This window comes from Psittacula echo (assembly GCF_963264785.1).
Source record: "Psittacula echo genome assembly, chromosome: 11".
NCBI classification, from domain to species: domain Eukaryota; kingdom Metazoa; phylum Chordata; class Aves; order Psittaciformes; family Psittacidae; genus Psittacula; species Psittacula echo.
In genome coordinates, this window is record NC_137746.1 from 14,203,660 (window position 1) to 14,259,476 (window position 55,817).

Here is a 55,817-nt window from a genome sequence, read left to right on the forward strand (position 1 = left end):
GGTGGTTAAAAATCCTCCCACAGCCACGCAACTGGGTTTGCCTGGATGGGGGAGTTGGGGACAATAATATTTTTTTGTTATTGTTATCTTTATTTCTGGGACATGCTGCTGTGGTGGGGCAGTGTCTGGATATTGTGGCAGTGATCTTCCAAGTGGCAAGGAGTAAGGCTTGGGGCATCTGTTATGGGAGGGTGACACTGACTGGGGAAGAGTCTTTCCTGAAGAAATGGAGATGCTGTGTAGAAAACGAACTGTGTTATTGGGGAAGAACTGGAGACTCACATTGGCAATGAGTTGGTAACAGTGGATGAGATGCAGCTGACAGAATTTTGGCAACTACTGGGTTTCAGGCTGATGCCCGTCAGTGTGGGGATGGCTGGGGATGGCTTTTCCAGTGTCCTGAGGCTGATGTTGAGAGAATGTCCTTAGCTTTCTGGTGTACTTCCTGCTTTCCCTGCGATAGAAGTACATAAGGGAGCCCTGTGCAGGGCCCAGTGATTTCGAGGCTTCTGCAGATGTGGGTCATGTTTTTCTATCTATCTTCCCAGAAACCTCTGATAACGTTAAGGAAAAATGTCCCTGAAAACCAATTCCCCTCCCCTGAAAATGTTTGTTTGCTGAAGAAGTAACCAGTGATGCTACAGGTAAGTCGCTTCTATCTGAAAAAGATGAGTCTGAGAGACAGATGTACTTTTTTTTCCTGTTTCTTTGTGATACCTTCATAATGGATTGACTGAACATAGCCTGGATTTGGTATTGGACTCAGTGATCCTTATGGGCCCCTTGCAGTTGGAGATATTCCATGATACTATGATTGGCCCAAAGCACCACTGACTGCTCTCGTTCCTTTCTTGCTGGTTCAGGCACAGTGTGAGCAAGTGACAGCCAGCACAAATGGAGGAGGAAACCCTAATGTGTTTCTCAGAGTGGATATGTTGGGCATCGAGGGGATGTTCTCAGTGAAAATGCCACAGTGTTCCCTTGGTAGCTTTTGACAGGTAGCTCATGCTAATGAAGGAGACGTATTCTGTGGGAACTAATGCCTCTGGGTATGGACATAAAAAGAAGCAAGAACCTGACATAGAATGTGAAGGTAGAAAACGAGGCCGGAAGAATGGTTCTTCATCGAGGAGGAGTGCTTAGGTGTGTGATGGCCCCGTGCATTTTTAGCCTTCTTGAAGGATTGGTGTGCTGGGCTATGATGGCTTTGAGTTCCTAAATGAAAGATTCCCTCTGGATTGTTTGGGATCATTGGAGCCTGTTTGCACAGATGTCGAAGAATCTGGTGCTTACTCTTCTGTTTCAGAGGGTGGTGGATTTTGTTTACTGAGAGGTCTAGAGTGTTATCTTCTTTCAGAAGTGGAGGTGGAGGGGGAGTCTGTCTCTCCTGCATAGATCGGGGGATAGCAGGAAGGGTGGTCCTCATGGAAGGAAAGAGCTCTTGCCAAAGTGCGTGTCCGTGCTACACAGAGAGGGTGATATAATGGCACATAAAACGTGTTGATTTAGAGAGAAAGCAGAGAAAAAGAAACGGACGGGGGGGGGGTGGTGGTGGTAGGGGCGGAGGGAAGGGAGGAAGGAAGGACAGGGAAAAGAAGACAAGGAGAAAGGAAGGAAAAGGAAGGAAGGAAGAATGCAGGGAAAGTAAACTGGAAAAGAATGAATCAAGCAAAAGAAAGAAGAGGAAGAAAGGAAGAAACGATAAATGAGTTTTAAGTGTGGACCGACACTATCAGTGTACACAGAAATGTGGTGAGGAAGAGAAATGAAAAATTGAAGGATGCAGAAGAAACGAAGGAGGCAAGGAAAAAATGAAGGAAAGAAGTAAGATTATAAAGAAGAAGAAATAAAGGAAAAAACATACAGGATATGACAAGGGTTCATGTTGTGAAAGAATCCAAGAAGTGAAGTTAAAAAGCAAGGCAGTAAGAAAGCCTAGAAGGGAAGGAGCGAAGAAGCAAGAGAGGAGATGATGAACCCGCACTGAAGTCGCATCTGGTCGCGGAGCGGAGCTGGTCCGTAGCAGCCCCTCCTGTGGACAGAACACCGAGCTCCGGCGCTGTTATCCCGTCATTAGACGGGATGGGTTCGTCTTTGACGGTGTCCGCTGCGGCGGTGGAGGAAACCGGGGAGCTGTCATGCGGGAAAAGGAGAAAGAAGGGTGGGAAAAGAAGGAAAAAGGGCGAGAAGGGCAGGGCAAGGAAGGAAAAGAGAATGGACAGAACAAACAGAAGACAAAACAGAGGAGCAAGAAAGGGTTAGGAAAAGAAGCAAGAATAAAAGTAGAGGGGGGAAGGAAGGAAGAAAGAAACGACGAAAACCTGAGAATTTAAGCAATAAAAAATATTAAAAAAGAAGGAAATTAATAAAGGAAGAGGAAAATAATCTCTGCAAGAAAAGAAAAAGTATAATGAAAAGAAAGACTGGAAGGCAAGAGGAGGGAAAGGAGAGCGAGAGGGGAGCAGCCCAAGTCCCGTGAATTGGGCGGTGTCAGAAAGCTTGTGAGGTGTTGGAGCAGCACACGGTGTCGCTGCAGGCTCAGAAACGGCGTACCGGCGGCTCCGCCCCGGTGCGAACGGCTGAGAGCCCGCCTGTGAGCGCGGGGGGCCGGAGGGGGCCGAAGAGGAGAGCCGGTGCATCTGGGCGGTGGCGAGGAGCCGTGCGGAGCCCGGGCTGCTGACAGAGTCGGCGATGGGCGGTGTGTGTTGGGGTGCCTTGGTGCTGGTGCTGCAGTTGGCCTGGGCACGGGTCGGCAGTCAGGTGCGGTACTCGGTGCCGGAGGAAGCCAAGGCCGGCACGGTGGTGGGCCGGCTGGCGCAGGACCTGGGCCTGGAGGCGGGCGAGCCGGAGGCGCGGCGGCTGCGGCTGGTGTCGCAGGGCCGGCGGGCGAGCGTGGTGGTGAGCGGGGCGAGCGGGGCGCTGGTGGTGAGCTCGCGGCTGGACCGGGAGGAGCTGTGCGGGAAGAGCGCGCCGTGCTCCCTGCGGCTGGAGGTGCTGGTGGAGCGGCCGCTGCGCGTCTTCCATGTGGAGCTGGAGGTCACCGACATCAACGACAACGCCCCGATCTTCCCCGCCGCACGGAAAAACCTCAGTGTATCAGAAAGCACCCCTGTCGGGTCTCGGTTCTCGCTGGAGGGCGCATCGGATGCAGATGTCGGAGCCAACGCGCAGCTCTCGTATAGCCTCATCCCCAGCGAGCATTTCAGAATAGAGGAAGAAAACAGTAACTCACGCAGTAAATCCCTGTTTCTGGTGCTAGCAAAAACTCTGGACCGCGAGACGGTGCCGATTCACCATCTGGTGCTGACGGCGACTGACGGGGGCCGTCCGCCGCTTACTGGCACTGTGGAGCTGGTGATCTTGGTCCTGGATTCAAACGACAATGTGCCGCAGTTCAACCAGTCGGTGTACATCGTAGTTTTGCCCGAAGACGCCTTGGAGGGGGCGGTAGTGGTGCGGCTGAACGCCACGGACCCAGACGAGGGAAGTAATCGAGAAGTGATTTATGAAATGGATGCTGTTGTTCCTCCCTCGGCGTCAGCTGCATTCAGCATCGATGCGAAGAGAGGGGAGATCATGCTGAAGGGCGCTCTGGACTTCGAGGCAGTTGCTTTGTATGAGCTGCACATTAAAGCCAGAGACCAAGGGACTCCCCCGCTGTCGGGACACTGTAAAGTGGTGGTGGAGGTGCTGGACGTGAATGACAACGCACCGGAGGTGTGGGTGACGTCGCTGTCGGTGCCGGTGCCGGAGGACGCGGCGGTGGGGACGGTGGTGGCTCTGCTGAGCGTGTCGGACCGAGACTCGGGGGCGAACGGTCGGGTGCGCTGCACGGTGTGGCCGTTGGCGCCGTTCGGTCTGGTGTCGACGTTCGCGGGCTCGTACTCGCTGGTGCTGCGGGAGGCGCTGGACCGGGAGCGAGTGTCGGAGTACGAGGTGGAGGTGCGGGCGGAGGACGGCGGGGCGCCGCCGCTGCATGCCAGCCGGGGTCTGCGTGTGCCGGTGTCGGACGTGAACGACAACGCGCCGGCGTTCGCGCAGGCCGTGTACACGGTGCTGGCGCGGGAGAACAACGCGGCGGGCGCGGAGCTGGCGCGGCTGTGGGCGCGGGACCCGGACGCGGCGGATAACGGGCGCGTGAGCTACTCGGTGTCGGAGAGCGGCGGCGGAGGCGCGGTGTCAGGCGGCGGGTGGCGTCCGGCGTCGAGCTACGTGTCGGTGGACGCGGAGAGCGGGCGTCTGTGGGCGCTGCAGCCTCTGGACTACGAGGAGCTGCAGGTGCTGCAGTTCGAGGTGCGGGCGGTGGACGCGGGGGAGCCGGCGCTGTGCGGCAACGCCACGGTGCAGCTCTTCGTGCTGGACGAGAACGACAACGCGCCGGTGCTGCTGCCGCCTGCCGGGGGCGGTCCGGGCGCCGGGACGGCGGGCTCGGCGGCGTCGGGTGCAGAATCTGTGGCGCTGTGGGCGTGGGCGTCGTGGGGTGCGCCGGCGGGGCAGGTGGTGGCAAAGATCCGCGCGGTGGACGCGGACTCGGGCTACAACGCGTGGCTGCGCTACGAGCTGTGGGAGCCGCGGGGCAAGGGCCCGTTCCGCGTGGGGCTGTACAGCGGCGAGGTGAGCACGGCGCGGGCGCTGGAGGAGGCGGACGGCCCGCGGCAGCGCTTGGTCATCGTGGTGCGGGACCACGGCGAGCCGGCCCGCTCGGCCACGGCCACGCTCAGCGTGTCGCTGGTGGAGGGCTCTGTGGCGGCGCTGGCGGCCGCTAGCTCGGGCTCTTTGGGGGTGGGGCTGCGGCCGTCGGTGGCCGCGAAGGGCGGTGCATCGTCGGCATCGGCGACGACGACGAACGTGTGGCTGGTGGTGGCCATCTGCGTGGTGTCGAGCCTGTTTCTGCTGGCAGTGGTGCTGTATGGGGCAGCGCGGTGGGCGCCGCGGGCAGCCATTCTCTCGGGTCCCGGTCCAGCCACGCTCGTGTGTGCCAGCGAAGTAGGGAGCTGGTCGTACTCGCAGCGCCAGAGCCGAAGCCTGTGTGTGGCGGACGGTGCGGGCAAGAGCGACCTGATGGTTTTCAGCCCCAACTTCCCTCCGCCGCCCAGTTCCGCGGCAAAGGCGACGCATCCGGATGCGCCTGCTCTGCTGGAGATGGTCAGTGGCGCTCCCTCCCTTCCTTTCTCGTTTGTTGCCCCTTCCCCCGACTTGCTTTTCCCCCTGTTGCCCTTCTCGGTCGCTCGCCCGCTGGGCATTTTCTTGTGTCAGCCGATCTCAGCTCCCTTGTCCTGAGGGCGGTGGGTGCTGTGCCGGTGCTTGAGGATCCTCCGGGCACCTTGGCATCTGCCTCTGAGTCCTGTCTGGAGCACCCCGGCTATTGGTGGTGGGGTCCGTAAAGAAAGGGTTGGCCTAATCGCAGAATCTAATCACAAAGTCTTTAAGAACTCGATTTCTATCTGAAAGTGCTGAAAATGCGCACAGCATGCAGGCAGGTGGGAAGCGTCTAAGAGTGGCTTTGCAGCATTTCATATGTTCTTTGTGCCAGTCATAAAGGAAGGTGAGGATGTGCAAAGGTCTGGATGATTCTCAGTGTGAGCTTTATTGTGGGGAAACACTGAGTGGAAGAACAGTATCTGGCTACTGTGTCAGTGATCCTCGAGTGGCACTGACTGTTGCCTACGCCTGCTTCTCAGGGAGTGTATCCTTGAGATGGGAATAGTTTTCTGAGGGAAATAGAGGTGCTGTATAGAACATGGCCTCTGCCACTGGGAAGAACTGGACCATGTCTGCTTAGATGATCATATTTCCCATGGCAGGAAATAGATGATGCCAGCAGAAAACCTCAGGAAGTGTCCCCATGCACAGTGCCATTTGTCCAGGATCCTCTTGGGACCTCCAGGAGTTCTGTATAACCTTGCACCCCTGTCTCTTTGTTGTTGGTCCAAGACATTGGCAAACCTGGCCTTTCAATAGAGTGGCATAGGATCCTTTGATTTCCTTTTCTCTTTTTAGCAAAATCTCTGTTCTTTTGGTTTTATTTCTCACAGTGGCAACATGTTGGCTATGAGGGAATGAGATACAGATGGTGGAATTTTGACAGCTCTGAGGTTGCAGGGGGCTTGGGTGGTTGGCCATCAGTGTGGGGGATGTTTTTTCTCACTATACCAAGGTGAGGTTGACATTGTGAGAGTATTATTAGCACTCAGGAGTCCCACCTGAGCCCCTGTGACACAAGTGTGTGAGCACAGGGCACTGAGCAATAATTTCACAGCTTTTGGAGAATGCCGCTCATAATTTTTCTGTTCAGATTCCCTAGAAAGTGCTGATAACATCAAGAAATTATGTCCCTTAGAAGCAACTATCCTTTCTTTTGTTAAGAACCAACTATTAATGCTATAGGTAAGTTGCTTCTACTAGAAAAGACTGTGTTTGTGAGACAGGTCTACTTTTGTTCCTGTTTTAGCTGAAGTGTCTTCATGTTGAATCAAAAGAATGTTGACTGTATTTGATCAGCAAAGCACCACTGCCTGGTCTTATACATTTCCTGCTGTTGCCAGGCACAGCTAGGTCAGGTGGAAGCAAGCATGAGTAGAGAAAGGACTCTAATGGTGTTCTTGTAGTTAGGCTTCCAGGGAATGATAGAATTGGAATAGTTTGTGTTGGAAGGTCATCTAATCCAAGCCCTCTGCAATGAGCAGGGATATCTTTAACTATATTCACATTGCTCAGAGCCCAGACCTACTTTCTTGATGGGAAGGATTAACAAAAGCTGGAGTGAACCCTGAGGTAGGAAAGGAAACAGTGGCATGTCTGGGAGGTGAATGTGGCAGTGAGTAGGATCTGGTCATTTCCTGATGAGAAAGTTGACTGTGAGCAATGAGAAGACTTGTGTGTGGTAGGGCAATCCAAAGACTGAGTATTTGGGCAGTGATCCTCAAAGTGGCATTGACATGACCTGGCCTATGTCATGGGAAGGAGTAGCTTGAGTGGGGAAGTGTCTTCCTTGTGGGAAAAGGAGATGCTGTGTAGAACACAGTATTACTGGGGAAGGACTGGACAATGTCTGCTTAGCTGTGGAGATGGCAGTTCCTGTGGCACAGATGGAGGATGTGAATAGAAAACTGTGAGAAGAGGGCCAGCACACAGGGCTGCTCTCCTGGGATCCTCTCTGGGCTTCCAGAAGTTCTGCATATTGTGCGGTCTGATATTCTCTGTGGTATCACTGCTTTTGAAGGTACCTGCTGTATGTGCCTTTAGTAATTTGAAGTGGAGTATTTTTAGTCCAGCAGAACCTTTTTGAAATTGGGAGTCATTTTGACAGCCTTCTCAGAACACTCCTCATTTCTCTCTGGTCTTAGCCCTGTGAGTGAGGGGAAGATGTGCTATCCATATTCAAGATGTTGCAAACCTGGCATCACTGGTTTTCTTCTCTCACATTGTCCATGTTTTGGGAAGAGGGGATGAGATGCAGACTGAATGTTGGCAGCTGTCAGGTGGCAGGTTTCTGTGAGTGTGCGTGAGGGTTTTTCCACTCTCCTGACCTGAGGTTGGTGTTGAGTTAATATCACTATCATTCAGGTTTCTCTCTCTATTCCTCTTTGATACAGGTGCATGAGTGAGCACCACAGTGTCCAGTGTTTTGAAAGCTTTTGGGGAACATGAATAATCTTTTTTCTGTTTAGCCTGCCATGAAATTGCAGATAATTTTAAGGGACAGTGTCCCTCAAAACCAGTTCTCCTTTTTCTGAAGATGACACCAGTGACACTATATGTAAGTTACTCGTACATCAAGAAAATGCATTTTGAAAGAATAGGTTTCTGTTCAGTTGTGGTGTCTTCATGTTGAATCGAGTGAATGTCACCTTCACTGAAGTGCCTGTAGGTTTGGAGCAGCAAAGTGCCACTGCCTGCTCTCATTCCTTTCCTGCTGTTTCCAGGCACAGCATGATCAGGCAGCAGGAAGTGTGGATGGAAAAAGGACCCCAATAAATTTAATGGAATGACAACCAACCTTGTCAATCCCCTTGGTTGACAAGGGGATGTTCTCAGTGAGAATATTGTGGTGTTACCTTGGTGGCTTCTGTTTGGCATGGTATGACAAGTGATCATTTAAATGAGTGAGAACTATTGCATGAAGACTAATGGCCCTGTGTATGGAGGTTCTGTCTGTGTTCTGGCAGAGCATGTGTGCCACAGAGGGACAAGCAAGAACCTGACTTTCAGTGTGGAGGTGGAAAATGAGACCGGAAGAATGGTTCTTCATCGTGCTACATGAAGAATGCTTGGGTGCTGTGGTGGCCCTGTGCTTTATCAGCCTTCCTGAGTAATTGTCATCCTGTGCTGTGACAGGTTTGAGTTCCTGAATGAGAGACTCCTCTGGGTTGTTCTGACTACTTGGAGCCTGTTTGCAGAGCTATTGTAGTACCTGGTGCTTGTGCTTGTGTTTCTGAGGGTAATGGATTCTGTTCTGCTGTAGCAGAGCTGTTCTTTGCCACATGATTGCCTTGCTCTGTTATTTGCTGGGTCCTTGAGAGTACTGGAGGCTGAAGTGCGTGGCTTTCATCCTGAGGGAAGGGGAAGTTGGAGGTGCATGTAAAGCAGGAAAAGAGGAAGGTTCTTTTGTGTCTAGGGGAATGGAAGGTGGCAGGGAAGAGGAATGGGAGCTCTTGCCAAAGGACATGTCAGTGCTTCATGACAAGTGTGGTGTGGCTAATTTAAAAACACTTTGGTAAAGGACAAAATGAGCAGATGATACAGGATGGAATTAAAAGACAAGCAGAGGAAAAGATATGGCAGAGAGGGTCAAGAAATGAAAAGGAAGAGAGAAAGAAAGAAAGAAGAACAGAAAGAGAAAGGAGTGGGGAAAAAGAAAGGTGGGGGAAGGAATCTTTGTAAGAAATAAGTAGGCAAGGAAGAAAGAAAAAATGTAGAAAGAATGATGGAGGAGATGATTGAGACCACCAGCAGGCTCTGATACTACCTCAAGACTCTCAATGGAAATGAGGAACTCGGTATATTCAGTACTCAGGGACGCCCTGCAAGGCGCGGGGAGGAAGAGGAATGAGAGCTCTTGCCAGAGGCCATGTCTGTCCATCCTTGCGAGCATGGTGGAGACATTGGGAAAATATTTTTGTAAAGGAAAAAAAGGAATAGAAGAGACAAGGATGGAAAGAGAAGAGGAGGGGAGGAAATAAGGCCAGTGAAGAGTGAAATACAATTAAGAAAAATAGAGTACAAAAAGTCGAACAGAATGAAAATAAGAAAGAAATAGAGAAAGCAAAGAAAGAGAGGGAGGAGGAAAGGGAGGAAAAGAAGGAATAGAAGGAAGAAGAAAAAGGAAATATGAAGCAAGAAGAGGAAGCAAAGATGGAAGAGATGAGAGAGAAGAAAGTAGGAATCACAAAGAAAGACTGGGTGAGAGAGGTAGAAAGGAAGATGAACGGTAGAGGACGAAAGGAAAGAACAGAAAAGGAGTGAGGAGAGAAAAGCGTCTATGCATACAAACACAGAGCAAGCAAGGACATAAAATGAATGCAAAAAAAAAGGGAATGAAGATAATGAAAGAGAATGGGGAGAAAAAGGTAAGCGAGAGCGGAGCAGCCCGGGTTCGGAGGCTTGGGCAGTGTCGGGAAGCATGTGAGGCGTTGGAGCAGCACACGGTGTCGCTGCAGGGTCAGAAACGGCATGGCGGCGGCTCCGCCCCGGTACGAGCGGCGGAGAGCCCGGCTGTGAGCGCGGGGGGGCGGCCTCGGCCGGCAGGGGAGCTGGTGCATCCGGGTGGCGGCGGGGAGCCGTGCGGGACCCGGGCCGGTGCCAGAGGCAGTGATTGCAGTGGAGATGGGCGTGTGTCGTGGTGCCTTGTTGCGGGTGCTGGTGCTGCAGTTGGTCTGGGCGCTGGTCGGCGGGCAGGTGCGGTACTCGGTGCCGGAGGAAGCCAAGGCCGGCACGGTGGTGGGCCGGCTGGCGCAGGACCTGGGCCTGGAGGCGGGCGAGCCGGAGGCGCGGCAGCTGCGGCTGGTGTCGCAGGGCCGGCGGGCGAGCGTGGAGGTGAGCGGGGCGAGCGGGGCGCTGGTGGTGAGCTCGCGGCTGGACCGGGAGGAGCTGTGCGGGAAGAGCGCGCCGTGCTCCCTGCGGCTGGAGGTGCTGGTGGAGCGGCCGCTGCGCGTCTTCCATGTAGAGCTGGAGATCACGGACATCAACGACAACGCCCCAGTCTTCCCCGCTGCAAGGAAAAACCTCAGCATCGCGGAATTGTCTCTGCCGGGGTCTCGGTTCCCGCTGGAGGGCGCGTCGGATGCAGACGTCGGAGCCAACGCGCAGCTCTCGTATAGCCTCAGCCCCAGCGAGTACTTTATGGTCGATATTAAATCCTCTGATGAACACAGAAAATCTCTCTTCCTGGTACTCACGAAAGCTCTGGACCGCGAGACGATGCCGATTCACCATCTAGTGCTGACGGCGACTGACGGGGGCCGACCTCCGCGGACGGGCACAGTGGAGCTGGTGATCTCGGTGCTGGACGCGAACGACAACGCTCCCCAGTTCAACCAGTCTGTGTATAAAGTGCAGCTCCTGGAAAGCGCTGCAGAGGGAACGCTGGTGGCTCGGGTAAACGCCACGGATCCGGACGAAGGTCTGAATAAGGAGTTTACTTACAGTCTAGTCAGTTCTGTTCCTGTTGCTAAGAAAGATCTGTTCTCCATTGATCCAAAGACCGGCGAGATCAGACTGACGGGCGCCCTGGACTTTGAAGACGTCCGCTTACACGAGTTGCAAATCGAAGCACGAGACAAAGGCTTCCCGCCGCTGTCCGGACACTGCGGCGTGGAGCTGGAGGTGCTGGACGTGAACGACAACGCACCGGAGGTGTGGGTGACGTCGCTGTCGGTGCCGGTGCCGGAGGACGCGGCGGTGGGGACGGTGGTGGCACTGCTGAGCGTGTCGGACCGGGACTCGGGGGCGAACGGTCGGGTGCGCTGCACGGTGTGGCCATCGGCGCCGTTCGGTCTGGTGTCGGCGTTCGCGGGCTCGTACTCGCTGGTGCTGCGGGAGGCGCTGGACCGGGAGCGGGTGTCTGAGTACGAGGTGGAGGTGCGGGCGGAGGACGGCGGGACGCCGCCTCAGCACGCCAGCCGGGGTCTGCGTGTGCCGGTGTCGGACGTGAACGACAACGCGCCGGCGTTCGCGCAGGCCGTGTACACGGTGCTGGCGCGGGAGAACAACGCGGCGGGCGCGGAGCTGGCGCGGCTGTGGGCGAGGGACCCGGACGAGGCGGACAACGGGCGCGTGAGCTACTCGGTGTCGGAGAGCGGTGTCGGGGCGGCGGTGTCAGGCGGCGGGTGGCGTCCGGCGTCGAGCTACGTGTCGGTGGACGCGGAGAGCGGGCGGCTGCGGGCGCTGCAGCCGCTGGACTACGAGGAGCTGCAGGTGCTGCAGTTCGAGGTGCGGGCGGTGGACGCGGGGGAGCCGGCGCTGTGCGGCAACGCCACGGTGCAGCTCTTCGTGCTGGACGAGAACGACAACGCGCCGGTGCTGCTGCCGCCTGCCGGGGGCGGTCCGGGCGCCGGGGCCGCGGGCTCGGCGGCGTCGGGTGCGGGCTCGGCAGACCTGTGGGCGTGGGCGTCGTGGGGTGCGCCGGCGGGGCAGGTGGTGGCAAAGATCCGCGCGGTGGACGCGGACTCGGGCTACAACGCGTGGCTGCGCTACGAGCTGTGGGAGCCGCGAGGCAAGGGCCCGTTCCGCGTGGGGCTTTACAGCGGCGAGGTGAGCACGGCGCGGGCGCTGGAGGAGGCGGACGGCCCGCGGCAGCGCTTGGTCATCGTGGTGCGGGACCACGGCGAGCCGGCCCGCTCGGCCACGGCCACGCTCAGCGTGTCGCTGGTGGAGGGCCCTGAGGCGGCGCTGGCTGCCGCGAGCTCGGGCTCTTTGGGGGCGGGGCTGCGGCCGGCGGAAGGCGGTGCATCGGCAGCATCAGCGACGACGACGAACGTGTGGCTGGTGGTGGCCATCTGCGCGGTGTCGAGCCTGTTTCTGCTGGCGGTGGTGCTGTATGGGGCGGCGCGGTGGGTGCCGCGGGCGGCCGTGCTGTCGGGTCCCGGTCCGGCCACGCTCGTGTGCGCCAGCGAAGTAGGGAGCTGGTCGTACTCGCAGCGCCAGAGTCGGAGCCTGTGTGTGGGGGACGGTGCGGGCAAGAGCGACCTGATGGTTTTCAGCCCCAACTTCCCTCCGCCGGCCGGAGCTGCGGCGAAGGAGATGCATTCGGATGGGCCCTCTCTGCTGGAGACGGTCAGTGGCGCTCCCTCCTTTCCTTTTTCGCCTTTTGCCCTTTCCCCCGTCGCCCTTTGCCTCCTGTTGCCCTTCTCGCCCGCCCCCTGGGTAGTTGCTGGTGTGAGCCGATCTCAGCCCCCTGGTCCTCATGGTAATGGGTGCTGGGCGGCCGCCTTGGGATCTGCCTCCGTGTGCTGGCCGAAGTACTGCGGCTCTTGTTGGTGTTATTTGTGGTATTTCATCATCTTCTTTGGTTGTCCTCTGCAGGAGAGGTGATGTCAGGTAACATTTAGGACTTCAGGAGTTTCTGTATCTGTGGTGAATTTTCTCCAATTAAATTCCGTCACCAGAATTATAATAAAATTAGGGTAGGAGTTGTATATTTTTCCATTTTCTTTTGCAAGGCTGTTGTAACTCCTCTCAGTAGCATAAAGTGTTCAGGCAGAAGACCATCAACCACTGTAGGTGTCAGAAACTGCAAGCTTCCTATTGTATTTCTGTTGTAAATCCAATCATGCTGTAGATTTCCATTCCTGGCCTGTTTGGATGGCCGTTAAATATTTGTGTCATCAGCATTGTCAGCCTCAGGGAAAAGCTGAAAGCTTTCTCTTATAATGACGACAAATTCTCTTCTACATTAGGTAGCATCATAATGTTGTGTACTCATGATAATTCGGGTTGTTCTATCACGGAGGGAACTTAATGCCCATTGCCATCAGTGCTATCCTGCCTCCATCTTAACAAATACATGTGTAACATTTCAGAGGTGTAACAGAGCTCACAGGTGTGGATGAGTTCCATCTGAGATAACAAAATTTGAAGGGTCAGTTATAGAGTGTCTGCTCAACCCAGTGTGTATGATAAAACAAATGTGATGTCAACAGTTGTGAATTTGTGCTCCTGACCAGTGAAGTGGTGTTACATGCACTGGACCGCTTTAATGGTCTTTCAGTATTTGCACCTTCTTGCAAAGGAAAAAAACAAACAGAACCCTCCCAATAACACCCCCGTAAATCCAGATTGTCCTACAGAACCAATATAATATGTTACACTAGGTGCTTGTCCACATTTGGGTTGTTCTGTCACAGCATTAAATCAATGCCATTGCAATGTAGAGCTGATCTAACATCACCTTTTGAATGTTTAAAGTGTGCTGCACACAGTCTGTACAATAAGAATCATTTGGAATTTCTTCATGTGCTCTCATTGTTTGGAAGGGTCCACAAATGCTCGAGTGAGGCCTGAGTTGGGGAAAAGAACAGAGGGATGTCAAGCAGGTGAATGTTGCAGTGTCCCTGAGTAGGATGTTAGCACCTCATGATATGAAGGTTGATCTTGAGCTATGGGAAGACTTGCCTGAATTGGAAATCTTTGGGAGGATCATGGGCTGTGTAGTAAGGCAGTAGTGGGAGATTACATACTTTTCCTGAGAACACATCTCCCAGACTGGGGAGTGGGGAATGACCAGAGTATAGCATGAAGCAGGAAGGGCACAGACTGTTCCTGCCCAGGATCCTTTCCCAGGATCCAGGCTGTTTGGAATTCGGGGCCTTCTGGATCTTGAGATAGTGTGTGGTACTGAAATGCCAACAATGTCTTCTGAGCTTGAGAATATCTCCCAGCAGACACAGTGCCTTGTGCTGCTGCTGCCTGATGTAGGGAATGTGCTGGGTAAGAGTTGGTGGGATGCTGCCTGCTGAATACCGTCTGCTGAACCTTTTCACTCCTGTTTTGGAAAAGTTTTGGGTAGGTAGTATTTCAACCTGCTATCCTTGTGTAGTGGCAGGTATCTACAGTGTTTCCACAGGCACTGATGTTGCCGTGATGGTTCATTGGTTCTGTTCAGGCAGGATTTCTCAGGATACATGAAGAGGTGGGTGTAACCTCCATGCACTCAATTTCCCCTACTTGTGTATCTGCACTGCTAGCCTTTGTAGGGATGGTGTGTCCTGCTGTCACACATGGTTCATTCTGATGTCTGGTCATACACATCCAGCTCTGCTTTTCTGGCATTCGGTGTGGTTCTCTTGAAGAATAAGATCCGTGTGGCCTTGGATCAGAGGTGTCAGAGCCCTAATTGAAGCATTTTTAAGAGCTCAATTTCAATTTGAAACTTAGTGTGCAGAAAGGGTATCACTCCATATGTTCTGGTGGCAATCATGAGGGAAGGTGAGTATGTGCAAAGACCTGGGTCATGGTCTGAGAGGGGTTTGAGCAGGAGCATCTCCATGTGATGAAGCAATATCAAGGTGTGGCAGTGATGGTACTGAGTAGGGCCTGTGACTTTGTCAGTGGGAGCATGACCTTGGGCAGGGAAGAGCATACCCTGAGGGAAAAGATGATGCTCTGGAGAATGCAATCTGTGTCACTGGGGATAACTGGAGAATGTCTGCTTAGCTGTGGAGATCACATTTCCCATGGCACGGGTTTGAGTGTGCCAATAGATAAGCTTGAGAAGAGGCCTGGTGCACAGGACTGCTCTCCTGGGATCCTCTCAGAGGTTCCAGAATTCTGTATGTTGTCAGGGCCTGGTGTTCTCTGTGGTATCACTGCTTTTGAAGGTAACTGCTGTACGTTCCTTTAATCATCTGTTCTTGATGTGGAATGTTGTTGGTTAACAGAATATTTTGAACATTTGTGTCATCTTTCTGGTGTTAGTCTTGCAAGGGAGGGGAAAAAGTGCTTTTTGTAATCAAAATGTCAGCAAACCTACTGGTGCAGTAGAGTGGCATGGGTGTCTCCTGCCTTCTACTCTTTTCTATAGCAAAAATGCCCACCCTTTGTTTATTTCTTCTCTTATGCTGTCAGTGTGTTGTAAACAGGGGATGAGATGGAGATGAATTTTGGCAGCTGTCAGGTAGCAGGATTCATGAGTGTGTGGGAAGGCTTTTCCATCCTCCTGAGATGATCATGTTCTTAAGAGAATGTCACCAGCTTTCAGGTTTCCTTCTGCTTCACCTTTGATAGAGGTGCATGAGGGAGCACCATACCATGTCCAGCGTTTCCAAAGCTTTTGGAGAACATGAGTAATTTTCTCTGTCCAGTATCTCCCTAAATTGCAGATATTATTAAGGCATAATATCCCTCAAAAGCAATTCTGCTGTCCTGAAAGTGTTGTTGGGGTTTTTTTGTTTGTTTGTTTTTTGTTTTGGGGTTTTTTGATTTTTATTCTGAAGATGACACTATTGATGCTACAGGTAAGTCACTTATTACCGAGAATGTGTTTGAGAGGCTGATGTACTTATGTTGTTCTTCAGTTGGGGTTTCTTTATGTTGGATTAACAGAATCTTGCCTGGATGAAAATGCCTGTAGATTTAGACCAACAAGCACCAATACCTGGGCTCATTCCTTTCCTTCTGCTGCCTGGCAGAATTTGAGCACTTGGAATCAGGGACAGATAGAGGGACCTTGATCCGTTCCTTGTAGTGGAGGCATTGGGCATTGAGGCATTGGGCATGTTCTCAGTGAAAATGCCGTGGTGTTACCTTGGTGGCTTTTGTTTGGCTGTGTGATGAGTAGATCATGCTAAGGAGTGAGAGTAAGGGGACTAAATATTCCATGAGATGAAGGCCCTGGGAACAGATTCTTGCTATACTGTTCTGGCAGAGCATGTGTGCCTGAAAAAAGAAGCAAGAGCCTCACATTAATTCTGCAGGTGAAAGAGGAGGCCGGAAGAATGGCTGTTCATCCAGGTACATGAGGAGTACTTGGGAGATGTGGTTCTCCCGTGCTATTTCAGCCATTGAGGAGGGTTGTCTTGTTGGGCTGTGATGGGTTTGAATTGCCAAACTACTTCCTTGTGTAGTTTGGAGTCTTTGGAACCTGTTTCATTAGAGATTCCAGTACCTGGTCTTGTGTTTCTGAGAGTGATGGATTCTGTTCTCCTGTAGCAGAGCTGTTGTTTGCCATATAATTTCTCTGTTATTTGCTGGGCCTTTGAAAGGACTGGAGGCTGCAGAGCATAGCCCTCATCATGAAGAGGGGGGAAGTTGGAGATGCATGGACAGGACGAAAGCAGGAATGCTCTTCCATGTCCGCAGGAATGCTCTTCCATGTCCACAGGAATGGGAGATGGCAGAGAAAAGGTATGAGAGCTCTTTTTGAAGTGTAAGTCTGTGCTTCATGATGAGTGTGGTGTACCTAGTTTAAGAACATTTTGGTAAAAGACAAAATGAAGAGAAGAGACAAGGACAGAAGCAGAAGAGGAGTGGAGGCAAAGGTAGAACAGAGCAGGGCAAGAAAGAAAAAGGAAGAGAGGAAGTGAGAAAACAGTGAAAGAAAGAGAAAAGAGGAGGGAAAAAAAAAAAAAAAAGAAAGAAAGAAAGAAAGGAAAGAAATCACTGCAAGGAAAAAAGAAAGAAGGAAAGAACTGATGACTGAGGAGATTACCAGCATGAACCGATGCTATCTTGAGTTGCTGAATGAAGTAGGGTAGCTCCACAACCTCGGAACACATGGACACTGTAAAGCTTGATGAAGAGTGGTGAGGAAGAGGAATAAGAGCTCCTACCAGAGGCCATGTCCGTCTTTACTGTGAGCATGCGATGGGCTTTGTGAAAATACTTAGGTAAAGGAAGAAAAGAACAGAGGAGTCAAAGACTGAAACGGAGGAGGAGGATAGGGAAAGATAAGCACATGAAGAAAAGGGAAGAGAAAACATAAGTAGTGAGAAGATAGAGAAAAAGGGAGTTAAAAAGAATAGCAGAAGGAAGTGAAGAAGGAAAAGAAGCAAGCAAGGAAGGAAGCAAAAAGCAGGAAGAAAGCAGAAAAGCATGGAGGAAGGGAAGAGTTAGAGAAGAAGGAGTGATGGAAGGAAGAAAAGAATGAGAGAGAAATAAAATAAAAATGAAATTACATAAAAGAAAGAAAAGACAAAGAAAAGGAGAATAAACGATGGAGAAGATGACCATCCAGCACCTGTGTCACATTTAGTCACGGAGCGGTGCTGGTCCGTAGCAGTTCCTCCCGTTGGGAGAGCACCGTGCTCCGGCGCTGCTGCCCCGTCATTAGCGGGAATGAGTCAGTCTTTGACCGTGTCCGCCGTGGGGCCGGAGGCGACTGAGAGCTGTCACGAGAGAGAAGAGTGGGAAGAGAAGGGAAAATGACGTGAAGAACAAGGTAGGGAAATAACGGAAACGGAGAATTGTTAGAAGGAGGAGACGGAAAAAAAGAGAGAGGATAAAAAAAAAAAAAAAAAAACAAAACCCAAAACCCACAGAAATATATGCAAGAAGAAAAGTACAGAGTGGGACAGGGAGAAAAAGAGCAACGATGAAAATCTGAAAAGGAAGAAAATAAGATAAAAGAGAATGAAGGCAAAAAGAGAGAAAGAAAGAAGAAAGAGGAAGGAAAGAAAGGAATGTGTGCAAGCAAAGAACACGGAATAATAAAAAAAGAACGAAACAAAAGAAGGAGAGAGAAGAGGCGAGCGGGAGAAGCAGCCCGGTTCCAGGGGATTGAGCGATGTTGGGAAGCGTGTGAGGCGGTGAGGCAGCACACGGTGTCGCTGCCGGCTCAGAAATGGCGTATCGGCGGCTCCGCCCCGATGCGAGCGGCGAAGAGCCCGCCTGTGAGCGTAGGGGGGGGGCGGCGCTGGCCAAACAGGAGAGCCGGTGCATCCGGACGGCGGCGGGGAGCACTGCGGGACCCGGGCCGGTGCCAGAGGCTGCGATGGCAATGAAGATGGGCGTGTGTCGGGGTGCCTTGTTGCAGGTGCTGGTGCTGCAGTTGGTCTGGGCGCTGGTCGGCAGTCAGGTGCGGTACTCGGTGCCGGAGGAAGCCAAGGCCGGCACGGTGGTGGGCCGGCTGGCGCAGGACCTGGGCCTGGAGGCGGGCGAGCCGGAGGCGCGGCGGCTACGGCTGGTGTCGCAGGGCCGGCGGGCGAGCGTGGAGGTGAGCGGGGCGAGCGGGGCGCTGGTGGTGAGCTCGCGGCTGGACCGGGAGGAGCTGTGCGGGAAGAGCGCGCCGTGCTCCCTGCGGCTGGAGGTGCTGGTGGAGCGGCCGCTGCGCGTTTTCCACGTGGAGCTGGAGGTCACCGACATCAACGACAACGCCCCGATCTTCCCCGCTGCAAGGAAAAACCTGAGCATCGCGGAATTGTCTCTGCCGGGGTCTCGGTTCCCGCTGGAGGGCGCGTCGGATGCAGATGTCGGAGCCAACGCTCACCTCTCCTACAGCCTCAGCCCCAGCGAGCATTTCAGAGTAGAGGAAGAAGACAGTAACTCACGCAGTAAATCCCTGTTTCTGGTGCTCGCGAAAGCTCTGGACCGCGAGACGGTGCCGATTCACCGTCTGGTGTTAACGGCGACTGACGGGGGCCGTCCGCCGCTTACTGGCACAGTGGAGCTGGTGATCTCGGTGCTGGACGCCAACGACAATGCTCCTCAGTTCAACCAGTCGGTGTACATCGTAGTTTTGCCCGAAGACGCCTTGGAGGGGGCGGTAGTGGTGCGGCTGAACGCCACGGACCCAGACGAGGGAAGTAATCGAGAAGTGATTTATGAAATGGATGCTGTTGTTCCTCCCTCGGCGTCAGCTGCATTCAGCATCGATGCGAAGAGAGGGGAGATCAAACTGACGGGCGCTCTGGACTTTGAAAGAGTTGCTTTGTACAACCTACACGTTAAAGCCAGAGATCAAGGGACTCCGCCGCTGTCGGGTCACTGCAAGGTAGTGGTGGAGGTGCTGGACGTGAATGATAACGCACCGGAGGTGTGGGTGACGTCGCTGTCGGTGCCGGTGCCGGAGGACGCGGCGGTGGGGACGGTGGTGGCTCTGCTGAGCGTGTCGGACCGAGACTCGGGGGCGAACGGTCGGGTGCGCTGCACGGTGTGGCCATCGGCGCCGTTCGGTCTGGTGTCGGCGTTCGCGGGCTCGTACTCGCTGGTGCTGCGGGAGGCGCTGGACCGGGAGCGGGTGTCTGAGTACGAGGTGGAGGTGCGGGCGGAGGACGGCGGGACGCCGCCTCAGCACGCCAGCCGGGGTCTGCGTGTGCCGGTGTCGGACGTGAACGACAACGCGCCGGCGTTCGCGCAGGCCGTGTACACGGTGCTGGCGCGGGAGAACAACGCGGCGGGCGCGGAGCTGGCGCGGCTGTGGGCGAGGGACCCGGACGAGGCGGACAACGGGCGCGTGAGCTACTCGGTGTCGGAGAGCGGCGGCGGAGGCGCGGTGTCAGGCGGCGGGTGGCGTCCGGCGTCGAGCTACGTGTCGGTGGACGCGGAGAGCGGGCGTCTGTGGGCGCTGCAGCCGCTGGACTACGAGGAGCTGCAGGTGCTGCAGTTCGAGGTGCGGGCGGTGGACGCGGGGGAGCCGGCGCTGTGCGGCAACGCCACGGTGCAGCTCTTCGTGCTGGACGAGAACGACAACGCGCCGGTGCTGCTGCCGCCTGCCGGGGGCGGTCCGGGCGCCGGGGCCGCGGGCTCGGCGGCGTCGGGTGCAGAATCTGGGGCGCTGTGGGCGTGGGCGACGTGGGGTGCGCCGGCGGGGCAGGTGGTGGCGAAGATCCGCGCGGTGGACGCGGACTCGGGCTACAACGCGTGGCTGCGCTACGAGCTGTGGGAGCCGCGGGGCAAGGGCCCGTTCCGCGTGGGGCTTTACAGCGGCGAGGTGAGCACGGCGCGGGCGCTGGAGGAGGCGGACGGCCCGCGGCAGCGCTTGGTCATCGTGGTGCGGGACCATGGCGAGCCGGCGCGCTCGGCCACGGTCACGCTCAGCGTGTCGCTGGTGGAGGGCTCTGAGGCGGCGCTGGCGGCCGCTAGCTCGGGCTCTTTGGGGGCGGGGCTGCGACCGGCGGAAGGCGGTGCATCGGCAGCATCAGCGTCGGATACGACGATGAACGTGTGGCTGGTGGTGGCCATCTGCGCGGTGTCGAGCCTGTTTCTGTTGGCGGTGGTGCTGTACGGGGCGGCGCGGTGGGTGCCGCGGGCGGCCGTGCTGTCGGGTCCCGGTCCGGCCACGCTCGTGTGTGCCAGCGAAGTGGGGAGCTGGTCGTACTCGCAGCGCCAGAGCCGAAGCCTGTGTGTGGCGGACGGTGCGGGCAAGAGCGACCTGATGGTTTTCAGCCCCAACTTCCCTCCGCCGGCCGGTTCTGCGGCAAAGGCGACGCATCCGGATGCGCCTGCTCTGCTGGAGACGGTCAGTGGCTCTTGTTCCCTCCCTTCATTTCTTCCTCATCTCTTTCTCCTTTCTCGACCCTTCTTGCCCCATGTCGCTCTTCTCCCTCTCCCGCCCCCTGGGCATTCAGCGGGCTCAGTCCTCATGGCAGAGGACTGTAAGTGCTGGACGGGTGCTTGAGATTCCCCTGAGCACCTTGGGATCTGCCTCCGCGTGCTGGAATGTGCACCGCAGCTCTTGTTTGTTTGGTGAAGGGAAAGGTCTGGCCACGCACCACAGAAGTTGCGGTTCTCAGCTGAGCTTTGCTGCTACAGAGTTGAGTTGTTCTCCTCTTGCAGTAAATTCCCAGTGATACGTGGTTTTGTTTTTTTTTTATCAGAAACGCTTTTCTTGTCTTCTCTGATTCTCCAATGCTAGAGAGATGTTACCTGATAAAATTTGAACTTCAAGGGTTCTTTGCCTGTGGTGGATATTCTCCATTTCTGTTCGTCCACCATACTCATAATGGAATTAGGGAATGCGTTGTAGACTTTTTCCTATGCTCTTTTGCAAGGATGTTGTAACTCTCTCAATTAGCATAAAGTGTTCAGGCAGAGGACTTTGATTCAGCATAGTTGTCAGAAGTGGCAAATTTCTTGTTGTATTTCTGCGGCCCTGTATCTCGCTGTAGATTTGTATCATAAGAATTGGCAGCCTCAGGGAAGAACAGGAAACGTGGTATTTAAAGAAACTACAAACTTCTTTACATCAGGTGTCATCCATTGCAGTGCTCTGCTTGTCAGCATTCGACTTGTTCTCTCACAAAAGGAAATCAATGACCATTACCATTAGTGTTATTGTGACACCATCTCTACAAATACATGTGTAACATTTCAGAGGTGTAACTGAACTCCCAGGTGTGGATCAGTTTCATCTGGGATAATGGAACATGAAGGGTTAAATACAGAGAGCCTGTTGAATACAGTGATACTGGCTGTGTGTGTATTCTGGGGCTCTTGTTGATGGCTACGGTTGTGGATTTGTGCTTCTGACCAGTGAAATGGCGAGACCTACACTGGATGGCTTTGATGTTTTTTCAAAATTTGCTTCAGCAGCCACACCCTCTCAAAACTAGAAAGAAACCTGAGCCTCCCCCAATAACATATCCGTAAAATCCAGATTGTCCTACAGAATCCATATAGTCTGTTACCCATGTAATCTTGTCAACATTTGGGTTCTTCTGCCACAGAATGAAATTAATGCTATTACAAATTTAGAGCTGCTCTGACATCAGCTTTTGAACATGTAACGTGCACCACACACAGTCTGTGTGATACAACTGGTATGTTTTTTTAAAGTGCTCTCATTTTTTGGAAGGGTCCAGAAATGCTGGAGTGAGCTTTGATTTGGGGAAGAGAACAGTGGCATGTCAGGGATGTGAATGTGGCAGTGGCCCTCAGTGGGACCTGGGAACCTCATAAAATCAAAGCCATTGCAATTTAGAGCTCTTCTGTAATCATCTTTTGAATGTGTAAAGTCTGTATGATACAATTGATATGGGTGATTTTTAGAGTGTTCATGGTTTGGAAGGATCCACAAATCCTGGCATGAGCCTTAGTTTGGGGAATAGAACAGTGGTATGTCAGGGAGGTGAGCATGGCAGTGGCCCTGTGAACTAGGGCCTTAGCACCTCATAACTATATAACTATATAACTATAATCATAAAGGTGATCTTGAGCAGTGGGAAGACTTGCCTGAATCAAAAACCCTTGAGAAGACCATGGGCCATGTAGTAAGGCAATAATGGGAGGCAGCATGCTTGTCTGGAGAACACATTTCAGACTGGGGAGTGTGGGACGACCAGGATAAAGCATGAAGCAGGAAGGGCACAGACTGCTGCTGCCCAGGATCCTTTTACAGGCTTCCAGTGTGTCTGGAGTTAGAGACCTTTTGGATCTTGAGCCAGTGTGTGGTACTGAAATACCAACAATGTCTTCTGAATTTGTGAATATCTCCCAGAAGGCACAGTGTCCTGTGGTGCTGCTGCCTGATGAGGGAAGGTGAGTACATGCAAAGATCTGGGTCATAGTCTGAGACGGGTTTAGAGCTGGGGCATATTTTTGTGGTGGAGCAATGTCTGGGCAGTGGCATGGGGCACAGCGTATGTTTCCAGCCATCCAGTGGTTGCTTCCACCATGGTAAGCACATGGCGCTTGCCTTGGCGGGTTGGTGGGAGTGTGATATAACCAATCTGCCAGGCCTCCCCATATTTATACTTCAGCCATCATCCTCCATACCAAAGAGGCTTTAACTGTTCAGCTTGTTTAATTGCAGCACATGTTTCACACTCACAAATAACCTGGGCAATAGTGTCCATTGTTAAGTCCACCCCTTGATCACAGGCCCGTCTATATGTTGCATCTCTGCCCTGATGGCCTGAAGTGTCATGGGCTCACTGGGCCAAAAATAATTCACCTTTATGTTGCCAATCTAAGTCCGTCTGAGTCACTTCAATCTTAGCAGCTTTATCCACTTGTTGGTTGTTCTGGTGTTCTTCAGTGGCCTGACTCTTGGGTACATGGGCGTCTACATGACGTACCTTCACCACCAGATTCTGCACCTGGGCAGCGATATCTTGCCACAGTGCAGCAGCCCAGATGGGTTTACCTCTGCGTTGCCAGTTGCTCTGCTTCCACTGCTGCAACCACCCCCACAGGGCATTTGCCACCATCCATGAGTCAGTATAAAGTACTGGCCACTTTTCTCATTCAGCAATGTCCAAGGCCAGCTGGATGGCTTTCACCTTGGCAAACTGACTCGATTCACCCTCTCCTTCAGCAGTTTCTGCAACTTGTCATTGAGAACTCCATACAGCTGCCTTCCATCTCCGATGCTTTCCCACAATACGGCAGGACCCATCAGTAAACAAGGCATACTGCTTTTCACTTTCTGACAATTTATTATATGGTGAGGCCTCTTCAGCACACATCACCTCCTCCTCTGGTGACATTCCAAAATCTTTGCCCTCTGGCCAGTCCGTGATGACTTCTGGACGACTGGGATTTCCTATTTGAGCTTGTTGTGTAATTAGTGCAGCCCACTTACTCCATATAGCATCGGTTGCATGATGTGTAGAGGAGACCCTGCCTTTGAACATCCAGCCCAGCACGGGCAACCGGGGTGCCAGGAGGAGCTGTACTTCAGTGCCAATCACTACCAAAGCAGCTCGAACCCCTTCACAGGCTGCCAGTATCTCTTTCTCAGTTGGGATATAGCTGGCCTCAGATCCTTTGTATCCCCGACTCCAAAAGCCAAGGGGTCGGCCTCGAGTCTCCCCTGGAGCTTTCTGCCAGAGGCTTCAGGTAGGACCATTCTCCCCAGCTGCGGTGTACAGTACATTTTTTACATCTGGCCCATTCCGGACTGGTCCAAGGGCTACTGCATGAACTATCTCTCTTTTAATTTGCTCAAAGGCTTGTTGTTGCTCAGGGCCCCATTTAAAATCATTCTTCTTCCAGGTCACATGATAGAGAGGGCTTACAATCAAACTGTGATTTGGGATGTGCATTCTCCAGAACCCCACAGCACCCAAGAAAGCTTGTGTTTCTTTCTTATTAGTTGGTGGAGACATTGCTGTTATTTTGTTGATCACATCTGTGGGGATCTGGCAATGTTCATCTTGCATTTTATTCCCAAAAATTGAATCTCCTGTGCAGGTCCCTTGACCTTACTCCGTTTTCTGGCAAAAGCGGCTTTCAGCAGGATTTGGATTATTTTCCTCCCTTTCTCGAAGACTTTTTCTGCTGTATCACCCCACACAATAATGTCATCAATGTATTGCAGGTGTTCTGGAGCTTGCCCCTATTCCAGTGCAGTCTGGATCAGTCCATGACAGATGGTAGGGCTGTGTTTCCACCCCTGGGGCAGTCGGTTCCAAGTGTAGTGGACGCCCCTCCAAGTAAAAGCGAACTGTGGCCTGCACTCTGCTGCCAAAGGAATTGAGAAAAATGCATTGGCAATATCAATCGTGGCATACCACTTGGCTACCTCTTTGGCTAGTTTGGGTCATGTGTCCTGTCTCTGCTTCCTCCCGGCTTCCCCTCCTCCTCGGCAGAGCGTGAGACTCACAAAGTCCTTGGTCAGACTAAACATTTGAGCAGTAACTAAAAACATCGGTGTTATCAGCACTGTTCCCAGGCTGAAAGTCAAAACCACAGCACTGCACCAGCTACTAAGAAGAAGAAAAAATGACTGCTACTGCTGAACCCAGAACAGAGGTGCATGAAGGAGCACTATCCAGTGTCCAGTGTTTTTACAGCTTTTGGAGAACATGAGTATTTTTTTTCTGTCCAGCATCCCTCAAAATGGCAGCTCATGTTAAGGGACAAAGTCTCTGAAAACCAATTCTGATGTCCTGAAAGTATTTCCTTTTCTGAAGTCCACATCAGTGAAGCTACAAGTAAGTCACTTATTATAGAGAATGTGTTTGAGAGGTTGATGTACTTTTGTTGTCATTCAGTTTTAGTTTCTTTCTGTTGGATTAAGTGAATGATGCCTGGATTGAAATGCTTGTAGTTTTAGAGAAGAAAGCATCACTACCTGTCCTCATTCCCTTCCTGCTGCTGTGTGGCGGAAGTTGAGTAGGCGGAATTAAGGACAGCTGGAGGAGGGACATTGATGTGTTCCTTGGAGTGGATCCATTGGGCATTGAGGGGTTGTTCTCAGTGAAAACACTGTGGTAGTACCTTGGTGGCTTCCTTTTTGTTTGGCTGTGTGATGAGTGGATCACGCTGATGAGTGAGAGGTATTCCATGAGAAGTAAGGTGCTGGGAAGAGAGGTTGTTGCTGTGTTGTTCTGGCAGAGCATGTGTGCCTGAAAAAAGAAGCAAGATCTTCACATTCATTTGTGAGGTGGAAGATGAGGTTGGAAGAATGGCTGTTCATCCAGGTACACAGGGAGTAGTTGTGCGCTGTGGTTCCCATGAGCTTTTTGAGCCTTTGGTGAGTGTTGTCTTGCTGGGCTGTGACGGGTTTGAGTTCCCGAATAAGAGATGCTCCTGTGTGGTTTGAAGTCTTTGGAACCTGTTTCAGTAGACGTCCCAGTACCTGGTGCTTGGGCTTGTGCTAGCAAGGGTGGTGGATTCCTTTGTGCTGTAGCAGAGCTGTTCTTTGCCATATGTTTGCCTTGCTCTGTTGTTTGCTGGTTCTTTAAGAAGACTTGTGGCTGAAGAGCATGGCCTTCATCCTGAAGAGAGGGTAAGTTGGAGATGCATGGACAGAAGAAAAGCAGGAAGGCTCTTCCATGAGGAGAGAAATGGGAGATGGTATTGAAGACAAATGAGAGCTTTTGCTCAAGGGCATGATAGTCCTTCCTAGTGAGCATGGAGGAGCTTTTTTAAAAACATTTTAGTTATGGACAAAATGAAGAAACAAGGATGGAAGCAGGAGTGAAATGGAGGCAAAGATACAGCAGAGCATGGCAAGAAAGAAAAAGAGCGGATGAAGGAGAAGAAGGGTGTAAAGAAAATAAAGAGAAAGGAGGAGCAATACCAGAGAAGGAAAAGAAGGAATTGCTGGGGGAAAGAAAAACCCCACAAAACAACAACAAACGAACACACACACACACACACACACAAAACCAAACCACCAAAACAGCAGGAAGAAGGAGAAAATGGTGGAAGCTATTATCAGCGTGCTCTGATTTTATCTTGAGATGATGAGTAGCGAGGAGAAAGTCACCATCCTTGGTACACAGGGGCACTCCACAAAGCTTGATGAAGAGTGGTGAGGTTAGAGAAATAAGAGCTCCTGCAGAGGCCATGTTCCTCTTTATTTTGAGCGTGGTGTGGACTTAAGGAAAATGTTTTGGTAAAGGAAGATAACAACTAAAGAGACAAGGATGGAAGTGGAAGAGGAGGAGAAGGAAGCATAAGCAAAGGAAGAGGAGGAAAGAGAAGACAAAAGAAGGAAAGAGAAGACAGAGAAATAGAGACTAGTATAAGGAAATGAAGAAGGAAAGGAAAAAGGAAGGTGAGAAAGGAAGTGCCAAGAGGTGATGATGTGCCCTCACCAAAGTCACTTCCGGTCGTGGAGAGCCAAAGATTGACACAATCAAAGAAACAGAAGAGGAGGAGAAGGAAAGAAAAGAGTCAAAGAAACAGAAGAGGAGGAGAAGGAAAGGTACACACGTGAGGAGAAGGGAAGACATAAGTAGTGAGAAGATAAAGAGAGAAAAAGGGAATTAAAAAGAATACCAGAAGGAAAAGAAGCAAGTGAGGAAGGAAGCACAAAGCAAGAAGGCAGAAAAGCAATGAGAAAGGGAAGAGGGGAAGGAGGGAAGGAGGGATGGAAAGAGGAAAAAATAAAAGAAGAAAGGAAGAAAACGAGAAGAGACGTTAGAGGAGAAGACGAGGCTGCAGCGACATCACCTCTAGTCACGGAGCGGAGGTGGTTCATAGAAGCCACTCCCGAGGGCAGAGCACCGCGATCCAGCGCTGCCGCCTTCTCATTAGCGAGTATAGGTCTGGGTTTGACCGTGTACGCGGCGGAGCTGAAGGCAACTAGTGAACTGTGTCGGGAGTAAAGGAGAGAGAAGAGTGGGAAGAGAAGGGAAAGGGGCATAAAGCACAGAGTAGGACAAGAAAGGAAACGGAGAATTGACAGAAGAAGGAAACAAAAAAGAAGATAGAGAATAAAAAAAAGAAAAAAGAAGGCAAGAAGAAAAGTGGGGGGGGGGGGAAAGGAATAAAGAAAAAGTGAAAACCTCAGAATTTAAGTAAGAACAGAAAGATAAAAGAAGGAGGTGATGAAAGAGGAGGAAGGAAAGAAAGGAATGCATGCAAGCAAGCAAAGAACACGAAATAAGGAAGAAAAAAGAAGATGAACTAAGAAGATGAAGAGGCGAGCGAGAACGGAGCAGCCCGGAAACGGAGTCTTGGGCGCTGTCGGGAAGCGCGAGGCGTTGGAGCAGCACACGGTGTCGCTGCAGGCTCAGAAACGGCGTATCGGCGGCTCCGCCCCGGTGCGAGCGGCAGAGAGCCCGGCTGTGAGCGCGGGGAGGGGCGGCGCGGGCCGGGCAGGAGAGCCGGTGTATTCGGACGGCGGCGGGGAGCCGTTCGAGCGCGGACCGTTGCAAGAGGCGATGGGCGGTGTGTGTCGGGGTGCCTTGTTGCGGGTGCTGGTGCTGCAGTTGGCCTGGGCGCTGGTCGGCGGGCAGGTGCGGTACTCGGTGCCGGAGGAAGCCAAGGCCGGCACGGTGGTGGGCCGGCTGGCGCAGGACCTGGGCCTGGAGGCGGGCGAGCCGGAGGCGCGGCGGCTGCGGCTGGTGTCGCAGGGCCGGCGGGCGAGCGTGGAGGTGAGCGGGGCGAGCGGGGCGCTGGTGGTGAGCTCGCGGCTGGACCGGGAGGAGCTGTGCGGGAAGAGCGCGCCGTGCTCCCTGCGGCTGGAGGTGCTGGTGGAGCGGCCGCTGCGAATCTTCCACGTGGAGCTGGAGATCACGGACATCAACGACAACGCCCCGGTCTTCCCCGCTGCAAGGAAAAACCTGAGCATCGCGGAATCGTCGCTGCCGGGGTCTCGGTTCCCGCTGGAGGGCGCGTCGGATGCAGACGTCGGAGCCAACGCGCAGCTCACCTATAGCCTCAGTCCCAGTGAGTATTTCGCTTTGGATTTACAAAAATCGAATGAACAAAATATTGTACCTGATCTTGTTTTAACGAAAGCTCTGGACCGTGAGGCGATGCCGATTCACCGTTTGGTGCTGATTGCAAGTGATGGGGGCCGCCCTCCGCTGACAGGCGCTATGGAGCTTGCGATCACGGTGCTGGACGCCAACGACAACGCGCCTCGTTTCAACCAGTCTGTGTATGAAGTGCAGCTGCCGGAGAGCGCTGCAGAAGGGACGCTGGTGGTGCAAGTAAACGCCACGGATCCGGATGAGGGAATTAACAGTGAGATGACCTACACGATGACAAACTTCCTTCCCCTGAGTGGAAAAGATGTGATTACTGTCAATCCGAGGACCGGAGAGATACTTCTGACGAGCGCCCTGGACTTCGAAGAAGTCAATGTGTTTCATTTCCGTATTGAAGCACAAGACAAAGGCTCCCCTCCGCTGTCGGGTCACTGCAGAGTAGTGGTGCAGGTGCTGGACGTGAACGACAACGCACCGGAGGTGTGGGTGACGTCGCTGTCGGTGCCGGTGCCGGAGGATGCGGCGGTGGGGACGGTGGTGGCTCTGCTGAGCGTGTCGGACCGGGACTCGGGGGCGAACGGTCGGGTGCGCTGCACGGTGTGGCCGCCGGCGCCGTTCGGTCTGGTGTCGACGTTCGCGGGCTCGTACTCGCTGGTGCTGCGGGAGGCGCTGGACCGGGAGCGAGTGTCGGAGTACGAGGTGGAGGTGCGGGCGGAGGACGGCGGGGCGTCGCCGCTGCGCGCCAGCCGGAGTCTGCGTGTGCCAGTGTCGGACGTGAACGACAACGCGCCGGCGTTCGCGCAGGCCGTGTACACGGTGCTGGCGCGGGAGAACAACGCGGCGGGCGCGGAGCTGGCGCGGCTATGGGCGAGGGACCCGGACGAGGCGGACAACGGGCGCGTGAGCTACTCGGTGTCGGAGAGCGGTGTCGGGGCGGCGGTGTCGGGCGGCGGGTGGCGTCCGGCGTCGAGCTACGTGTCGGTGGACGCGGAGAGCGGGCGTCTGTGGGCGCTGCAGCCGCTGGACTACGAGGAGCTGCAGGTGCTGCAGTTCGAGGTGCGGGCGGTGGACGCGGGGGAGCCGGCGCTGTGCGGCAACGCCACGGTGCAGCTCTTCGTGCTGGACGAGAACGACAACGCGCCGGTGCTGCTGCCGCCTGCCGGGGGCGGTCCGGGCGCCGGGGCCGCGGGCTCGGCGGCGTCGGGTGCGGGCTCGGCAGAGCTGTGGGCGTGGGCGACGTGGGGTGCGCCGGCGGGGCAGGTGGTGGCAAAGATCCGCGCGGTGGACGCGGACTCGGGCTACAACGCGTGGCTGCGCTACGAGCTGTGGGAGCCGCGGGGCAAGGGCCCGTTCCGCGTGGGGCTGTACAGCGGCGAGGTGAGCACAGCGCGGGCGCTGGAGGAGGCGGATGGCCCGCGGCAGCGCTTGGTCATCGTGGTGCGGGACCACGGCGATCCGGCGCGCTCGGCCACGGCCACGCTCAGCGTGTCGCTGGTGGAGGGCTCTGAGGCGGCGCTGGCTGCCGCGAGCTCGGGCTCTTTGGGGGCGGGGCTGCGGCCGTCGGCAGCCGTGGGGGGCGGTGCGGCTGCATCGGCGACGACGACGAACGTGTGGCTGGTGGTGGCCATCTGCGTGGTGTCGAGCCTGTTTCTGCTGGCGGTGGTGCTGTATGGGGCAGCGCGGTGGGCGCCGCGGGCGGCCGTGCCATCGGGTCCTGGTCCCGCCACACTCGTGTGCGCCAGTGAAGTGGGGAGCTGGTCGTACTCGCAGCGCCAGAGCCGGAGCCTGTGTGTGGCGGACGGTGCGGGCAAGAGCGACCTGATGGTTTTCAGCCCCAACTTCCCTCCGCCGGCCGGTTCCGCGGCGAAGGAGACACATTCAGATGCGCCTGCTCTGCTGCAGACGGTCAGTGGTGCTCTTTTTCTTCCCTTTTCGCCTGTTGCCCATTCCCCCAACCCCCCTTGTTCCCTGTCACCCTTCTCGCCCGTTCGCCTAATAGGTAGTTGCTGCTGTGAGCCGGGTTCAGCCCCCAGGTGCTGAAGGCGGGGGTGCTGGGCTGGTGCTTGAAGCTATTCCTGGCACCTTGTCATGGGCCTTTGCGTCCTGTCTGGAGCACCTCTGCTCTTTCTGCAGGGATGAGAAGTGAAAGCTGTTCCCTAGAAGGCAACCCCTAGTGTTATATGGGGACTATTATAAAATTTTCTGATTATCGTCTGCAAAAGAAATTATGTCAGGTGACATTTGGGACTTCAAGAGCTTCACTGTTGGTGTTGGATTTTTTCCAGTTAAATTCCCTCACCCGTTTCATAATGAAATTAGTTCAGGTGTCACAAACTTTTTGTATGTTGTTTTGGAAGGGTATTGTAAGTCTACTCGGTAGCATAAATTGCTCAGGCAGAGGACTCGGATCCATGGTAGGGGTCAGGAACAACATGTTTCCTTTTGTATTTTGTCCTGGTGTTAGAAGCAGTGTGTTTCTGTTTGTATTTCATCCCCCCTGGCTTCCCCCTGAAACCATGCTGTACATTTCCATTCCTAGTTGGGGAAGTGAAACTGGCCTGTTTGGATAGTCTTTCAATATTTGTGTCATCAGCATTGATAGCCTAAGGGAAGAACCAGAAACCATCTTTTATAAGTTCTGCAAATTCTCCTCTGTATTAGGTACCATTGTAATATTCTGCTGTGCTCATGATAATTTGGGTTGTTCTCTCAAAGAAGAAAATCAGTGCTCACTTGTATTAGAGCTATCCTGACTCCATCTCTACAAATACATGTGTAACATTTTAGAGGTGTAACAGAGCTCCCAGCTATGGATCAGTTCCATCTGGGATAACAGAACATGAAGAGTCAGCTACAGAGAGTCTGAAGAGCAAAGTGGTACCAGCTACATAGTTTCTTTGATGCTCTCATTGCTGGCGACAGTTACGGTTTTGTGCTCCCAAATAGTGAAGTGGCGTGACATATACTGGCTGGCCTTGATGTTTGATGCATCAGCAGCCACACTCTTACAAAGGGAAAAACCAAACACAACCCCCCTTAACAAACCCCTCGATCCAAATTGTCCTATAGAACAAATATAATCTATTGCACTGGGGGATTGTCAACATTGGGTGGTTCTATCTCAGCATGAAATGAATTCCACTGCAACATAGAGCTGTTCTGTAATCACTTTTTGTGCCCTGCACACGCTCTGTATCATACAGTTGGTGTGGGTTTTTTTTTAAAGTGCTCTCATTGTTTGAAAGGGTCCACATATGCTGGAATCAACCCTGAGTTTGGGAAGAGAACAGTGGCATGTCAGGGAGGTTAATGTGGCAGTGGCCTTGAGGAGGGCCTTAGCACCTGATGATATGAAGGGTGACCTTGAGCAACGGGAAGACTTGCCTGAATTGGAAATCCTTGGGAAGACCATGGGCCATGTAGGAAGGCAGTGACAGGAGGTGATGTGATTGTCTGGAGAGCACATGTCCCAGACCGGGATGTGTGTGTGTGTGACCAGAATAAAGCATGAAGCAGAAAAGGCACAGACTGTTCCTGCCCAGGATCTTTGCCCAGGATCCAGGCAGTTTGGGCATGGAGGCCTTCTGGATCTTGAGGTAATGTGTGGTACTGAAATGCCAACAATGTCTTTTGAATTTGTGAGTATCTCCCACCAAGGACATTCCATTGTACTGCTGCTGCCTGACATAAGGAATGTACTGGGGAAGAGTTGATGGGATGCTGCCTGCTGAATACTGTATGATGAAGGTTTTCACTCATATTTTGTGAAAGTTGTTGTGGGAGGGCAGTGTTTTAACCTGCTCTCCTTGTGAAGTGGTAGGCATCTACAGCATTTCCACAGGTGTTTATGCTGTGATGGTTCATTGATCCTGCTCAGGCAGAATTTCTCAGGGCAAATGAGGAGGAGGGTGTAATCTCTGTGTGCTCAACTTCTCCCTGTGCACTTGCACTTGGTATGGGATGTCCTGTTGTCACGTGTGTCTTATTCTGATGTCTGAACATATACACGCAGCTCTAGCATTTGGTGTGGTTCTCGTGAAGAGTAAGACCTGTGTGGCCTGGGATCAGAGGTGTCACAGCTCTAATCTAAACATTTTTAAGAACTCAATTTCAGTTCGAACCTTAGTGTGCAGAAAAGGCATCACTCCGTATGTTTCAGTGTCAGTCTCAGAGATTTAGGTCTGGGGCATGTTTTTGTGGTGGAGCCATGTCTGATTATTCTGGCACTGATGGCACTGAGGATGACCTGTGTCTGCATCACAAAGAGCATGACCTTAAGCTGGTTAAGCTGGGAAGCTCATTGCCTTAAGGAAATCGAGATGCTGGGGAGAAGTAGTGTCTGTTAATGGGGAAGGAGTGGAGAATGCTTAGCTGTGGAGATCACATTTCCCATGCCACAGGATGCAGGATGCCGATAGATAACCTTAAGAAGAGGCCCAGTGCACAGGGCTACTCTTCTGGCATCCTCTCAAGGCCTCCAGAAGTTCTACATGTCATCACAGCCTGGTGCTCTTTATGGTATTACTGCTTTTGAAGGTAACTGCTGTACGTGCCTTTAATCATTTGTTTTTGACATGGAACATTGTTGATCTAGCAGAATCTTTTCAACATTTGTATCATGTTTCTGGTGTTAGTCTTGCAAGGGAGAGGAAAAAGCACTCTTCGTAATCAAGATGTCAGCAAACCTGCTGTGCAGCGGAGTGGCATGGGTGCCTTCTGTTTTCTACTCTTGTCTATAGTGAAAATGCCCACCCTTTGTTTATCTCTTCTCCCACACTGTCAGTGTGTTGGAGACAAGGGATGAGATGGAGGTGCTGAGTTTTGGCAGCTGTCAGGTGACAAGTTTTGGGGCAATATTCATGAGTGTGTGGGAAGGTTTTTCTGCTTTCCTGACCTGAGGATGTTGTTAGGAAAATATTGCCTGCTTTCAGGTCTCCCTCTTTCTTCCCCTTTGATAAAGGTGCATGAGGGAGCACTATACAATGTCCAGGATTTTTAAAGCTTTTGGAGAGCATGAGTATTTTTTTCTGTCCAGCATCCCCCGAAATGGCAGCTCATGTTAAGGGACAAAGTCTCTCAAAAGCAATTCTGCTGACCTGAAAGTGTTTCTTTTTTCTGAAGTCTACACCAGTGATGCTAGAGGTAAGTAACTTATTATAGAGGATGTATTTGAGAGGCTGATGTACTTCTGTTGTCATTCAGTTGTGGTTATTCCTGTTGTATCAACTGAATGTTGCCTGGATTGAAATGCCTGTAGGTTTAGGGAAGAAAGCACCACTACCTGTCCTCATTCCCTTTCTGCTGCTGTGTGGCAGAGGTTGAGTAGGTGGAGGCAAGGACAGCGGACGGAGGGACCTGGGTGCGTTCCTTGGAGTGGATGCATGGGGCATTGAGGGGATGTTCTCAGTGAAAATGCTGTGGTGGTACCTTGGGGGCTTCTGTTTGTCTGAGTGATGAGTGGATCATGCTGATGAATGAGAGGTATTCCATGGTGGATAAGGCACTGGGAACAGAATTTGTTGCTGTGATGTTCTGGTAGAGCATGTGTGCCTGAAAAAAGAAGCAAGATCTTCACATTCATTTTTGAGGTGGAAGATGAGGCTGGAAGAATGGCTGTTCGTTGAGGTACATAGGGAATAGTTGTGCACTGTAGTTCCCATGAGCTTTTTGAGCCTTTGGGGAGTGTTGTCTTGCTGGGCTGTGATGGGTTTGAGTTCCCGAATAAGAGATGCTCCTGTGTGGTTTGAAGTCTTTGGAACCTGTTTCAGTAGACGTCCCAGTACCTGGTGCTTGGGCTTGTGCTAGCAAGGGTGGTGGATTCCTTTGTGCTGTAGCAGAGCTGTTCTTTGCCATGTGTTTGCCTTGCTGTGTGATGTGGTGTTACTTGTTATTGACTGGAGGGTGAAGAGCATAGCCTTCATCCTGAAGAGAGGGAAGTTGGAGATGCATTGATGGGATTAAAGCAGGAAGGGTTTTCTGTGGCCACAGTAATGGAAGATGTTGTGGAAGAGGAATGAGAGCTCTTGCCCAAGGGCATGGTGATGCTTCCTAGTGTGCATGGATGAGCTATTTTAAGAACATTTTAGTAATGGACAGAATTATTGGAAGAGACAAGGATGGAAGCAGAAGAGAAATGAAAGCAGAGATCAGCACAGCATGACATGAAAGAAAAAGACAGGATGAAAGAGAAGAAGGGAGAAAAGAAACTAAGAAAAGAAAGAGAAAAGAGGATTAAAACAAACTACGGAAATGAAGGACTCCGTGGGAGCTAAAAAAATAAAGGAGGAAGGAAGAGATGCTTGAAGAGGTAATGAGCATGCTCCTATGTTATTTCGAGGCCCTGAATGGAGATGACGAACTCAGCATCCTTGATACTCATGAACACCCTGCAAGGCTTGATGAAGATTGCTGAGGAAGAGGAATAAAGCCTCTGCCTTCCTTGTGAGCGTGGTGTGTGCTTTGAGAATATATTTTGTTAAAGGAAGAAAGAATAGAGACAAAGAGAGAAGTGATAGAGGAGCATAAGGAAACGTAGGCAAGTGAAGGGAATGGAAGAGAAAACAAAAAGTGTTAAAAAGAAGGAGAATATGAAGAGAGAAATAGTGAGAGAAAAGAGAGATTAGTCGAAGGAAATAAAGGAATCAAGGGAAAAGGGAAGGTGAGAAAGGAAGTAGCAAAGAGCTGATGACGAGCCCGCACCGACGTCACGTCTAGTCATGGAGCAGAGCTGGTCCGTAGAGCCTCCCAAAGAGGGAGAGCACCGGGTTCCGGCGCTGCTGCCCCGTCATTAGTGAGGATAGGTCCGTCTTTGGCTGTGTTATCCGCGGTGCTAAAGGCGACTGGAGAGCTGTGATCGGGAGTAAAGGAGAGAGAACGGTGGTGAGAGATTCGAAAGGAGCGTAGTGAGAAGAGTAGGGTAGGTCAAAAACGGAAAGGGAGAAAGGAGAACCGATGAAAACCTCAGAATTTCAGTAAGAAATAGATAAAAGAAGGAGGTGATGAAAGATGAAGAAGGAAAGAAAGGAACGTGTGGAAGCAAAGGACACGGATTAAGGAAAAAAAAAACAAAAGAGAGAACGAAAGGGGAAGTGAAGGAGGAGGCCAGCGAGGGCGGAGCAGCCCGGGTCCGGAGGCTAAGACAAGGTCTGGGAGCGTGTGAGGCGTTGGAGCAGCACACGGTGTCGCTGCAGGCTCAGAAACGGAGTGTCGGCGGCTCCGCCCCGGTGCGAGCGGCAGAGAGCCCGGCTGTGAGCGCGGGGAGGGGCGGTGCGGGCCGGGCAGGAGAGCCGGTGCATCCGGACGGCGGCGGGGAGCAGTGCAGGGCCCGGAACGGTGCCAGCGGCTGCACCGGCGATGGAGATGGGCGTGTGTCGTGGTGCCTTGTTGCGGGTGCTGGTGCTGCAGTTGGCCTGGGCGCTGGTCGGCGGGCAGGTGCGGTACTCGGTGCCGGAGGAAGCCGAGGCCGGCACGGTGGTGGGCCGGCTGGCGCAGGACCTGGGCCTGGAGGCGGGCGAGCCGGAGGCGCGGCGGCTGCGGCTGGTGTCGCAGGGCCGGCGGGCGAGCGTGGAGGTGAGCGGGGCGAGCGGGGCGCTGGTGGTGAGCTCGCGGCTGGACCGGGAGGAGCTGTGCGGGAAGAGCGCGCCGTGCTCCCTGCGGCTGGAGGTGCTGGTGGAGCGGCCGCTGCGCGTTTTCCACGTGGAGCTGGAGGTCACCGACATCAACGACAACGCCCCGATCTTCCCCGCCGCCCGGAAAAACCTCAGTGTATCTGAGAACTCCCCTGCCGGGTCTCGGTTCCCACTGGAGGGCGCGTCGGATGCAGATGTCGGAGCTAACGCTCACCTCTCCTACAGCCTCAGCCCCAGCGAGCATATTACGGTCGATGTTAAAACCTCTGATGAACACAGAAAATCTCTCTTCCTGGTGCTCACGAAAGCTCTGGACCGCGAGACGATGCCGATTCACCGTCTGGTGTTAACGGCGACTGACGGGGGCCGTCCGCCGCTTACAGGAACGGTGGAACTGGTGATCTCAGTGCTGGACACGAACGACAACGCTCCCCAGTTCAACCAGTCTGTGTATAAAGTGCAGCTGCAGGAGAGCGCTGCAGAGGGAACGCTAGTGGCGCGGGTAAACGCCACGGATCCGGACGAAGGTCTGAATAAGGAGTTTACTTACAGTCTGGTCATTTCAGTTCCCGTTGGTAAGGGGGATCTGTTCTCCATTGATCCAAAGACCGGCGAGATCAGACTGACGGGCGCCCTGGACTTTGAAGACGTCCGCTTACACGAGTTGCAAATCGAAGCACGAGACAAAGGGACACCTCCGCTGTCCGGACACTGCAGCGTGGAGCTGGAGGTGCTGGACGTGAACGACAACGCGCCGGAGGTGTGGGTGACGTCGCTGTCGGTGCCAGTGCCGGAGGACGCGGCGGTGGGGACGGTGGTAGCTCTGCTGAGCGTGACGGACCGGGATTCGGGGGCGAACGGTCGGGTGCGCTGCACGGTGTGGCCGCCGGCGCTGTTCGGTCTGGTGTCGACGTTCGCGGGCTCGTACTCGCTGGTGCTGCGGGAGGCGCTGGACCGGGAGCGAGTGTCGGAGTACGAGGTGGAGGTGCGGGCGGAGGACGGCGGGGCGCCGCCGCTGCACGCCAGCCGGGGTCTGCGTGTGCCGGTGTCGGACGTGAACGACAACGCGCCGGCGTTCGCGCAGGCCGTGTACACGGTGCTGGCGCGGGAGAACAACGCGGCGGGCGCGGAGCTGGCGCGGCTGTGGGCGAGGGACCCGGACGAGGCGGACAACGGGCGCGTGAGCTACTCGGTGTCGGAGAGCGGTGTCGGGGCGGCGGTGTCGGGCGGCGGGTGGCGTCCGGCGTCGAGCTACGTGTCGGTGGACGCGGAGAGCGGGCGTCTGTGGGCGCTGCAGCCGCTGGACTACGAGGAGCTGCAGGTGCTGCAGTTCGAGGTGCGGGCGGTGGACGCGGGGGAGCCGGCGCTGTGCGGCAACGCCACGGTGCAGCTCTTCGTGCTGGACGAGAACGACAACGCGCCGGTGCTGCTGCCGCCTGCCGGGGGCGGTCCGGGCGCCGGGGCCGCGGGCTCGGCGGCGTCGGGTGCGGGCTCGGCAGAGCTGTGGGCGTGGGCGACGTGGGGTGCGCCGGCGGGGCAGGTGGTGGCAAAGATCCGCGCGGTGGACGCGGACTCGGGCTACAACGCGTGGCTGCGCTACGAGCTGTGGGAGCCGCGGGGCAAGGGCCCGTTCCGCGTGGGGCTGTACAGCGGCGAGGTGAGCACGGCGCGGGCGCTGGAGGAGGCGGATGGCCCGCGGCAGCGCTTGGTCATCGTGGTGCGGGACCACGGCGAGCCGGCGCGCTCGGCCACGGCCACGCTCAGCGTGTCGCTGGTGGAGGGCTCTGAGGCGGCGCTGGCTGCCGCGAGCTCGGGCTCTTTGGGGGCGGGGCTGCGGCCGTCGGCAGCCGTGGGGGGCGGTGCGGCTGCATCGGCGACGACGACGAATGTGTGGCTGGTGGTGGCCATCTGCGCGGTGTCGAGCCTGTTTCTGCTGGCGGTGGTGCTGTATGGGGCAGCGCGGTGGGCGCCGCGGGCGGCCGTGCCATCGGGTCCCGGTCCGGCCACGCTCGTGTGCGCCAGTGAAGTGGGGAGCTGGTCGTACTCGCAGCGCCAGAGCCGGAGCCTGTGTGTGGCGGACGGTGCGGGCAAGAGCGACCTGATGGTTTTCAGCCCCAACTTCCCTCCGCCGGCGGGTTCTGCGGCGAAGGAGATGCATCCGGATGCGCCCGCTCTGCTGGAGACGGTCAGTGGCGCTCTCTTCCTCCCTCCTTCTCTTCCTTGCCTCTTGCCTATTACCTCATCCCCCCTTGCTTTCTGTTGCCCTTCTTGCCCGTCCTCTGGGCAGGCGCTGGTGTGAGCCGTCTGAGCAATATTTGCATAATCTTTAAGAATCCAATTTCTTTTTGAAATTGCTGAAAAGACACAAGGCATCCAGGCAGCTGGAAGACTCTGAGTCCCTGAGTGGCTTTGCAGCATTCCATATATTCTTTTTGCCAATTGTAAAGGTAGGTGAGGATGTTCAAAGGCCTGGGTCATTCTCAGTGTGTGCTTTATTGCTGGGAAACACTGAGTGGTGAAACAGTGCCTGGGTATTGTGGCAGTGATTCTCTAAGTGGCACTGACTGTTGCCTAGTCATGTATCCCAGGGAGTGCATCCTTGAGCTAGGAAGAGTTTCCTGAGGGAAATGGAGGTGCTGTGCAGAGCATGGCCTCTGCTGTTCAGGAAAAACTGGAGGATGCCTGCTTAGCTGATCTCATTTCCCATGGGAGGAAATGGATGATGCCAGCAGAAAACCTCAGGAAGTGTCCCTATGCACAGTGCTACTTGTCCGTGATTGTCTCAGACCTCCAGAAGTTCTGTATATCCTTGCTCACCTATGTCTTTGGTGTTGGTCTGAGACACTGGCAAATCTGGCCTTTCAATACAGTGGCATGAGATCCTTTGTTTTTCTTTTCACCTTTTAGAAAAATCTCAGTTCCTTTGTTTTTATTTCCCACAGTGGCAATGTGTTGGTAACAGGGGATGAGATGCAGACAGTGGAATTTTGGCAGGGCCTTGTACTTGGTCTTACTGAGGCCCACACAGTTCATGTAGGCTCACTTCTCAAGCTCGTCCAGGTCTCTCTGAATGGATTCCTGTCTTTCAGGCATCTGAACTACATCACTGAGCTTCGTGTTGGCTGCCAAGTTGCTGAGGGTGCCCATGAATCCCACTGCCTACCTTGTTAATGACAATATCAAACAGTACTGGTTGCCATACAGACTCCTGGGGGACATTGCTTTTCACTAATCCATCTGCACGTTGACCCTTTGATCTCTACCCTCTAGATGAGACCATCCAGCCAGTTCCTCATTCACTGGACAGTCCATGCATAAAATCCATAACTCTCCCATTTAGAGTGAAGGAAGTTGTGGGGGACTGTGTCAAAGGCCTCATAGAAGACCAGGTAAATGACATCCTTAGCTTTTTACTTGCCCACTGATGCAGTCACTCCATCATAGAAGGCCACCTAGGCTGGTTGGGCAAGACTTGCCTTTGATGAAGCCACGCTGACTGTGCTGACTGTCTTGAATCACCTCCCTGTCCTCCACCTGCCTTAGCATAGCTTCTAGGAGGAGCTGTTCCATGATCTTCCCAAACACAGAGGTGAGGCTGACAGGTTGCTTGATCCCAGGTTCCTCCTTTCAGGTCTTTTTAGAAGAGGGTCAAAGTTTCCCTTTCTCTGGTCACCAGGGGCTTCACCTGCCTGCCATGACATTTGAAATATTATGAATAGGGGTTTGGCAACCACATTAGCGCATTTCCTCAGGACTTTGGGAATGTTCTCAGTGAAAATGCCATAGCGTTACCTTGGTGGCTTTTGTTTGGCTGTGTGATAAGTGGATCATGTTAAGGCAGGAGAGGTATTCCATGGGAATTACTGCCCTTAGGTACATAGGTTCTTGTGTTGATCTGGCAGTGCCTGCCTTACTGAAAGGAAAAGTAAGAGCTTGCCATTCGTTATGGGGGTAGAAAATGAGGCAGGAAGAGTAGCTCTACATCGAGGTATATGAAAACACAGAAATCTTCAGCTGGATTGAAAAAAACACTAACCAAAAAAAGACAACCACAAACCGAAATGTACTACATAGTAGATATCATCCATTACAGTGCTGTGTTTATCAAAGTTTGGGTTATTACCTTAAAGAATTAAATCAATGCCATTGCCATTTAGAACTTTTCTGTCATCCTCTTTAGAAAGCTGTTGCTCTTTGGTGCATGACATCCCCATCTGAGGTAGCTGAAGAGCTGCAAAACTTAAGAGTCTACTGCAAAGAGTCTGGAGGACACTGTGCCTATGATACCATCTGTGTGTTTTTCTGTGTGCTTTCCTTGATGGGAAAGGTTAAAAAAAGCTGGAGTGAGCCTTGAGGTGTGAAAGGAAACAGTGTTGTGTTGGGGAGGTGAATGTGGCAGTAAGTTGGGCCTGTCTGTGTCCTGGTGTAAAGAGTATTTTGGCAGTGATCCTCCAAGTGAAACACACTATGGCCTGGCCATATGTCGTGGGGAGGGTGACTTTTAGCGGGAAGGAGTCTTCCCTGTGGGAAAAGGAGATGATGGGTAGAACACTGCATCACTAGGGAAGAACTGAATGCCTGCTTAGCTGTGGAGATCACATTTCCCATGGCAAGGTTTTGAAGATATAGATAGAAAACCTGAGAAGAGGCCCAGTGCACAAGGCTACTCTCCTGGGATACTCTCAGGGCCTCCAGATGTTCTAAATATCCTAGCAGCCTGTTTTTCTCCGTGGTATTACTGGTTTTGAAGATAACTGCTGCACATGCCATTAATCACTTTTATTTGAATCATTCTGTCAGCATTCTTGGAACGTCTCCTCAGTCTTGTGAGGCAGGGGAAAGAAGTGCTCTCTATATTAAAGATGTCAGCAAAGCTGATGTCACAGTAGAGGGCATGGGTTCCTTTGGTTTTCTTTCTTATCTATAGTGAAAAGGCTCACTCCTTGTTTCTTCCTTCTCTCATGCTGGCCATGTGTTTGGAACAGGGGATGAGATGCAGACTGCTGAATGTTGGCAGCTGTCAGTTGGCAGGATTTTGGGCAGTATTCCATGAGTGTGTAGGAAGGATTTTCCACAATCCTGACCTGAGGTTGGGGTTGAGAGAATGTCACCACCTTCAGATCTCGCTCCTGCTTCTGCTTTGATAGAGGTCTATGAGTGGGCACCACACAGTGCCCAGCATTTTCAAAGCTTTTGAAGAACATGAATTTGGTTTTATTTTTAATGTCCAGCATCCCACAAAGTTGGAGTTGATGTTACAGGTAAGTCACTCTTTAAGGAGGATGTGTTTGAGAGGCTGATGTACATTTGTTCCCATTCAATTGTGGTTTCTTCCTGTTGGATTAAATGAATGATGCCTGGATTAAAATGCCTGTAGGTTTGGAGCAGCAAAGCACCACTGCCTGCTCTTGTTCCCTTCCTGCTGCTGCCTGGATGTGGTTTTGCAGGTGGAAGCAAGGACAGATGAAGGAGGCTCCTTGATGCATTTCTTGGAGTAGCTATGTTGGGCACTGAGGGGATGTTCTCGGTGAAAACGCTGTGATGTTACCTTGGTGGCTTTTTTTTTGGCTGTGTGATGAGTCGATTGTGCTAATGAGTGACAGGTGTTCTGTGGGAACTAATACTCATGGGTATGGAGGTTCATGCTGTGTTGTTTCGGCAGAGCATGGCTGCCAGAAAGAAGCAGCAAGGGCTTTGCTTTCACTGAGCAGGTAGAAAATGAGGCCAGAAGAATGGCTTTTCATTGAAGTACATGAAAAGTGCTCAATAGCTGTGTTGACCACGTGCTTTTTCAGCTCTCTTGAAGGATTACTTGGCTGTAATGGATTTGAGTCCCTGAATTGAGATACTCCCCTGAATTATTTAGAGTCACTGCAGCTTGTTGGCTCAGATGTCAGTGTTGGGATTGTTTTTAAGAGGCTGGTGAATTCTCTTCTGTGATAGAAGATTGCAGACTTCTTCCAGCAGGGGAGGTGACTGAGCAATCTGTCTTCACAGATGGGAGGAAAGTAAGAATGTTTCTCTTTGAAGAGATTCAAGGCAGCAGGGAAGAGCTCTTGCCAGAGGGTATGTCTGTACTCCACTGCGAGAGTGATATAATCAGAGAGAAAACGTGTTGGTCTAGGAGAAGAAGCAGAGAAGAAGAATGGGTGGGGGGATGCAGCACAGAGAAAGAAGATGAGGAGAAAATGGTGAAAGAAAAGAAAGAAGTAAGGAGCAGGGCAGAGAAAGAAGAGCCAAACCTGCAATAGAGAAAGAAGGGAATAAACAGTCAACATGTTTACTAGAATGTAGATGAAAGTATCACTGTAAACAGAAATGTGCTGAAAGAAAGAGAAAGGAAGAAAGGAAGCAATGAAGGAAGATGAAAAGAAGCAGAAAAAACAAGAAGCTATAAAGATGATGAGCAGGGTGCATGAATGTTACCTTGCAGAAGAATCCAGAAGGAAAGAAAAAAGGCAATGAATATATGCAAAGAAGAAAGAAAGCATAGAAGGGTAGAAGTAAAGAGCTGATGGAAGATTGAAGGATAGAAGGAAGCAAGCAATTACGAAAGGAAGCTGACAAAGAAAAACCAAGAGACCAGTACAGGAGATGGCAAACCCGCACCGACGTCGATTTTAAATAAGGGGATGCGTCAGTCTGGCGTCCCCGCGATGCCGCAGGTGACGGGGAGCTCTCATAAGGGGAAAGGAGAGAGAAGGGGCATAATGAGTAGGGCAGGGCAAGAACCGAAAGGAGAAGAAAAATAAGGAAGAAGAGAAGGATGAAAGAAAATAGTGGAGAAAGAAGATGGGGAAGAGAAAAGAAAACATGAAAGAGAAGAAAGGAAGAGAAAAAAAAGTAGAAAAAAAAATAAAAAAACGACAGACACGAATAAAAAGTAGTAACTGCTGGAAGAAAGGAGAAAAGAAGAAAGAAAAAGGAAGAAATAAAGAGCAAACAGTGAAGGAAAAATGAAAATAAATACTGGAAGAAAAAGAAAGGAACGCGAGGAGGAGGCGAGCGGGAGCTGAGCAGCCCGGGTTCGGAGGCTGGGACGTCAGGAAGCGTGAGAGGCGTTGGAGCAGCACACGGTGTCGCTGCAGGCTCAGGAACGGAGTGTCGGCGGCTCCGCCCCGGTGCGAGCGGCGGAGAGCCCGGCTGTGAGCGCGGGGGGGGCGGCGGAGGCCGAGCAGGAGAGCCGGTGCATCCGGGCGGCGGCGGGGAACCGTGCGGGGCCCGAGCCGGTATCGGAGGCGGCAGAGGTGATGGAGATGGGTGTGCGTCGTGGTGCCTTGTTGCAGGTGCTGATGCTGCAGTTGGCCTGGGCGCTGGTCGGCGGGCAGGTGCGGTACTCGGTGCCGGAGGAAGCCAAGGCCGGCACGGTGGTGGGCCGGCTGGCGCAGGACCTGGGCCTGGAGGCGGGCGAGCCGGAGGCGCGGCGGCTGCGGCTGGTGTCGCAGGGCCGGCGGGCGAGCGTGGAGGTGAGCGGGGCGAGCGGGGCGCTGGTGGTGAGCTCGCGGCTGGACCGGGAGGAGCTGTGCGGGAAGAGCGCGCCGTGCTCCCTGCGGCTGGAGGTGCTGGTGGAGCGGCCGCTGCGCGTTTTCCACGTGGAGCTGGAGGTCACCGACATCAACGACAACGCCCCGATCTTCCGTGTGAATGAAGAAGCTTTTACAATCGCGGAATTGTCTCTGCCGGGGTCTCGGTTCCCACTGGAGGGCGCGTCGGATGCAGATGTCGGAGCCAACGCTCAGCTCTCCTATAGCCTAAGCCCGAACGAGCACTTCTCACTTGATCATCACGGAAATAATGACCAGAGCTCGTCTTTGGCTTTGGTTTTAACGAAACCTCTGGACCGCGAGACGATGCCGATTCATCATATGATGCTGACGGCGACGGACGGGGGCCGTCCACCACTGATGGGCACTGTGAAGCTCGTGATCTCAGTGCTGGATGTGAATGACAACGCGCCCCAGTTCAATCATTCTGTATATAAAGTGAAGGTGTTGGAGGGTTCAGAGCCCGGCACTCAGTTAATCACACTCAATGCCACGGATTTGGACGAAGGAGTTAATAGTGAAGTTATATATGTATTTAGTAGGCACGCATCTGCAGAAGTTAAAGAAATGTTTAGTATTGACGAAGACAAAGGAGAAATGAGGCTTCGGGGATATTTAGACTACGAAGAAAAGGATAGTTACGAGATCGCAATAGAAGCAAGAGACAAAGGCTTCCCGCCGCTGTCGGGTCACTGCAAAGTTGTGGTGGAGGTGCTGGACGTGAACGACAACGCGCCGGAGGTGTGGGTGACGTCGCTGTCGGTGCCGGTGCCGGAGGACGCGGCGGTGGGGACGGTGGTGGCACTGCTGAGCGTTTCGGACCGGGATTCGGGGGCGAACGGGCGCGTGCGCTGCACGTTGTGGCCGCCGGCGCCGTTCGGTCTGGTGTCGACGTTCGCGGGCTCGTACTCGCTGGTGCTGCGGGAGGCGCTGGACCGGGAGCGGGTGTCGGAGTACGAGGTGGAGGTGCGGGCGGAGGACGGCGGGGCGCCGCCGCTGCATGCCAGCCGGGGTCTGCGTGTGCCGGTATCGGACGTGAACGACAACGCGCCGGCGTTCGCGCAGGCTGTGTACACGGTGCTGGCGCGGGAGAACAACGCGGCGGGCGCGGAGCTGGCGCGGCTGTGGGCGAGGGACCCGGACGAGGCGGACAACGGGCGCGTGAGCTACTCGGTGTCGGAGAGCGGCGGCGGGGCGGCGGTGTCGGGCGGCGGGTGGCGTCCGGCGTCGAGCTACGTGTCGGTGGACGCGGAGAGCGGGCGTCTGTGGGCGCTGCAGCCGCTGGACTACGAGGAGCTGCAGGTGCTGCAGTTCGAGGTGCGGGCGGTGGACGCGGGGGAGCCGGCGCTGTGCGGCAACGCCACGGTGCAGCTCTTCGTGCTGGACGAGAACGACAACGCGCCGGTGCTGCTGCCGCCTGCCGGGGGCGGTCCGGGCGCCGGGGCCGCGGGCTCGGCGGCGTCGGGTGCGGGCTCGGCAGAGCTGTGGGCGTGGGCGACGTGGGGTGCGCCGGCGGGGCAGGTGGTGGCGAAGATCCGCGCGGTGGACGCGGACTCGGGCTACAACGCGTGGCTGCGCTACGAGCTGTGGGAGCCGCGGGGCAAGGGCCCGTTCCGCGTGGGGCTTTACAGCGGCGAGGTGAGCACGGCGCGGGCGCTGGAGGAGGCGGACGGCCCGCGGCAGCGCTTGGTCATCGTGGTGCGGGACCACGGCGAGCCGGCGCGCTCGGCCACGGCCACGCTCAGCGTGTCGCTGGTGGAAGGCTCTGAGGCGGCGCTGGCTGCCGTTAGCTCGGGCTCTTTGGGGGCGGGGCTGCGGCCGGCGGAGGACGGCGCATTGGCTGCGGCATCGGCGACGACGACAACGAACGTGTGGCTGGTGGTGGCCATCTGCGCGGTGTCGAGCCTGTTCCTGCTGGCGGTGGTGCTGTATGGGGCGGCGCGGTGGGCGCCGCGGGCGGCCGTGCTGTCGGGTCCCGGTCCAGCCACGCTCGTGTGTGCCAGTGAAGTGGGGAGCTGGTCGTACTCGCAGCGCCAGAGCCGAAGCCTGTGTGTGGGGGACGGTGCGGGCAAGAGCGACCTGATGGTTTTCAGCCCCAACTTCCCTCCGCCGGCGGGTTCTGCGGCGAAGGAGACGCATCCGGAGGCACCCGCTCTGCTGGAGACGGTCAGTGGCGCTCCCTTTCTTCCTCCCTCCCTTCCTCGTTTCTCGCCCCTTCCGCCGACGTCTTTTTCCCCCTGTTGCCCTTTTAGCCCGCTCTCCCACCAGGCAGGCCCTCCTGTGAGCCGGGCTCAGCCCACCGGGTCCTAATGTCGGTGGGTGTTGGCACAGTGCTTGATGCTCTTCTGTACACCTTGCATCTGCCTCTGTCGTGGCTGGAACACCCCATCTTTTGCTGGTGGGAAGAGAAATGTCTCCCCTAGAAGTAAATCCTTTGTGTTATGTGTGTTACTTGTCAAAAACCTGTCCTCTTGTGCTGTGATTGTATCCTTCAAGAGAAGTGGTGCCTATTGACAATTGGGGCTTCAGATGTTTATCTGTGGTGGACTTTCTCCATTTTAATTTCTTCATCAGAGTCATAATGAAATTTGAGAAGGCTTTGTAGAGTTTATCCATGTTCTTTTGCAAGGTTGTTGTAACTCTACTTGGTAGAATAAAGTTTGCAGGCAGAGGACTGTGAACCACTGCAGGTGTCAGAAATGGGAAGTTTCTTTTTGTATTTCTGCACCCTTGAATCATATTGTAGATTTCCACTCCTTATTCTTAAGTCACACTGTCCTGTTTGGATGGTGTTCCAATACTTGTATCATCAGCATTGACATCCTCATGGAATTGGAAAACCTTCACTTAAAAAAACCCTGAAACAATTTCTATTATACATTTGGTGGCATCCATTGCAGTGTTGTGATTGTCAGCATTTTGGGCTGTTCTCTCTCAGAAGGAAATCAAAGCCCATTGCTATCACAACTAATCCGACACCATTTTTACAAATACACGTGTAACATTTCAGAGGTGTAACAGAGCTCCCAGGTGTGGATCAGTTCTGTCTGAGATAACAGAACTTGAAGAGTCAACTACAGCGAGTCTGCTGAACACAGAGGTACTGGCTGTACGTTTTTTATGGTGCTCTCATTCATGGCAACAATTGTGAATTTCTATTACTGACCAGTGAAGTGATGTGACATACACTGTAGTCTCTGATGTTCTTTCAATATCTGCATCAGCAGCCACACACTTACAAAACAAAAAACCAAACAAACAGAACCTGCCCAGTAACAAACCCCTAAATGCAAATTTTCCTACAGAACCAGTATAATCTATTACACTGAATTGCTTGTCCACATTTGGGTTGTTCTATCACAGCATGAAATCAATGCCATTGCAATGTAGAGCTGCTCTGATATCATCTTCTAAATGTGTGATGTGGGTTTCACACAGTCTGTATGATATGATTGGTTTGGGGTTTTTTAAAGTGCTCTCATTTTTTGGAAGGGTCCACAAATGCTGGGGTGAGGCCTGAGTTGGGGAAATGAACAGAGGCACGTCAGGGAGGTGAATGTTGCAGTGGCTCTGAGCAGGGCCTTTGCACCTCATGATATTAAGGGTGATCTTGAGAAGTGGCAAGACTTTCCTGAAATGGAAATCCTTGAGAAGACCATGGGCCATGTAATAAGACAGTAATGACAGACAACAGCATGCTTGTTCTGAGAATGCATGTCCCAGACTAGGGAGTGACCTGAATAAAACATGAAGGAACAGGCTATTCCATTCCAAGATCCTTTCCCAGTCTCCCATCTTGCCTGGAGTTGGAGGCCTTCTGGATCTTGTGATAGTGTGTGATATTAAAATGCCTATAATGTCTTTTGAGTTTGTGAATATCTCTCAGCAGGGACAGTGCTCTGTGTTTCTGCTGGCTGAGGTAGGGAATGTGTTGGGTAAGAATTGGTGGGATGCTGCCTGCTGAATACTGTCTGATGAATCTTTTCGCTCCTATTTTGAGGCAGTTGTGGGAAGTGAATGTTTTAAGCTGCTGTCCTTGTATAGTGGTGGGCATCTACAGCATTTCTACAGGTCTTGATGTTGTTGTGATGGTTTTTTGGTCTTGCTGAGGCAGGATGACACAGTACACATAATGAGGTGGGTATAATCTATATGTGTTCGACTTCGCCTCCTTGTGTACCTGCACCGTCAGCCTTGGTAGAGGTGGTGTATCCTGTTGTCACATGTGGCTCATTCTGATGTCTGGACGTACATGCCCAGCTCTGGTTTTCTAGCATTTAATGTGGTTCTCTTGAAGAATAAGATCCGTGTGGCCTGGGACCACAGGTGTCAGAGCTCTAATCCAAACTTTTTTAAGAACTCAGTTTCAGTTTGAACCTTAGTGTGCAGAAAAGGCATTGCTCCATATGTTCTGGTGCCAAACATTAGGGAAGCTGAGTATGTGCAAAGTCCTGGGACATAGTCTCAGAGAGGTATTTAGAGCTGGGGCATATTGTTTTGGTGGAGCAATGTCTGGGTACTGTGGCAGTGATGGTACTGAGTTGGGCCTAGGTCTGCATCACGAGGTGCATGACCTTGAGCAAGGAAGAGTGTTGCCTGAGAGAAATGGAGATGCTGGGAGAATGCATTCTGTGTCACTGGGGAAGAACTGGAGAATGTCTGCTTGGCTATGGAGATTGCATTTCCCAGGGCACAGGATAGAGGATGCCAATACATAACTTTGAGAAAAGGCGTGGTGCAAAAGGCTGCTCTCCTAGAATCCTTTCAGGGCCTTCAGAAATTCTATATATCATCGCAGCCTGGTGTTTCTCTGGTATTACTGCTTTTGAAGATAACTGCTGTACATGCCTTTAATAATTTGTTTTAGGTGTGGAATGTCATTGGTCAAACAGAAATTTGAATCATTCTGACAGCCTTCTCAGAATGTCTCCTTGTTCATCTCCCTGGTCTTTGTCTTGTGAGGGAGGAGAAGTGCTCTCCTTCAGCAAACCTGGCTTTTCATTGTGCTAACATGGGTTCCTTTTGTTTTCTTCTCATGTCTATAGCAAAAATGCCTACCACTTTGTTTTTTTCTTCTGTCATGTTGGCCGTGTGTTGGGAGCAGGGAATGAGATGCAGACTGCTGAATTTTGTCAGCTATCAGGTGACAGGTTTTGTGGCAATATTCATGAATGTGTGGGAATGTTTTTCCACTCTCCTGATGAGGATGATGTTGAAATAATATTTGTAGCTTTCAGGTCTCTCTCCTATTTCACCTTTGATAGAGGTGCATGAGGGAGGACCACACATGATTTTCAAAGCTTTTGAAGAACATGATTACTTTTTTTCTGCCCAATACCCCCCACATTTGCAGGTAACATTGCAGGTAAGTCAATTGTTCATGAGGATGTATTTGAGAAGCTGATATACTTTCATACCCATTCACTTGTGGCTTCTTCCTTTTCAATCGACTGAGTGCTGCTTGGGTTGGAATGCCTGTAGGTTTGGAGCAACAAAGCACCACTGCCTACTCTTGTTCCTTTCTTGCTGCTGCCTGGCAGAGGTTGAGCAGGTGGAAGCTGGGACAGATGGATGAGGGACCTTGATGGATTTCTTGGAGTAGATGTGCTGTGAGTAGGTGAGTAGATGTGATTACTGATTTGTACTGATTGAATGGTATTCCATGGGAACTAACACTTACAGGTATGGAGGTTCCTCCTGTGGTTTTTTGGCAGAGCATGGCTGCCAGAAAGGAGAAGCAGGAGCTTGACATTCACTGTACAGGTAGAAAATGAGGCCAGATAAACAGCTTATCATTGAGGCATATGAAGACTGCTCGGGAGTTGTTGTAGCCCCCTACTTTTTGAGTTTTTGTTGAAGATTGTTGTGCTTGGTTGTGGTGGATTTCAGTTCCTCAATGACAGACTCACCTGAGATATTAAGAGTCATTAGAACCTGTTTACTCAGATGTCAGTGTTTGTTTAATTTTTAGAAAATGGTGGATTCTCTTCCTTGAGAGAAGAGTGTCATCTGCTTCTAGAAGAGGAACGGACTGTGTAGTCTGTCTGTCTTTAGAGACTAGAGGAGAGCAGAAAGGTAGTTCCTTGTCTGGAGAGATAGAAGGCAGCAGGGAGGAGATATTACCAAAGGGTATGTCTTTGCTCCATGGCAAGAGTGATGTAATCATAGAGAAAATATGTTGGTTTAAGAGACAAACCAGAGAAGAAGAAGGCATTGGGGGAGTGGTGCAGGATAGAAAAGAGAAGACAAGAGAAGGGAATGAGCAGTGCAGAGAATGGATCCATCTCTGACGGTGTCCGCCGCAGCGCCAGACCCAGTGGAGAAACTGTAATTGGGGATAAAGGAGAGAGAAGAGTGAGAAGGGAAAGAGGTGTAAAGAGCAAGGCAGGGCAAGAACGGAAAGGAAATCGAAGAGAATAAAGAGATGGAAGGAAGAATAACAAAAGGGAAGAAAGATAAAGGAAGACGAAAAAGGAAAAAAAAAAAGGAGGAATGATAAAGGAAAAGAAGAAAAGGACAATAATGAGGAAAAGAAGAACGAGTGACACAAATAGAATCATAGAATCAGAGAATAACAATCATAGAATAAAATGACATAACTGTGGGAAGACAGAAAACTTAAAAAAGAATAAGAGAAGTGAAGAGAAAAATGAATAAGGAAAAGAAAGACTGTACGGAAAGGGAAACTGAAGAAGAAGCAAGAGGAGCAGCCCGGGTCCGGAGAATTGGGCGGTGTCAGAAAGCTTGTGAGGCGTTGGAGCAGCACACGGTGTCGCTGCAGGCTCAGAAACGGCGTATCGGCGGCTCCGCCCCGGTGCGAGCGGCTGAGAGCCCAGCTGTGAGCGTTGGGGTGGGCGAGGCGCGGACTGGGCAGGAAAGCCAGCGCATCCGAGCGGCGGCGGGGAGCAGTGCGGGGCCCGGAACGGTGCCAGCGGCTGCACCGGCGATGGAGATGGCTGTGTGTCGTGGTGCCTTGTTGCGGGTGCTGGTGCTGCAGTTGGTCTGGGCGCTGGTCGGCAGTCAGGTGCGGTACTCGGTGCCGGAGGAAGCCAAGGCCGGCACGGTGGTGGGCCGGCTGGCGCAGGACCTGGGCCTGGAGGCGGGCGAGCCGGAGGCGCGGCGGCTGCGGCTGGTGTCGCAGGGCCGGCGGGCGAGCGTGGAGGTGAGCGGGGCGAGCGGGGCGCTGGTGGTGAGCTCGCGGCTGGACCGGGAGGAGCTGTGCGGGAAGAGCGCGCCGTGCTCCCTGCGGCTGGAGGTGCTGGTGGAGCGGCCGCTGCGCGTCTTCCATGTAGAGCTGGAGATCACCGACATCAACGACAACACCCCAGTCTTCCCCGCCGTCCGGAAAAACCTCAGCATCGCGGAATCGTTGCTGCCGGGGTCTCGGTTCCCGCTGGAGGGCGCGTCGGATGCAGATGTCGGAGCTAATGCGCAGCTCACCTATAGCCTCAGCCCCAGCGAGTATTTTGGAGTAGAGGAAGAAAACAGTAACTCGCGCAGTAAATCCCTGTTTCTGGTGCTCACGAAAGCTCTGGACCGCGAGACGATGCCGATTCACCGTCTCGTGCTAACGGCGACAGACGGGGGCCGTCCGGCGCTGACAGGCACTCTGGAGCTACTGCTTATAGTGCTGGACGTGAATGACAATGCGCCCCAGTTCAACCAGTCTGTGTACAGCGCAGTTTTACCTGAAGACGCCTTGGAGGGGACGTTGGTGGCTCGTGTAAGCGCAACTGATCCGGACTTAGGAGTATATGGAGAAATGATTTATGAAATAGATACTATTGTTCCTCCCTCGGCGTCAGCTGCATTCAGAATAGATATGAAGAGCGGGGAGATCAGGCTGACAGGCGCCCTGGACTTTGAGACAGTTGCTTTATACAACCTGCACATTAAGTCCAAAGATCAGGGCAGTCCCCCACTGTCGGGACACTGCAAGGTGGTGGTGGAGGTGCTGGACGTGAACGACAATGCGCCGGAGGTGTGGGTGACGTCGCTGTCGGTGCCGGTGCCGGAGGACGCGGCGGTGGGGACGGTGGTGGCTCTGCTGAGCGTGTCGGACCGGGACTCGGGGGCGAACGGGCGCGTGCACTGCACTGTGTGGCCATCGGCGCCGTTCGGTCTGGTGTCGACGTTCGCGGGCTCGTACTCGCTGGTGCTGCGGGAGGCGCTGGACCGGGAGCGAGTGTCGGAGTACGAGGTGGAGGTGCGGGCAGAGGACGGCGGGGCGCCGCCGCTGCGCGCCAGCCGGGGTCTGCGTGTGCCAGTGTCGGACGTGAACGACAACGCGCCGGCGTTCGCGCAGGCCGTGTACACGGTGCTGGCGCGGGAGAACAACGCGGCAGGCGCGGAGCTGGCGCGGCTGTGGGCGAGGGACCCGGACGAGGCGGACAACGGGCGCGTGAGCTACTCGGTGTCGGAGAGCGGCGGCGGGGCGGCGGTGTCAGGCGGCGGGTGGCGTCCGGCGTCGAGCTACGTGTCGGTGGACGCGGAGAGCGGGCGTCTGTGGGCGCTGCAGCCGCTGGACTACGAGGAGCTGCAGGTGCTGCAGTTCGAGGTGCGGGCGGTGGACGCGGGGGAGCCGGCGCTGTGCGGCAACGCCACGGTGCAGCTCTTCGTGCTGGACGAGAACGACAACGCGCCGGTGCTGCTGCCGCCTGCCGGGGGCGGTCCGGGCGCCGGGACCGCGGGCTCGGCCGCGTCGGGTGCGGGCTCGGCAGACCTGTGGGCGTGGGCGTCGTGGGGTGCGCCGGCGGGGCAGGTGGTGGCAAAGATCCGCGCTGTGGACGCGGACTCGGGCTACAACGCGTGGCTGCGCTACGAGCTGTGGGAGCCGCGGGGCAAGGGCCCGTTCCGCGTGGGGCTGTACAGCGGCGAGGTGAGCACGGCGCGGGCGCTGGAGGAGGCGGATGGCCCGCGGCAGCGCTTGGTCATCGTGGTGCGGGACCACGGCGAGCCGGCGCGCTCGGCCACGGCCACGCTCAGCGTGTCGCTGGTGGAGGGCTCTGAGGCGGCGCTGGCTGCCGCGGGCTCGGGCTCTTTGGGGGCGGGGCTGCGGCCGGCGGAGGGCGGAGCATTGGCTGCGGCATCGGCGACGACGACGACGAATGTGTGGCTGGTGGTGGCCATCTGCGTGGTGTCGAGCGTGTTTCTGCTGGCGGTGGTGCTGTATGGGGCGGCGCGGTGGGCGCCGCGGGCAGCTGTGCTGTCGGGTCCCGGTCCGGCCACGCTCGTGTGTGCCAGCGAAGTGGGGAGCTGGTCGTACTCGCAGCGCCAGAGCCGAAGCCTGTGTGTGGCGGACGGTGCGGGCAAGAGCGACCTGATGGTTTTCAGCCCCAACTTCCCTCCGCCGGCCGGTTCTGCGGCGAAGGAGACGCATCCGGAGGAGCCTGCTCTGCTGCAGAGGGTCAGTGGCGATCCCTTCCTGCCTTCCTCGCCTCTCTCTCTTCCCCCAATGCCTTCTCTTCCTGTTGCCCTTCTCGTCCATCTGCCCGCTGTGAGCCTGCTTTGAGCCAGGCTCAGCCCCTGTGTCCTCATGGCGGTGGATGCTGTGCAGGAATCTTGGCATCTGCCTCTGTATGCTGAATGAAGTACCCCAGCTCTTTTTGATGGCTGTGAAGGGAAAGATCTCTCCTAGAAGGCAATTCCTGGTCTTATATGGGGTGTCTTATTGTCTTCTTTGATTCTCCTCTGAAGAGTGGTGACACCAGGTGACATTTGGGATTTCAGGAGTTTCCCTACCTGTGGTGGATTTCCTCCATTTTAATTCCCTGACCAGATTCATGATGAAATTAGGGTAGGCATTTTAGTGTTCTTTAGCAAGGATGTTGTAACTCTGCTCGGTACCGTAAAATATTCGGTCAGAGGACTGTGAACCACCATAGGTGTCAGAAGCAGGAAGTTTTTGTATATATTTCTGCCTCTCCCTCCCTTACTGCCCCCCATCATGCTTTAGATTTGTGTTTCTGGCCTGTTTGGATGGTCTTTCAGTATTTGTATCATCAGCATCGACAGCTTCAAGGAAGTACTGGAAACCTTCTCTTATACGGACTCCAAACTCTTCTCTACGTTAGGTAGCATTGTAATTTTGTGCTGTGCTCATGATAATTCGTGTTCTTATCTCAAAGAAGGAAATCAGTGCCCACTTCCAACAGAGCTGTGCTGACGCTGTCTCTAGAAATACATGTGTAACATTTCAGAGGTGTAACACAGGTCCTAGGTGGATCAGTTCCATCTGGGATAACAGAACTTGAAGGGTCAACTACAGAGAGTCTGCTGAACACATATGATATGACCAGTATGTTTTTTCTGTGGCTCTCACTGATGGCAACAGTTATTGATTTGATCTCCTAACCAGTGAAGCGGCATGACATACACTGTGCCACTTTGATATTCTTTCAATATTTGCATCAACAGCCAGACACTAAAAATTAAAAAACCAAACAGAACCACCCAGATAACAAACCCCTAAATCCAAATTGTCCTATAGAACCAGTATCATCTTTTACATTGCGGGACTTGTCAGTGTTTGGGTTGTTCTGTCATAGAACGTAATGAATTCCACTGCAATGCAGAGCTTTTCTGTCACCACCTTTTGTGCCCTGCACGCAGTCTGTGTGATACAATTGGTTTGGGATTATTTTTTAATTGCTGTCATTGTTTGGAAGGGTCCACAAATGCTGGAGTCAATCCTCAGCTGAGGAAGAGAACACTGTCAGAGAGGTGAATGTGGCAATGGCCCTGAGTAGGGCCTTGGCACCTCATGATAGGAAGGGTGACCTTGAGAAACAGGAAGACTTGCCTGAACTAGAAATTTTTGGAAGGATCACTGGCCATGTAGTAAAGCAATAATTGGAGATGACGTATGTGTCCTGAGAATGCATGTCCCAGACTGGGGAGTGTGATATGCTCAAAGGAAAGCATGAAGCAGGAAAGGCACATACTGTTCTTGCCCAGGATCCTTTCCCAGGCTCCCAGCATGGCTGGAGTTGTAAGCCTTGTGGATCTTGTGATAATGTGTTATACTGAATCACCAACATTGTCTTTTGAGTTTATGAATATCTCCCACCAGGGACAGTTCTTTGTACTGCTGCTGCCTAGCATAGGGAATGTGTTGGGTAAGAGTTGGTGGGATGTTGCCTGCTGAATACTATCTGATGAATCTTTTTGCTCCTGATTTGGAAAGGTTGTTGTAGGAAGTTAATGTTTTAAGCTGCTGTCTTTGTATAGTGGTGGGCATCTACAGCATTTCTACAGGTCTTGATGTTGTTGTGATGGTTTTTTGGTCTTGCTGAGGCAGGATGACACAGTACACATAATGAGGTGGGTATAATCTATATGTGTTCGACTTCGCCTCCTTGTGTACCTGCACCATCAGCCTTGGTAGAGGTGGTGTATCCTGTTGTCACATGTGGCTCATTCTGATGTCTGGACATACATGCCCAGCTCTGGTTTTCTAGCATTTAATGTGGTTCTCTTGAAGAATAAGATCCGTGTGGCCTGGGACCACAGGTGTCAGAGCTCTAATCCAAACTTTTTTAAGAACTCAGTTTCAGTTTGAACCTTAGTGTGCAGAAAAGGCATTGCTCCATATGTTCTGGTGCCAATCACGAGGGAAGGTGAGTATGTGAAAAGACCCGGGTCATGGTTTGAGAGGGGTTTAGAGCTGGGGCATGTTTTTGTGGTGGAGCAATGTCCAGCTATTGTGGCAGTGATGGTACTGAGTAAGGCCTGTGTCAGCATCATGGGGAGCATGACCTTGAGCAGGGAAGACTATTGCCTGAGAGAAATGTTGATGCTGGGAAGAATGCCTGCTTAGCTGTGGAGATTGCATTCCCATGGCAGAGTATAGAGAATGCTGATAGATAACTCCAGAAGTTCTACATATCTTTGCAGCCTGGTGTTCTCAGTGGTATCACTGCTTTTGAAGATAACTGCTGAACATGTCTTTAATCATTTGGGGTTTGTGTGGAATGTCGGTGGTCAAACAGAAGCTTTGTAAAATTTGTTTTTCTGTTCTTAGCTTTATGAGGGAGAGGAAAGAGTTCTTTTCGTAATCAAGATGTCACCAAACCTGCTGGTGCAGTTGATTCACATGTTTCTTCTGTTTTCTTCTCTTGTCTGTAGTGAAAATGCCCATGCTTTGTTTATTCCTTCTCTCACATTGGCAATGTGTTGGAAACAGGGGATGAGATGGACACTGCTGAATGTTGGCAGCTGTCAGGTAGCAGGATTTTGGGTAATATTCATGAGTGTGATGGAAGGTTTTTCCACTCTCCTGAGCTGAGGATGTTGATAAGAGAATATCTGTAACTTTCAGGTCTCCCTCATTCTTCCTCTTTGATAGAGGTACATGAGAGAGCACCATACAATGTTGAGCATTTTTGAAGCTTTTGGAGAACATGAGTAATTTTTTCTGTCCAGCATCCCCTGAGATTGCAGCTCATGTTAAGGGACAAAGTCTCTCAAAAGCAATCATGCTTTCCTGAAAGCGTTTCTTTTTCTGAAGATGACTCCAGTGATGCTAGAGGTAAGTCACTTATTATAGAGAATGTGTTTGAGAGGCTGATGTACCTTTGTTGTAGTTCGGTTTTAGATTCTTC

General features: G+C 53.1%; 1 protein-coding gene and 5 pseudogenes across 6 annotated transcripts; all 6 read left to right on the top strand.

Annotated features, from left to right (window-relative positions):
- Positions 1-1,690: 1,690 nt before the first annotated feature.
- On the top strand, positions 1,691-6,487 carry LOC308225781 (protocadherin alpha-10 pseudogene; annotated as a pseudogene). The gene is made up of 2 exons: positions 1,691-5,145; positions 6,452-6,487. The product of its transcript is annotated as a protocadherin alpha-10 pseudogene (transcript).
- Positions 6,488-9,536: 3,049 nt separating this feature from the next.
- On the top strand, positions 9,537-14,336 carry LOC308225782 (protocadherin alpha-8 pseudogene; annotated as a pseudogene). Its single transcript has 3 exons — positions 9,537-9,692; positions 9,748-12,273; positions 14,289-14,336. The product of its transcript is annotated as a protocadherin alpha-8 pseudogene (transcript).
- A 1,792-nt stretch (positions 14,337-16,128) lies between these two features.
- LOC308225783 (uncharacterized protein) lies at positions 16,129-30,189 on the top strand (the record flags this gene model as incomplete). The annotated part of the gene is made up of 5 exons (XM_080626930.1): positions 16,129-20,392; positions 22,271-22,410; positions 25,564-25,606; positions 27,243-29,948; positions 30,043-30,189. Exons 1-5 carry the CDS (start codon positions 17,777-17,779, stop codon positions 30,187-30,189), a joined length of 5,652 nt encoding a protein of 1,883 aa, XP_080483056.1. The 5' UTR covers positions 16,129-17,776.
- Positions 26,449-37,970, top strand: LOC308225785 (protocadherin alpha-3 pseudogene; annotated as a pseudogene). The gene is made up of 3 exons: positions 26,449-27,152; positions 35,039-37,856; positions 37,959-37,970. The product of its transcript is annotated as a protocadherin alpha-3 pseudogene (transcript).
- Positions 37,971-41,870: 3,900 nt separating this feature from the next.
- On the top strand, positions 41,871-45,525 carry LOC308225786 (protocadherin alpha-8 pseudogene; annotated as a pseudogene). The gene has a single exon. The product of its transcript is annotated as a protocadherin alpha-8 pseudogene (transcript).
- Positions 45,526-50,023: 4,498 nt separating this feature from the next.
- LOC308225787 (protocadherin alpha-10 pseudogene) lies at positions 50,024-52,726 on the top strand (annotated as a pseudogene). The gene has a single exon. The product of its transcript is annotated as a protocadherin alpha-10 pseudogene (transcript).
- The last annotated feature ends 3,091 nt before the right edge of the window (positions 52,727-55,817 follow it).